Source organism: Aspergillus mulundensis (assembly GCF_003369625.1).
Source record: "Aspergillus mulundensis strain DSM 5745 chromosome Unknown scaffold_4, whole genome shotgun sequence".
NCBI classification, from domain to species: Eukaryota; Fungi; Ascomycota; class Eurotiomycetes; order Eurotiales; family Aspergillaceae; genus Aspergillus; species Aspergillus mulundensis.
Window position 1 is genome coordinate 1350531 of NW_020797892.1, and position 70474 is coordinate 1421004.

Genomic DNA, 70474 nt, shown 5'->3' on the forward strand with positions numbered 1-70474 from the left:
CGCAAAGAAAATTGAACATCGAATTGAAGGCGGGTTTGGAGCAGAAAAAAAAACAAAGCCCATGCCCGTCTAGAAAAAGAGTATGATATCATGTCGTAACAGCAGGGAAAGATATAAGGCAAGGCAGAAGGGAAAATAGAGCAAATGCAAAAAAGGGTAGTCATGATAAACAGAGAACATTAGAAGGTGCAAATGTGATCCAAGGAGGTGCAGAGGGTAATGACAATCACCAGCGGTTGAGACCGCCGCCATACATCATGGCGTACCCACCTTGACCCTGACTCCCATACAATCCTTGACCAGCAACAGCATTCGCCTGGTGCATCCTCGCCTGCAGGATACTCGGGTCTGCAAGATGTACTACACCGCCTCCAGCGGAGGAAGTGTTAGCATTTCTTTGCTTCTTCCCCTTCTTCCTCTGTTTTTGTGACCCGGAGTCGGAGGTGCTCCCCGCCTGAGGTCCATAGACAGAGCTGAGAAGGCCGTTGACAGGAGTCAGGGGAGGGGGAGTATGGTGTTGTTGGAGGAAAGGAAACATTAACTCACGCTTGGTATCTTGGTCCGGCAACCCGCTCGCATTTGTACCACTGCGGCCGCGCAGCAGCTCGCGCATCAATTCCGGGTTGGCTTCCTGCTTGCCACCCAACCCAAGACCGACATTTGATGTGAAACCGTGACCCTGTGCAAACATGCCGCCGCCACTGACCGGAGGAGTGCCGGCTGTCTTCAGCCCAGGAGGAGGTCCTTGAACACCACTGGTGTAGTAGTTGCTGGCAAGAGAGTGCTGCGGACTGGGCGCTGCAAGGGGATTGGGTGTGCCCGATTGCATCAAAGAGGCCTGGTTCAGCATGCGCGAGTTGGCCAGATTCTTGGCATTGGCATCCGTGAAGGAGAAGCGGGAATTTTGGCGGTTCTGGGCTTGCTGGAGCGCGTTGAGCTGGGCAGCCTGGCTTTGCAGAAGGCTCTGTCGAGCTTGCGCGGCATGATCCAAAGTGTTAGAGTTGATTCCAGTCTGCAAGGGCTCGACGAGGCTAGCCTGTTGGTTGCCTGCCGATTTGAGCAGCATAAGCTGTTGCTGCTGCAATGGGGTTAAGCTGCGGTTGTGGAGGTTGATGTTTTGGAATTGATGGCCAGCAGCTGATACAGGCGAGCCGATAGCCGAGCTTGTTGCTGTGCCTTGCTGCGATGGGGGTTGGATCGCACCATGAGATTCGCGGCCAGCACGACCTCGTGGAGGGTGAGCATCGTCTGGTTCGCCACCGAGCTGAAGGCTGCCACTCTCACGACCTTCCTCCTCTGCAGCTGGAGCAGCCGGAGCAGCCGGAGCCGCCTGTAGAAGCTCTTGTTCCCGCTTCGCGCGTTCGTGCTCAGCCTTCTCCCGCATAGCGCGACGTTTCACGCCTCCATAGGGGTCTATGAACGACAGATGATTATCGAGGCCGGCCGCATCATCCGATGACAGGCCAGCCGTCGAGAAGATGAACTTGAAGCATGGAGAGTTCACAGCCTTCAACAGATTATCCAGCAACGGCGTGCCTTTGTCGGCCGGGGTTTTCGGTGAAGCAGGCTGAGGGGGATTGAATGGTGAGGCATCCGGCAGCGAAGGAGTCTGGGCGGGTTGAGGGCGCTCTGGCGGAGTCGGCTGTTTCTCAGCCCGCTTGGTATCATCGAAAGGCGGAACAACTGTTGCGAGAGCGGATCGAGGACTCTGGGAAGCTTGGCTACCTGTTAAGCTGGCTCGTCGTGTTCGGTTGATTGCGGAATCCTTGTTGGCCCAGCTAGCAGACGACGGGAGCGCAGTTCCACCTGCATCGTCTTTGCTTGGTTGACGCCGTAGCGTTTGCGAAATTGGTTGCGCCGACGTCCGTGCAACATACGGTGGGGTGGCGGAGCTGGGGCCGGGAGCACCGTTGGGCCGTTGTTGTTGACTCGAGATCGTATTCATCGATGACAAATCTTGGCGGCTGTAGCTATCGCTGTCTTCGCCCGTTTCGTGCAAGAAGGTGCAGTTCCTATTATGACATTGCTCATTGCGCAAAAAGGACGAGCAGTACTTGGTCGTTCCGTATTGCGCCCTATACAAGTCAGCAAGCCATACTCCCTGAAACACTTCGATGCTAGCATACCTTAGAACCCGATCCCCATTCCCGGAGCCATCTACCGCGGCAATGCAAGTCGCAGCGTCGCTCTTTCTGGCATACGTGACGTAAACGCCAATGCCTTGATTTGGGTTGCCCCCGGGCTTCGCCTTACTGACAACAATCTTCTCAATATCCCCATACTGGCCGAAATAATCCTTCCCGCGCAGAGTCTGAAGAAGTTGGCTTTCGTCGCGTATTGTAGGGTTGAGGCCGATAACGTAGACAAGGTTCTTCTGCACAACACGGACACCGGCGAGGTTCTTCCGACTGGATGCTTCGATTTCCCGTTTTTCCGCTTCCTTCTTTTTCGCGGCGGCCGCTTTGCGGTGTTTTAGCGCAAGATCCGCTTTGAACCTAATGCGAAAGTTGTATTAGCGCCAAGAACGGGAAAACACGAAACAGGATCTGCAACAACGTACTCATCTGCGTCGGGCACCTTGTATTGGATGGTGCTCTCATCGTAGACTCGTCGACAATTCGGGCATCGGCCCTCTTCGTTTTGCGTCTTGATATTGTTGTAACAAAATTGGCAGATCTAAATTTAGAGTTAGACCTGAGGCCGCATTTCCCGCGCGATGCCATCGCGATAGAACCGTATGGAAAGGCCACGTACCTGATACCCGCAAGGACATGGTTTGAAGTTCTTATCCGACAAATCGAACTCTTCGATGCAGAGAGGGCTACGGAGACAAGAGGTGTCAGTTCATGCACACTAGAGCTAGGTCCGGGCAACGGAGACAGTAACACGTACCAGAACTCGTCATCATCGTCGATGACGGAGTCAATCAGTTGGCGACTTGACATTATGCGAATATTTGTGAGAAGGCAACGCCCGGGATATGGACAAGGGAGTCGTAGGTAAGGTTAAACACGAAAGCCCATCTACCAAGCCAGCGGAAGGGGCAGAGAGACAGTCAATGTAAAGGGCGAGTGAAAGGTCGTAATAGAGAACAATGTGGAGGAGATAAGCCTGGAGGAGGAGATGGAGGATTATGGAGATCGGCGTAGAGGACGAGGGACACAAGCACTGACGGAGAAATGCGTGGAGGCGAAGAGACAGAATCAAAGTTGAAGCTTTGATGTGTTGGTTTGCGTTTGCATGATTTGCATTTGTCACGTGGATCCGGCACCATCACGTGCGCTCCCGCAAAAGCTCCTGTGGACGAGGCCGACGTCTATCTTCCCGCCTCTCGAACAGCCCTCCAATTGCCTCACCACCTGTGCTGCGATTGCTGCAATAACCATGGCCGCTTCTCGCTCCGTCATGCGGCTGGGCTCTGGCCGCTCCCTGGCGTCGGTTGCCCGGTCGTCCCGCAATTGCCGTGCTTTCTCGTCGACCCCTCTGCAGCAGGTAGCCAAAGCGACCACAGCTGGCACCGATACCCCCAACATGCGCCACGCCGAGCGCCCCCGTACGTCAATTGATTTTTAAAGTGCGCTACAATAGCTCCTGTGCTTGATTGACTGACTGTTCCAGCTCCCGGCCCTCTCCGCGCGCCCGTCGTCAACCCTGCCGACAAGTACCAGGACAAGGCCGATAGCCTGCACCAGTATGGCCAGTACATCATGGCCTGTCTGCCCAAACACGTTCAGCAGTTCACCGTATGGAAGGACGAGCTGTGTATCTACGTCCCTCCCTCTGGCGTCATCCCCACGTTTACCTTCCTCAAATACCACACATCGGCCGAATTCACGACGATCTCCGACATCACCGCTGTCGACTACCCTACTAAGGACCAGCGCTTCGAGGTCGTCTACAACCTTCTCAGTGTCCGATACAACTCCCGCATCCGTGTCAAGACCTACGCCGATGAGGCCAGCCCGGTGCCCAGTGTCACTGGTTTGTATGAAGGAGCTCTGTGGTACGAGCGTGAGGTCTACGACATGTTCGGTGTTTTCTTCACTGGACACCCCGACCTGCGCCGTATCATGACCGACTACGGATTCGACGGTCACCCTCTCCGCAAGGACTTTCCCTTGACCGGATACACCGAGCTCCGATACGATGAGGAGAAGAAGCGCATTGTCATCGAGCCTCTTGAACTTGCGCAGGCCTTCCGAAACTTCGAGGGAGGTACTGCCGCCTGGGAGCCTGTTGGCGCTGGTCGGGATAGGAGACCTGAGACGGTACGTGCCATTTGCGTATTTTCAAGAGTAATGCTAACTATAGGTCCAGTTCAAACTCGCTACTCCTAAGCCCGAGCCGCCAAAGGAGGAGGAAAAGAAATAGAAACCTTATGTACGCGTATTTCGTTGCTTTCCTAGTTTTGTATGTACATACCACCGGGTCTACGTTAGATGGAAGTTTCGGTGTTTTCGATGCATCTCTTTATCGTTTGAACCGTACATCTTGCTTGCTCGATCTTTTACCATATTATCTATAGAGTACGGAGTAGGCCATAGCTTATACTGCGTAACCCGATTCAACCTCAACCCGATTCGTCAACGTCAAATTCTCTTGGCGCGCGGAAAACCAAAAAACTTACCTTAACTCCGCAAACTTTCCACCACCAACAAACACTCCCCATCCCAAGACCAGATCCCCAAGAAGAGAAAAGATACACACAACAAAATGCCAAAACGCAAGCTCTCCGAGGTCACCACCGGCGACGCCCCCGCGCATCCCCAGAAGCCGAAACTCACCGAGCAAGAATACCAGCACCTGAAACTCCAAACCACGCGACTAAAGCAGAAATTCGAGTTCGGGGTCACGTCGCTATCGCGCGCCCTCAAGGCAGCTCGGGGCTTCGAGAGACAGAAACTAGGACGACGACAGAAGACAGCCAAGGGCGGGCCGGACGCGGAGAATGCGATTGCGCATGCGAAGGGGAAGGCGAAGGGCAAGGGCAACGTTAGTCCCGAGGAGACGGCGAGACGGATCGAGGGGGAGATTCAGGTGTTGAAGGTAAGCCGCCTCCGCGCATCCGTTCGGCTTAGTTAGTATGAAACAGGCTCTAATTTGGGTGGAATGGGTAGACGCTTGACCCCGTGAATACGGCGGAAAAATACCTCTTCAAGCAGCTTGCGAAGACGAAACGGATTGCCGAGTCGCCTGTTTTCTACAGATTCAAACAGTCCAAGGAGAAGAAGATCAAACTTGAGGGGCGGAAGAGTACAGAGGAAGCAAATGTTACGGCGAGATTGTTCAAGTCGAATCCGGTGCAGAATGTTCTCCCGGGGATTATGGAGGGGTTGAGGGGATTGTTTGGGCTCGAGGGCGCCGCGGCGCCCAAAGGCAAGAAAGGGGACAAGGGGAAGAAAGAAGGGGGTGGTTCTGGGAAGGGAAAGACGAGCGGGAAGCCCGAGATCCAGAGCGTCGACGACATATCTGGCGATGAGTCCGATTCTGGCTCTGAAGGCGGCGTACCGGTTGCGCGAGGACAATCAGACGTGGACGTGGACATGGAGGACGCAGAGAGCGGAGAGGAAGATGAAGACTACTCCCACTTCGACGGCCGACTAGCCTCCGACTCAGAAAACGACAATGACGACGACGATGACCTCTCAGACGACGACTTAGCAAAACTCCCCCGCCGCTCCTCAATGTCCATATCCCTCTCCCCATCACGCTCCCCCTCCCCGCCACCCAAAAAAGCCAAATCAACCCCCTCCTCCAAAACCCCCGCCACAAGCACAACCTTCCTCCCCTCGCTAATGATGGGCGGGTACTGGTCCGGCTCGGAGTCCGAAGCCGAGGATCTCGAGGAAGCGCCGAAGCGCAAGAACCGCATGGGCCAGCAGGCGCGCCGCGCGCTATGGGAGAAGAAGTACGGTGCGGGCGCGAACCACGTCAAGCAGGAGACGCAGAAGGGTAAGGGCAAGAATGGCAAGGGTAGAGATAGCGGGTGGGATTTGCGGAAGGGGGCGACGGGCGATAGGGATAGTGGGAGGAGGAAGTGGGGTACTGGCTCGAATGCTATGGCTATGAGTGGGAAGGATAGGTTTGGGACTGCGGGTGGTAAGGAGAGTGCGAAGCCTAAGAAGCCGCAGGATGATAAGCCGCTGCATCCTTCTTGGGAGGCTGCTAGGAAGGCGAAGGAGCAGAAGGCTACTGCGGCGTTCTCGGGGAAGAAGGTTGTGTTCGATTAGTAGACACATTCATAGATATAATAATTATGAGATCCGATGTGACCATCATTCAAAACCTGAAGTAAATGTAAACAAGAGCGCTAGGAAAACACTAGGTATCGAGCAGTGGCTAGCGTATGCATGCAAGTGAACAGAACATTCTAAACAGGTCCCAATATCAAAACCAAGTCCGCGCGTTCATCGCTCAAAACGTCATCCACCCCTCCTTCAAATCCAGATCCCCGGGGATCCCGGTGCCCGTTCCTGCCCCAGTCCCGGTCCCTGTATGTGTCTCCGTCTCAAAGCACGGGATAGCCGTGAACTCGCCGAGCTCCTGCGGTAGATTCGAGACAAAATGATCGAGGCCAATATGCGGCATTGCGGAGAATGCATGGGGCGTCAAAAAGTCTGACGGCGAGGTAATATCGTGATGCGGTACTGTTGCGTTCGGTATATTAGGGGTCTGACTGGTAAGGAGACTTGCTGGTGCAAGGCTCGACGAGTGTGTGGGGACTCCATTGCCATCGGACGGGTAGTGTTCTGGCGCCTGTCCTTGGCCTCGGAAGGGGTTCGCCTGCGTGTTGGTGAGTGTGGTCGTCTGAGTATCTGGCGAGACAGGTCCGGTCTTCCAAAGCATCTCCCAGTTTTTGAAGCGGTCGTAGGCGGATTCGTGACTGCCAGACTGACCGGTACCTTGAGAAGCACTGTACTCTTCAAGTCGGGATATAGCCCTCTCAAGGGCCTCGATGACACTAACAGCAGATCTGGCCGAGCCAACGCCCATAGACATGATTTTGATCAGCGCCATACCCTTCTGAAGTGCTTCGCGGAGTCGTTCCGTCCGCTTCGTCAAGCTCTGCGCGAGGATAACCAGGAGCGCGGCGCGGCATGAACTAAATTCTGTAAAAGACGCACGGGCAAGGCCTGTTTCGTCTCGGAGCAGCCGGCAAAGGTCGATGATTTCGAGGGCAGCTTCGACGCAGTCTGTGACGAGCGTGGAGCGGTTCTTCGAGACACCAGAGGACATCGGCATCTTTATTGGTGAGATTTGGAACGCGGCGGAGAAGCCTCTCATGCTGCTGAAGAGGAATGGACGGCCGAGGAAGATCCGCGTGAGGCAGTAGTCTAGCTTGAGATGGAGGTTTGCTCTGAAGAGCGGGCCGGTTGGGTTTAGGTCTCGACAGTCGGTTTCTTCGGGGAGAGTGTTCCACCAGTCGACGAGGTGTTTACGGAGGTTGAGGAGCCTTTCAAGGCAGTCTTGTTGTTTGTCTTTGGGGGATTTTCGGAGGGCGCATCTGATTTGTTAGCAGGATCATAAGAGAGTGTAGAGGCACTTACATCTCGTTTGAAACCTCTCCGAGTTTGAGGGTTAATGTGATCAGAGTTACCATGTTGGTATGGTTGGAAACCTGGCCTTGTGGCATAAGGCCAGGAAAATCGACAGGGAAAGCAGCGTCCACGTCTGTATCTGATAAGGAGACCGGTCTTCCATGGAGAATGCTGACTCGTCTAGGGCAATTGTTAGTACGAGCAAAACACACGGTACATGCAAGACTCACTTCTCAATGGTATAAGCCGTCCAGAACAACCTGTTTCGAATCTCAATCACATGAGGCGGCAACCCTTCGCCGCTGTACTTTCTATGCATGCCGTTTTGAATAGCCATCTTCAAGGCAAGGCCAAAATAGGTGTAGCAAAGACCGGAGGTATCCAATGGCAGGAGGTATGTCCCGATTAGCAGACATGCCTGGACACTCCGAATAGACGCTGAAGCAATGATATCTGGAAGTAACTTGGAGGCGAACTGATAGAAGGTCAAGCCGACCTCGTCCTCTGAAAAATGGTCATCTGGATCGGTCTGGTTGGACGACAGGCGGTTGACAGGAACCGAGGACTCCATATGCGCAAATTGCGTTCCAATCGCGAGGACCATCAAGATAGAGCATACCGCACCAGCGTCGTTGCTTCCGAGGCTCCCGGGATTGACGTAGCAGGTGTTGAGTTTGTCTTTGAGCCAGTCCTCTTCGACGTAGAAGTTATTCGTTTGGGCGTACTTGAAGAACATCTGAACCAAGAAGTCTGCCACAAACCGGGGTGGCAGGCTTGTAACTGAAGCTGACACCACAGCACCAGACTGTAATTGCGTTGCGCGCCATCGCTCCTCGAATGGCTCTGCTTCGGTGGAAGCCTGGATTCAAATCAGCACAGCGGACAGGGACGAGGCGAGACAACCTACCTCCGGGGTTTCAGCCTTCATCCACTCATCAATCTTTTTCTTGATTTTCATCGAAAAGTTCAGATACGAAAACTCGCCGGAGTATTCTGTCGAGCGGTTAGTTTACCAGCCGAAGCGAAGCAACCACACAAGCCTCAACGCAACCCAAGACCGGCAGCCGAAAAGCAACATACGCGTCGTATTATCCGGCAGCGCCTTGATCGTAAAGTCCTCATCCTCAATCGCCAGATCCTCCAAGTCCTCATTATCCAGAACAACCGACGGCCCTCCTCCCTCGGATTCCGAACCCCGGTGTTTACTCTTCAGCTCCTCCGCCGTCTTCCGAAGCGACTGGACATCGAACGATATATTCGGTACATAATGCTGTAATATCCGTTCCATGCACCGGATCCTCTCTGCCTCGAGCATCTCATGGCGGCTGCGTGCGGCGGTTCGTTCGAGGAGCCTATAATCAAGAGGACTCCGTAAGCATCTATTCCCAGATCTTATGGTTGGGCGATATCAGCCAACTCACGAAATCGACGACGAGCGCGCAAGCCTCTCCGCTTGGTCGGGGTGCGTGAAGACGCATTGGCGGCGATATCGCAGGCATCGGCGGCAGGGGACGCCCCCTTCGCATTTCTCCTTGACGCGACGGCAGCCGTCGCAGCTACCGGGTACGTCAGTCGATAGCCTCCAAAGTTATTGATGCAAGACTGGGGTATTTCGGAGTGTGTGGCACTCACGCGCGCACCGCTCTCTTGCGGTTCTCCTCCGAAACGCGGGGTCGTTTCTGGGTGCCCGGCGCGGGTGTTGGGGCCTCGTCCATGGCAGGCAGTCGGGATCAAGGGGGGTGGATTATTAGGAGCATTGTAGGGTAGATAGAACCCCGGTGCGAGAGAAGGTAGTATTCAGCGTGAGGAGTGAAGGAGAGAAGATGAGGCTAGGGATTTTTTATCCGAATCCCAGTCTCACGTTCCCAACTGATAAGCGGCCGGCCGGTTCCCTCAGAACGAACCAGCGATCTCGATGGGCGTTTTCTACGGAGTAGACCTGAAAGTTAAAATTAAGACTATATCGCGTGCCTTGCAGCCTCTAAGGTTCTTTTATAGTTGTCATGGCTGTTATAGCGCTAGTTTGTCTTGGTTTCGTGTGATAGGTTGTCTTCCCTGTTATACGAAGTCCGCATTTGTGCCTGTACATATGACGAGAGTGTGTCCGCCGTCCTTATTTCACCTGTAGATGGTGTTTCTTAGGTACTAATGCTCATGGTTATCGAAAACCGCTGTTTTCGTCTGGTTCGAATTCGTGTATCAGAACTCCCGGTCGTCACTATGAATGCCGGAGCAAAATATATATTTCGGACACGGACGGGTATGCCTACTCTCGGTCAACTAAGTTGAGTCCCAACAGAGCATACGACTCAATATAGCAAGAAGTAGCTGTCTCGGTCAACAGTCTCGGCCGGTATCACATCTATATCTCTAGGTATTTAATATTAGTGATCCGGCTGAATGACCGACCCCACGTCACAGCAACATGCGGGGAAATGCCGACCCGAACTATAAGTAAACCACAGAAAGATCTCCTCACCAGGAACCCGAGCCTTCTACACTCACATACCTATACAAACAGTTACCAAAGTAAATCTCATCAACATGCCCTTCTACCAAATCGAGCACTCCACCCCCCTAATTAGACCCCAACGCAACGCCCTCGCCCTCGCCATAACAACCATCCACACCCGCAAGTTCGCAACACCCAGTCTCTTCGTCAATGTACGTTTTACAGACTCGGGAGATCATGTCAACTACGTTGGCGGGAAGGAAGTGAGTGCATCTACTCCTACAGTCAAGCAAATGCTCGGTTAACAAGGATAGTGCACATCCATGAACCGCGTCCTCGCATACGTCCGGTCCGGAGGAAGCCGCTCCAAGGCAGACTTTGACGATATGGCATTGAAGATCCAGGCTGCTTGGGATGAGATTGTAGGCACTGGGCCTGAGGAGAGATTGACGAGGGTCCTTGTGCTGGGTGCGATTACGTCAGGGTTGGAGAGCGGGTTTGTGCTGCCGGAGGCTGGGAAGGATGTCTCTTGGTTGAAGGAGAATATGGCGAGGTTTGAGGAGCGCGCGGAGAAGGGGGATGAGGAGTTTGTGGAGCTTGTGAGGGAGATGAGGGAGAGGGAGGATTTGCAATAGAGTCCAGTCCCGGTGTTGAGGACTAAAGATGGAAACGTCTTCAGACTGTCTATCCATATGTACGTGACCAGGTAGAGCTTCATGGGCCTAGAATCCATCAACTTCAACGCCCACCCCCCTCTCCCTCCCTAAATCCAACAACTTCCGCCCCGTCACCAGATCCATAATCCCCATGCCAACACACTTCATCACCACATTCCGGCCCTCCTGAACCCTAACCGGCTCAGGCTCCTTACCGTCCTCAAGGCCGTGACTTTGATACAGCTCGCCGAGCTCAACAAGCTGCCCCCCCTTCATACCGGCATTGATCAGCTCCCCCGACTCCTCAAGACAAGCCTCCCTCGAGTCAACAAAAACCGTCCCGCCACCAGAAAGCAACGTCTCGGTATCAATCTCTCGCATATGAGGCCTATACGAGCCGATCAGGGAGATGAACCAGGGGTTCGAAGTCCCACTCTCCACCTTAGACAGATAAGAGTAAGGAAAGTTCGGTTCCGTAGAGGGCGTGCAGCTGAAGATGACATCGGCCTTCGCCAATTCATCCTCAAGTCGCTCGTCATACGTCTCATTCCCCTCCCTTGCCAGCATCGTAAACTCCACACGCGGATACGTGCTCTTCAAATCGCGAATAACATCCCTCTCCAACTCCTCAAGCCTCTTCCGCCCCCGGTTCACGAACGCCACGCGCTTGATCTGACCTGGACACAGCAGCAGCGCCAGGCGTGCATGCCACTCTGCCTGACGCCCCGAGCCTAGGATAACGATTCTCTCCCTCATAATCCCAGCTCCAGCTCCAGCTCCAGACCCAGTAACCCGCACAAACAACGACATAACCGTCAACGCAGTCCGAAACGCCGTGATCTCCGCCGCACTCAGCAGACCGAGTAACTCGCCCTTGGGTGAAAAGATATTAATGACCCCGATGATCCCGTGCGACTGCGAGGCCGTCACGATCTTAATCCCCGTGCTGGATGTGTTGGAGACGGGCATGAAGAGCGAGAGGTTGTTTTCTTTTGTGGTGATTGCTGTGCGGAGGGGCTGGTGGACTAGGTGGTCTTCTTTTGGGGATGAGTGTTGTGCAGAGACGGTAACCAGGGCTTTGTCTAGGGTGTGTAGGAATGAGAGGCATTGGGGGCGGGTGAGGCCGCGGAGGAGGGTTGCGACGGCGGGTTCGGGGAGGAGATACATTGTTTGGATTGGGAATAGTCAAGAGGGATGGATGGGTTGGAAGCATGGTAACGGTCCAGGTAGATCTTAAATGGCGTTGAGATAAAGTTGGAGTTGGAGAGCAGCGATGTCGGAACGGGATCCGCGTCGGCGGGAGACCGATAGGATAGGTGCTAAGGTACGGAGGTACTCCACGTTGAGCTGGAGACTTGGAGTACGATGATCGTGAAGGAGAGAAAGGTAATAAAAATGCTTGTGTCATTATCATAACTGGAATACGCTATCTATATGCATTCCGCTCATAAAGTGGACTATCACCAAAGCCAAGGACGCACGCTAGACGGATATCTACCCAGAACAGGACAAAAGAAAAAAGGAAAGAAAGCCAAAGCAGTTTTAGTTCTTGCGACCAAAAGCGACACGGGCGCGGCGCTTGAGCTCGCTGAACATAGCCTCCTGCGACTGCTTCGTGCGGCCAACAGCCTCGGTGTTCTCAACTGCCCGACGAAGCAGGAAGCCCATGCACTCTTTGACGGAGCCCCAGGTGAGCAGCTTGTAGACGTTAGGTGACTCGGAGACTTTCTTCTCGGACTCGGCGGCCTGGAAACCCTGCAGGAGCTCGCAGCTGATCTCGTCGGCCATTCCCTGGAGTTGGGCGTAGCTGAGCTCGACATCGGAGGTCTCGCCCCGCTTGGCCTGCTCGAGACGGAGAGCGTGGGCCTTGCGGACGGACTCGCGGTTGTGCGTGGCCACGATGACGTTGACGGGTGGAAGGTCGGCGGAGTGTTCAGCGGACGCGGATGTGAGCATGTGGTTGTACTTGCGGGTAAGGAGGGCCTCGACGACGCCGTCATAGCACTCATCCGTTTGTTCCTTTTCGGCCCAGATCAGGTGGCGGGGTTCTGTCTTCAGGTAGGCTCCGCGGACGAGCTTGACGCCCAGAGTGTATCCTTCCTTGCGAGAGATCTCGAGGTGCTTAGCGAGTGTGGCGGGCGTGGAGCAGAGGTATGCTTGGTAGGTGTTGTAGAAGATGGCGCGGCCGGGGGTGCGAGAGTTGCAGTACTTCTGGTACTTGGTCGCCCACTCTTCGATTCCTGGCTGCACGGCCTGTTCTTCAGCGTCGACCAACAGGCGCACGTTTCGGGAGATGGCGAGGTCGCAGATCTGTTTGATTGCTTCGTCCATGAATGGCGAGGGCATAGCCTGGTTCTGGAGGTATTCGAGCGCTTGGACACCCATGCCGGTGAATCTAGCTCGTTAGCGACGCTTCAACAAACGAAGGGAGGAACTCACTTCAGGGCCACAAAGTCGCCTTCCTGGGCCATGTCGACCGTCTGGAGGGTACCGTCAAGCCATGTCTGAATCTCCTGTCGGCTGGCCTTTTCATCCCGGGGGTCTGCGTTGGACTCGCCGACAAGGACCTCACGGGCGTAACCCAACAGCACCCCGCGGTATCCCAGCTCCTTGATTGCGTTGATGGAGCGCTGGACTTCGAGCTTGTTCTCGCCCGCGTTGAACTGCTTGTAGAGGGTGTGCTTGACAAGCAGGTTCAAGAGAGGGTTCTTTGCGACGTCCAAAAGAGCCGTCTTTGGGTGCGCGAGAACGGAGAGTGTGTAGATGCATGGCTTGAGAAGGATAGAAGATGAGGAGACGGAGAGGATGAGCAGCGAGCGCAGGACAGAGGAGAGAGGTAGTTTGGCGAGAGGCGAGGCAGTCAGCGGCTTCTTAGGCGAAGGAGACTGATGCAGCAGGCTGTTGGTGTCGGCAGTTATGGAGGATCTGGCGTTGCTCGTGCGGCTGACGAATCTGGCGGCGCCATAGGAAGATCGCTTGCCAGAGAGTGCTCGCACTGAAGGGCGAGGGGTTGCAGCCTTCATCGTGGTAGGAGCTGTATAGAGAGAGTGATGTCCAGCAGTAGAAGGCAAATGCGAAGTTGAGTGAGGTTTGGCTAAAGATACAATGGATTTGTTGGTGGCGGCGTAGATTACCTAGGTGTTATGTAGCTCCAAGAAAGTATACAGTGAATGACAGGGACGGTAGCCGGTAGAGGCCGCTCCCAACCGGCAAGGTTGCACAGGATCTCCTTGCCATCGCGATACAGAGATCTGCTGATTGCAGATGATGGGGAAAGAGGGTCGCGGTTTCCGGTAAGATACCGACAGAGGCGTCGATTTCTATGAGTAAGGGACTCTACCGTCCTGTGGCGAGGATTTGTACGACATGCTCGTCTTACCTGATGGAAGCAGATGAACCTCTGTATCGTAACACTCCATCTTCCCATCTTCCTATAGCTTATCTCTGCTCTAGGCAAGAGCACAGACAAGTCTATCTCACCAACACCACCTATCGGAGCCGCAAGATGGCCCTCTGCTCATGCAAAGTAAGTAATAATGCAGTTAATAGTTATGCACACCGGCAGTGGTGATCGTGGATCTCAGATGCAGCACCGGTTCACGGGCCGGTGGCAGACTCCCCACCCGCCAGGAGCTCATGACCGGCCCGGTTGGCACTGATCACCAGACAAACACAGATCTGACTTTCTTATCTGCTATCTTGGCTCGCTGATAATCTTGCTCGGTGGATATTCTTGTCATCGGCATTGCCTTCCAGATGCGAACGGCTGCGCTTGGTGCCCCTTGGCTTCATAATGACTAGCCAATAGCGTTGCTTATAGTAAACCTCTAAATTGTCTATGTGTAGCAAGCGGTAAGTTATAAGAAAACCTTAACTATTATATGCTGTGCTAGTTTTAATTAAAATAGGCGTGTTTTAGGCGCCAGCCCTTTAGGTATTTAATATATTTTTTAACTAAGTAGTGCATGGCCACACTATAAAGCTATATATATATTTTAAATAAAAAATATTACTAAAAATAAAAATAATAAAATTTTTATATTTTTAATTTATTAATTAAAGGGCTTTTTTAAGGCTTGTTATGTTTTAAAAGGCAGTAAACTTAGTTATTTTTAGTAGTTTAGTTATTTTATTTATAGGGTTTTTTTTTCCTGGTACATGGTAAAACTTTATAAGGTATTATTTATAAATATTTTATATAAAAAAGTATTTATTAGCTAACTAGTGTGTAATAACTAAAATTTTTTAACTAGTGGTATTAATAATAGCGCTAGTATTATTAAAGTATATTATAATTAGCTTGCTATTTTATACTTTAAGCACCTTAATAAGCTTTTTTATAAATAAGGCTATTTTAATAGCCTTGTTAAATACTAAGAATTTTATTATAATAAATAAAGGCGCTATAACCACTTATTTCTTTAAACTTTATATAATAAAAAACTTATAAAGGTATATAATAAAGCCCTTGGTTAACTTTTTATTAAAATAATCTTAATAAAATATATTAAAATAAATAATTATCTTTTTTATATAAGTCTTAGCAAGTACTAAATTACTTTAATTAGCTATAATATAATAAATTACATGCTTAGTAGCTACCATGTTATTAGTAATTAAAAATTTTTATTAATATTATAAAAATTAAACTAGGTATATAAGGTTAACACAAGTCTTCCTAAGCTAGCTAAAAAATTTAACTAATTAAGTAAAGGCGTGAGCACTAAAAGTATTAAAAACTAAAGGTATATTAAAATTTATAATATTTAATTAATTAACTTTTTATATAATTTTAATATACCCCTTTATTATTAATATTTTTACTAGCCTAGCCTTGGTAAGGCTAAAATACTAAGCTATTTATTTTATATATATAACTTAAAAAAGGCAGATTATCCTATTCTTATAATCGCGGGATACTATTAATTTAAGAAATTTAGTTAACTTATTACTAACTTTAAGTTTATAAATCTTTTATAAAAGGCTAATAATAGTGTTTATATTAGCCTTTATTTTACTAGTAATTATATTATTATTTATATAGGTAATAATTAACGCGTAGGGTAACTTTTAAATATATATATAAGGTTTTTTAATAAGCGGCTTAAAGCCCTTGGCGTGTAGTAATTAATTAAATTCCTAGTTTTATAAGTATATAAAGTTATAAAAGCTAAATAAGGCTTTTTATACCTTATATATAAGGTTATTACTAATCCCGTGGCCGCGTGGCTATTATATATAAACCTTTTAATTAGCTATTCTTATATTAAGATAGGTATTAATAATATTAAATTAACGCTAGCTAAGCCTCTAGATAGCTATAATTATTAATATATATTTAATTACTATATTAACTATAACTAGATAAAAGCTTTTATTATAGTTTAATTTAGTAACTTAGTGGTTGCCACACGCGATAATTTAAACCTTAAATAATAAAATAAAGCTATTTTTATTACTTTTAAGCGCGAATACCCACTTGCTAGGAATAATTTTAGCTTTTTTTAGCTATTTAATAAGCTTTCACGTGTTTATAGTAACCACCATGCTAATATAAACTAATATAGCTTTTTTTTATTAATTAAAAAACTTGGATTACCACGCTTTTTTATAAAATTTTAGTATTTTAATATTATTAACATGTAATTTAGCTTTAGCTAATATCTAGAATTTTTTAGTAAGTAAATATTAAATTATTTTATTAAATATTTTAATAACTTTAGTGTTAGCACGCTTGGTTGCTTTAGTTAGTAGGCCATAGTTAATATAGGGTTTAAGGCGTTTAGTTAATAGGATAACCACTATATTAGGAATGTTGGCATTTATATTTATCTTATATAAGGTGGCCTTTATTATTAAGACCTTTAGTTAGTTAGGGAATTAGCCTAGTATCTTATAATTTAATATTTTTAAATCTTAATTAATTAGTGCTTTTAGTACTATATTAATATTTATATTAAATACACGTGGCTTAAAGCAGTCTGCCTTAAAAATTTATTTACATGTATTTTAAATATTATTTAATACTAATTTTAGTAAGTTAAGGTTATTTTAAAGCTTCCAAGGGCGCGAAGCAGGTGGGGCTTAGGTTACTAGTAAAAATAATATAATTTATATTTAAAATTAATTAATAAAATTTATTAATAATGGTATATAAGCCAGCGTTATTATAATGTTAATATTTTTTATTAAAGATTAAGGTGGCGTCGCCGGATTAAGGTTATTATAATAATTTAATAAGGTTGGGCTTAGCGCGCTAATACTATTATTTTTATTATTAATTAGCTATTTTAATAAAATCTTTATATTTTTAACATGTAAGCGCTATGTTAACACCAGGATAAAGTTAACTTAGTATTTTAGTATTAATAAGGCAGGTAACTTTAATTTAATATTACCACATGGTACTAAAGTTGGTTAGCGCTATAAAGTTAGGGATATAGTTTAAATTTAGCTAGTAATTAGTATTTTAGGCGCCTAAATTATTAAAATTAGCTTAAAAATAGGTATATTATTAAGTTTAGTATTATATATAATAGCCCCTGGCACTAATTTATTAGGTTAAGGCAGGGCATTTTTTATAAATATAGTATTAAGTAAGTAATTATTTTTATAAAACTTTAATTTATTAAATAAAACATGCTTTAAGTAGTAAACCCGCTTCCCTGGGACCTATACTTAAAAGATTTTATTATTATTTTTTTTATATTTAATTAAATAGCTAATTAAAGCTCTTATAGTAAGCTTGTAAGACTATTTATAATTTTTAATTAATATATAAATATATAATTTATAGCTATAAGCGCGGAAGTTATTAAAATAAAGTATTAAGTTATTAATTTAATAATATTTATACTATAGCTATAGGGGTAACTTGCTATAAAAATTTTTAATAATAAATAATTAATTTAAGGTTTTAATAACAGCCTTAATTATCTTAGGCCATACTTTTTTTAGTAAACTAATATTAATTCTTATAGCTTGGGCTATTATATTAATATACTAGGTGTATTATTTTAAAATCTTATTAAACTCTAGAGTCCTTAATAAAAAAGGTTAAAATATTAAACCCTTTAGCTTAGCCCAGGCCTTATACTTAAAAAATTCTTTACTACTATTTATTTTAATAGCATGAATATACTATCCTATAAGACACTTGTAATATTTTTAGTATAATATTAGTTATTAAAATGCTTTTTTTTTTTTAATATAGTATACCGCGGCTAATTAAGTAGTGTTATTAATAATTATAAAATAATAGTTAAAACCATTAATTTTAGTTAGCTAAATAAGTTATATATTTATATATTATAGTTTTCCTGGATCCGCTTCCCGCGGGATAGGCTAGAATAATATTTTATAAAATTTAGCCTTAAGGCAAGCAAAGTAGTTTAATTAATTAATAAAATTTATATTAAGGCCTTTTACCCGGGCTATAATATAAAGTTTAAAAATACTTATATAACTAAGGTACTTGTAAAATAAATTTATATTAATTATAATTAATTAAAAACATTATTTAAATATAAACTTTAAAAAAAAAACACTATGGCGTGTGTAAGCTTGCCCTATAATAAATTTATTTAGGCTAATAAAAATATTATTTTCTTTATAATACTATATGCTAAGCGTTTTTTTTAGCCTTTTAATAAATAATAGGTAAATAAAAGCTTTAGGCGCGTGATATTTATAAACCCTAATCTTTTTATATATATTATTTACACCCTTTATAATAATAATTAGCGTCCTGTGACTTTTAGCGTGTTTAATTACTTTATTAAATATTTTATATAAGTATTTTAAGTAGTTTAGGCTATATTTTATATAGTTTTTAAAGTTAAAGTGCTTAAAAAAAATAAACTTGGCTAATCTTATATTTATAAGCCACTTTATTAGTTTAGCAGTTATAATAAAAGTAAATATAGCCAAGAATTTAAAGTTAATCTTAGGCTTTAATTTATTATATTTAAAGTTATAATTATTAAATTTATTATTATTATATAAAGCCGTGGCCTGTGGCTTTATGCTAGTTTTATTTAGGTATAATACCTATACTTTAAAAAGCTTAATCTAGCTATTAGGTTAAAGTTAAGGGTTTAAATAATAATAATTTTTTTAAAAGTGGCTGCTATATTTATAATATTTATAAAAATAAACCTTATTATCCCCTTGCTTTATTTAATTAGCTTATTTTTTTTATTTATATTATTTAAAGGGCTAGTAAGCGCTTTAGTGCAGGGTTTTTTATAATAAACCTATTTTTTTTACTTCCCTAAGGGCGGGGCCGTGGCAGCAAGTAGGATAATTATTTTAGCTTTAGCTATGGTGTCCTTATATAATTACCTTAGGTTATTTTTACTATAGTTACTTAAGATTTTATTAATTAAGAATAATTATTAAAATATAAACTATGTTTTAAGGTTATTATAAATTTTTTAAAGAACTAATAGCATGGTAATACTAGGTTTAATAATAACATGCAGGTTTTTAGCAATATCCCACGTGGTTATAAATACTATAATAAACTTAAAAGTAATAAAAAACTAGTTCCTGTTGTAGTGGGGTTGCACCCCAACATTAATTCCTATAGTACTTATAGCCTTGCTACCAGCCTCCTGTACCTAGTTTATTATTTACCCTAATATATATATTTTTTTTTTATTATTATTCCTACCTGTATTATATATTATTTAGTCCTAGGTTTTTACTATTATTTAGCTTTTTTAGCTTTTATACTTTAATATTACCCTTTTATATATTAGTAACCAACGCAGGGCATGTTTTTTTAATATTATAAAGGTAAAAAGGGCGCCCGCTAAATTTTTAAATTAAGAGTTTTTAATACTAGTAGCTATGCCTTAGTAACTTAAGCACTTAAAATTATTAAAAAAAGGGGTAAAGAACTGTTAAGGCCTAAGAGTTAAAAAGGATTAAATAATAAGTATAAATTAAACCTAGTAGGTAAGGCAAGTGGGCCACGCATAAAGTACCCTAGTAATTTTTAAAAAAATAATAAACCTAGTAATCCCAAGAAATGCTAATTACTTAATAAATATAATAAATTAAATAATAAAATTAATAAATTTAAAATAAATATAGCTAGTAAATTTAGAGTAAAGCTTTTAAGGGCCTACCTAGGCAATTATACTAGGTGCTTAATAATAAAATAAAAATATTTTATAAGTCCTTTTTTATAATTATAAAGTTTTATTTTTTACCAAGCATTTGTAAACCTAGCTTTTTAAAAAATTATTTAAAATTTTTAATATATATAAGCCTATTGCCTGCTTGCTAACTTTTATTATTAAGTAAAGATATTTTATATATTTAAGTCTTTAAGTAAAAAAAAGGGTAAAAATATTAAATAAATACCTATGCCTATAATTAAAAATTTTAGTAATATATTCCCCGCGGCTAAAGGTAAGCCTAGTAGTATTATTAATAAAATTTACATACCTTTTAGTAACTCCCGCGGTAGTAATACTAGCGCCTTTAAAAATATAAAAGGTATAAAAAAAAAAGTATTATTTTTTATTAATTACCCTTATATTAATTCCTGGTACTTTAGGCGTGCCTATATTTAATAATAAAAATATAACTAAGTTTTTAAAAGTATACAAGTAAGCTTATAAAAACTAAAATATTTATAATAAATTAAAAAAAGTTACCTAAGTGGCGGGCTACTATAGTTATAATATTTTAAATATTATTAAAAACCTAAAAAGGTACGCTAAATAAGACTAAAAGGTTTTAAAAACTATTATATTAAATAAATACTAGTGCCTTAACTAGTGCTAAATTAAGTAATTATACTAGTATTTTAAAAAATTTAAAAGCTAGCCATGCATGTGGATTAATAACCTTTATAATTATATTATAAAATATAATATAATTTTAGCTTAAGTTATATAAATTAGTAAATTAAATAATTATACTTAATATATTTAATTAACCTAAGGCCTTTTAAGCAACCTAGCCTAATAAGTTTTTAAAAAATCTAGGCTAAAGGTAGGGAGCTACCACTAGCTTAAGTATAAGGTAATTAAAAAGTACATGCTAAATACCCTAGTAATAAAAAAACTATACCTTAAAATTAGTAAAAAGGTTATCACGTTTTTAAAAAAAAAAAGCTAAAAAAAAAAATTATATTTTAAATATTTTTAGGTATATAGCTAGTATTTTAGTAGCTAAAAAACCCCTAGTTTTATTTAATAAAATTATAAGCTAGTAAAAAAGGCACTTTAGCCCTGCTTAAAATAACTTTTAAAAAATTATAAAAGTTATTAAAATATTATAACTAAACCTTAAAGCTATAATAGCCTAATAGATATAGTAACCCCCTTATTTTTTAAATACATGGTAAGCATTACCCCCCTAAGTATTTATGTACTAAACCACCATGTATATTCCCCCTTAAATTAAAGCTGTTTTTTAGTAATACCTGCCCTAGTAGTACCTATTTTAGTAGTACCTATTCTAGTAGCACCTGCCCTAGTAGTACCTGCCTTAATAATACTAAGAATAATAATACCTGCCTAATAATATATTAGTACTCCTGGTTTAAGCGCCTTTGCCTTATAATAACTATTATTATTATAGGACTTTAAAATGCCATGTAAGCACCTATATTATATAAGTAATAAATATAATAAATAAAATATATTATAAAAACCTAAATATTAATAGGCTGTATGTTAGCAAGGCAGGAAATAAAAAACCTAAAATTAAAGGCTAGCTAAGAGTATTAATAGTAAAGCAAGTACTAAAAGCTATTAAAAACTAGTTAAAGCTAAAGTTTTTAAGGGTAAATATTAATATTATTAAAGCCTTAATTATTAAGCTTATAAACGCTAAAGACCTAGGAAAAAACACTAAAAATAATAAAAACTTTAACTATAAGTTTAATAATTTAATTAAGGTGTAACTACAGTTATTTATAACTAATAAATAAGTTAAAAAATATAAAGCTGCTAATAATAAGTACCTTATTATTTAATTAGTAAGATTTAGCCAGCACGTGGACAGGATAATTAAAAAGTTTAAACTTTTAAAAAACGCGGAGAAATAGCCCCGGGTAAAGAAAGTAATAAAAGCTATAAAAATTAAAATATAAAAAAAAAAAAAAAAAATAAAAAGCCTTAGGCTATTATTTAATCCTAGCTTATAGTTAAAAACAAGCTAGTAACTAAGCTAAAAAAAAAATATTAATAAACTTTATACTTAACCGCGTACTTTAGTAACTAATAGCTAATATTATAATTAGTAACCTTTTTAGGGTATTTAAACGCCTATACTTTATATTTTTTTATTAGCTTTTTATAAATCTAAGCCTTTTTAATATTATTGCCTAAATCCCCCAAGTAACCCTAAAAAATATAACTACTATAAACTTAGTATTAGGGCCTAAGCTAATTAATAACATGCCCTTTTAATATATATAAGTAATACTTATAAATATTACTATAGGAGGCTTAAGGTCCAAGCCCCTTCCTAGTAAAAAAAACCCTTACATATCCCTAAGTATTAAAATCTTAATTAAAGTAAAAAAATAATTTATAAAGGTACTTTTAGATACCAGCGCGGAACTTAATATTATTAATAAATAATTATATAAAAAAATTAACTTGTCCTATAGGCTAAAGCCGCGGGTAAAAATAGTAGTTATAAATTAAGTTAAGGGTAGCTGTGTAGGTATTATAAAAAACCTTTTAGTAATTATTAGGGATTTTATATACTAAAGTATTAATTATTTTATACTAAATAATTTAAAAAAGGAATTTATTTTAAAAAGGCCCTTTTAATACCAAGCCTTATTTATAATAAATACTAAAAAAAATAATAACATAAAGTACATAATTTATTTTACTAATTAAAACTAACTTTTAAAAATTCGTGTACCCTGGAAGCTATTACTAGCTAAATATAAAAGAAATATTTAACCTAGGTAGGATTTAAAAAACTAAGTAAAAATTATAATATTAGGTAGTTACTTATTATAAAAGCTAGAATAATAATACCAGGGGCCCTAAAATAATTAATAAATAAGGTTTTTAATAAAGTAGCTAAACGCCTAAGCTACACCCAAGCGCCTAAAAAACTAAAAGTTAAGATAATTTTATGTTTAGTTAAATATAAAATTATTAAGTAAGTTAAAGGTTACTTAAACACCCCCTAGCTACTTAAAAATCTAAAAATTAAGTTAATTTTATACCGGGTAATTTTGCGTTTAAATAAATATAAAATTATTAAGCTAATTACGGGCCATAAATTTATAATTATTAAGTTTATACTTAACCTACTTAATACATGTAAAGCACCTGCTAATAAAATTACTTAAAAATTATTAAAACGCCTAAGCAAGCCCCTAAGATATATTTAATAAATAAAGTATAAAGCTAAAAAAATACACGGGGCATGGCCTTTAAATATAGCCTAGTTAGTAACCTTATTTAAAAAAAAAGTTAATAAAGTGCGACTAGTAAATAGCATAAAAAAAGGTAATATATTAAAAGGCGTGAAAAATTAGTAAAAACTTTATTTTAAATAATACTATTTTTTTTACCAGGCGCCTAAAGCAAGTACTAAATTTAACTTTTATTTTTAGCTATAAATTACCTAGTTCCCGCGGGAAACCTAACTAATACTTAAAAAAGTTATAAAGTTAAAAGTTAAAAACTAGTTAATAGCGCAGGAAAAAAAAATATTATTAAATATATTATATTAAAAAAAAAAAGCACTAAAATAAAAAACTAAAAATATTAGCCACGTGCGACCAGAGGTGGCGCCCCTATAATAATTATAAATAGTAAAATACTAAGCATAATAAATACCCTTAATTAAGATCCCAAGAGCAGCCTAAGAAATAGTAATTAAAATACTTAAAAAATACCTAAAGGCTAGAATATTTAAACGCTTTTAAGGCCCTTATAAAAACCTATACTTTTTAATTATTAAAAAAATACCTAGCACCTACTAATTAGTAATTAATATTACTAAGCTTAATAAAATTACTATATAAGATATAAACCTCCTGCTAAATACTAATAAATTTTTTAATAAGTTTACTAGCATGGCCGTGGTATCCCTTATTAATTAAATATTTAGGTATAACTAAATTATTCTAGACCCTAAAAATAGGGATAAAACCACTATTTATATTATAATAAGTTTTTTTTAGTAAATAACTATTATATAAAAAGCCACAAACTTAGTTGCCTAGTTTATTAGGGTTAAAAAAAAATTTTTAAAGAAATTAATACTACTAATAATAAGAATATTTTTAAATAATATTAGCGTGAAAGGACCTAAAATTAAGTATAATAATAAAAAAGCTTTACTAAAAATTTAATAATATATATTAAAGCACCTAGTAAACCTAAATTACATGCTTTACCTAGTAAAGCTTGCTAGGGCTATAATTTTAGTAAAAAAGTTATAATTTTATATAAAAGGGCTTAAGATTATAAAATAAGTATATAACTATAATAAAAGGCACCCTAAAATAATAAAGGTAGCTAAGGTTTTTTACTAGCCTAAGCCTTAAAATATTAAGTAAGTTTATAAATTTGCGGGGCTAATAGCAGGGTTTAAAATAATTATTAATTATTATGCCTAAAAAGCTAAACTACTATACCTGCTGCTTTATAAAAACGCCCGCTAGTAATAGGGGAAAAAATAAAAAAATACCTTTATTTACCTACAAAAAATTATCGCGATATTTTTATATATACTACTTATTAACTATACTATTACCCTGCTAATAATTATTTTAGTAATAAATATAAGCCTAAATAAATAGGGAGCATGTATTATATAAAAAAAAAATAAAAAATAATATATAGTAAGATATAACTTTAGTATATAAAGTAATATAAAAAAATAATATAATACTAGGAAAAGAGAATATTAAGGCTTTATAATAGCTTTTAAAAAGCTTAAGTTCTGGTTATATAGCATGTATTTTTTTTTAAAAATTAATGCTAACACCCTGGTGGGCTAGTTAAATAGGTTAGTATTTAATTTACCAGGCGTGTTAGTAATAAGTTAGTTAGCATAAATTTAAATATTTAACTTTATTATAAAGCATGTACCGGGCAGTAAGAATATAATTATAAATACTTTATTATATAGGCTTATTATAAAGAAAGATATAGCGTAAAAAAACACTAAAATTAATATTAATAAATAGGTAAAAGCAGAACTAGGAGTAATTAAGGTATAAATATAATTAACTAGGGCAAGGGCCTTTAGTAAATTTATAAAAATCCTAAAAAACCGCAACCCACTGCTAAAAAAGGATAAAAATAAACCTAACTTAAAGGTAAGTATATTTTTAAAAGGCTATTATTTAATAAGGTATTATAAGATTACCTGGTACCTAGTAACCCTATTAAAATTATTAAAAATAAGTTAATTAAATTATTACAAGCTTTAAGCTACTATTACTATTTATATTTTATATAAAGGTTATTTATTTTAAAAAGGCTTTAAAGGCCAGCTAGTTTAATAAGTGGTTAATAATATAAAGAAATACTATATAATTTTTAAGGTAATATATAAAAAATTAGGGCATAGGGGGCGCAAAGGCACCTATAATTACTTATTTTTTAGGTATTAGTAATTAGGTAGCTATATAAATATAATAACTTTAGTAAAAAAATATTTTACTTACTAAGCTAGGGATCCCTAGCAAGAGTATAAAAAACTTTATTTTATTACCATGCTGCTTTTTTTTAACATGTTTAATATTAATATTATTTATATGCCTTTTAATATTAATTTTAGGTATGTAGTACTAAAAATATACCTATTATTAAAATAGCCTAAAGGTAAATTACTAGTTACTATAAATACACCTGCCATTATAAAATTCTTATTTAAATATATTATTTATAAATTTAAAGTTCCCCGCTAAATAGTCCTGGATAAAGAACTAAAAATAAAAAAAAAAGTTATTAATATTTTTTTATAAAAGTATAAGGTTAAGCAAGTTAATATCTTGCCATAGTACCTAAAAGTAAATACTATTATTAAATATATAAACTAAGTTATTAAAGATGTTATTAGTAAACTTACTAATAATATTAAAAAAGGCTAAACCTAATACTTTTACCTAATGCTATGATTTATTTAGTTAATAACTTATAAAACCACCGGGATAACTCCTATTTAAATACTTATAGGTTAAAAAGTAGTTCTTTTAATTAAACTTAAAGTACCTATATAGGCAACCCTACCTTAAAAAAATATTTATATTTAAAAAAACTTAATTATAATAAAAACCTAGTAAATTAAAAAAAAAATAAAAATATAAAAAAAGCGGTTTTGTAACTAGAATATATTTAAAAAAAAAATAAAAATATTTAGGATAATAACCATGTTATTAAGTATATATTACTAAAAAAAGGTAATTATATGCTTTTATAAAATAGTAAATAAGAATAAGATTTAAAAATAATAGCTAAATTATAGTTTTAATAACTAAAACCTTATTAAATTAAAAAAGTATATATTAATATTAAAGCTTATTAACTAAGTAAACTTAATAGCACACGCATGGCCTATATAATAAATAGTAATAAGTTAAAGTTATTTTACTTAAATAAAAATTTTACTAGTAGTACCGTGGAACCCGGAGAATAAGGTAAAAACTTAAAAATAAAAAAATAAAAAGTAAAAAAAAACTAAAATATAAAAAACTAGGTAAATATAGTAATAAAACAAGAAGCTAGCTAGGTGTTAAATAAATAAAATTTAGCTATTATTATACTACTGCCACTAGCTAAAATAAGTTAAAAAGTTATTAAGTAAGGAGTTAAGAAGTTAAGAAGTTGCTAAGTAAAAAGTTAAGAAATTATTAAGTAAAAAGTTAGGGAGTTGCTAAGCAAAAAGTTACTAAGTAAATTTTTTTTATGTTTTGCTATTAATTAGTTTTTTTTATATTATTTTTTATTAGTTAATTTTTTTTATGTTACCCCTATTAATTAAGATTAGTTTTTTTATATTTTATTTATTATTACCTAGACCTGCTTTAACCATTATAACTTAGTACTTTTTAAAAATTTTATATTTTTTATTTTTTTTAACTTTTGTTATTTAATCTTATGTTTCCCCTAGTTTATAATATTATTTTTACCCACTATTTTTTATTATTATATACTGCTTTTTTTTATTAACTACCTACTTACCTAGACTATTACTACCCATGCTAGGGTGCCAGGTATTATAATTATAGCCTTATTATTTTTTTTTAATTTTAACCTTTTTAAAAAAAGTAAGAAAGTAATAGCCGCCTAACGCAAATACTAAAAAAAAAATAAGTTAAAAGTTTTTTAACCTAGTAAAGGTGCTAGCACTAAGTATATTAAAACCTATTAATCTTATAGTTACTAAGTGCTTAAAAGCTAGAATATTTAGGAACCTAATAATAATTATAATAATAAAAGTACCTTTTTGCGTATATAAATAAGTTTACTAACTAATATTACTTAATATTACCCTTTTTAATTATTAGGCCTTTACTAGCCTTAATAACATGCCTTAACCCCGTGTTTACTAAATACCCTAGAGTAAACCTAGATAACTATGGGTGCTATTTTCCTTATAAAGTAATAATTAATTAAAATTAGACTAGTAACCTATGCTAGTGTAAAAAAAGCTATTTAAGTTATTAAAAACATGTTATTTAATATGTAGTATAAATAATAAAAAAAGCTATTTATAGCGCTATTTATTATAAAAAATAATTTAAAAAATATTATTATAAAGCTTTAAAAACATGTTTTAAAGGCTAAAGTATAAAAAGTAACTAACTTTATAACCGCTAATAAAAATAAGTTTTAAAATATAGCTAAAAAAGCTATTAAAAACGCGAAAAAGCGGCGCGTTAAGGTAAAAAAAATTTAGGATATTTTTATTTTTAAGTATTATAATAACAAGGATTAAATAAATATTATTATAAATATTTTTAAGCACGTGTAATTATAATTATTAGTTAAAAGGGTTTAAAAAATATTTAATAGCTTAAGTTTAAATATTAAATAGCAAGCTATTTAAAATAATATTAATAACACCGTGGTGGATTGTGTGGGTAATAAAAAATAAAAAAAATATATAATATTAGTTATTATACCTAGAAATATTAACCACGCCCTAAGCATGCCCTTTTAGCCTAGTTATAATAGCCACTGCTTAAAAAAGTTAAGATTAATTATAGGAAATAATAAACTTATTTATGCCTGGGACTTTATAAATAATAAAATTAAAAAAAATTAGCTAGTAACTCCCCGTGCGCTTATTTATATATTAAACCTAATTAAAACTTCCCGCGCCCTAAATTAGTTATTAACCTAATTATTATTTTAATTTAGCCTTGCTTTATTATTTAGTTATAACTTAATTACTTAAAGCTAGGCTAAATTACATGCCTTAAGCCTTTTATAACTAGCTAAAACTAGACCTATAAAACATGCCGCTACCTATAATATTATTTTTTAGGAAATACTTAGTAAATTTAAGAGTTATGTTTTAACCCACTTTTAGTATACTAATAATATTATATTTTTTAACTTACTAGCCTTAAAAGCCCGCCACTAAAAATAAATAAGTATAACTAGTTAAGGGTTAGCCTATAGTACTATAGTCTTGTATATATTAATAGGTATAAACTAAATATTTATTACTAGTATTTTATATTTACCTAGATATAAAATAACTAGCTAATTAAAAAAACTATTACCACGTGCTACTAGCCACTAAGTAATAAAAATAATTATATAAAAGGTATTATAAAATAGCGCAACTAACCTAGTATAAAAAGTTACTAAAAACCTATACTTACTTAAGTTTATAAAAGTATTAGCCCCGCCTACTAAAAGTAAAAATACTTATTATTATATACAAGTACTAATTACTATTAATTTTATAATTAAAACTAGTAAAAAGTGGAGTACCGCCCTATAAGCATATACTTTATAATAAATTTATAAAAAAATTATACTAGTATTAAAAAAAAAGTGCTAGTATATATACCACCTTTATATAAAATAACTAGGGGGAAAAATTAATATAAAAATTAACTTACTTAATAAAGTGCTGCGCCCTTATATTAAATTTATTTTAAAAAATTATTTAAACCTAGGTAATATTATAGCAAGCAAGACTTACTTTATATAATTTTAATAAAAAGTTTAATTTTCGCGCCTGGAAAACGCGCTAGGTATTTATTAATATTATTATAAGTATTTTTAGCTTTTTAAATTACTTTTATATTTTAATATTATAAAAATTACCCGCGGTACTCTCCCCAGCGGATTATAAAAAAAAAATTATAAAGGTTTATTTAATAACTAAGGTTTTATTAATATTAATAGTTTTTTTAATTATTTAGCTAAAAAACTTAAAAATCTAGTGCTTAAAAAATATAAACTAAATATTTAATTTTTAGACCTTGCCTAAAAAAAGATAAATATTTATTTTTACTACTTATGTAAGTATTAAGGGGCGCTAAACTATAGCTAGCTATAAAATATTTATTATATTATTATTTAGTAGCTTATACGCTAGGACCTATTTTATTAGGCCTGGTATATTATATTAAGGCTTAATTATAAGTACTAACTAATTTTATATTTATATTATATAAAGTACGCCTAGCAAGAAGACCACACCTACTTTTAATATATAAATATTAATATTAACCAAGCACTTTAAGATAAACAAGAAGTAAATATTATTTAAGAATTATTATTACTAAATATAAAAAATAATAATAATTATATTAAGGTTTTACCGGGCATGTATTAAAAAAATAAAGTAAAGGTATAACTAGCATGGGTAAAAATATAAAATAATATTAATAACCTTTTTAATTTAGTTAATCGCGTGAAAAATAAAAAATAAACTAAAAATAATACTAAATACTTTTATATAAACTAGAAAAAGAACCCTTGCTTATAACTTATTATATAAATTATATACTTATTAATACCGCATGAATTTACTAAACTAGCTATAAAAATAAGGCGCATAGTATTACCCTAGTATATTACTATGTTAGCTAACTATTAAATACTTAAAATAGTAGAAAAAGGCACCTGGGAAGAATTAGCTATTATATATTATAATTTTATGCCCAGCCCTACCTTTTTATTTAGTTTTTTAAATTATTACTTAAAAATTTTATAGTTATTTGCCCTAACCATTTAACTCCAGGGGCTAAAAGCTATTAATAATACCTTAGTAAAATACTATAAATAAGATTTAGCTAAGGTAGTTAATAAAATAAAACTAGTATTTAGCCTAAATATATTTATTAGGTGTAACTTTTTTAAGTCCTAAAAAAAAAAGGCTATTTTTATTACTATAAATATATATATATGGTTTTAAAAGTTAAAATAAAAGTATTTTAGTAACTTTAGCTATAATTATTATAAAATAATATTACTTTTTACCCTTATTCCCACCCACGTGGCCATAATTATTAAAAAAGTACTAAATAAAGCTAAGCTACTTATTAATTATTATTAATACTTCTTGCCCTAGTAAAACTAATAAGCTTTAAAATATATTTATTAAACTACTTAATTATTACCTGTACACAATACTAATAAAAAAAAAAAAATAAAAAAGATAAAAAAAAAGGCCTAGTAAAGGCTAGCCAAGCAAAGCATAGCTAGCTATTATACTTTAAAATACTACCTTAAAAAAAAATAAAAAATATAAGTAAAAAAAAGTTTTACCTACTAGTAAGTTTTAGCCCCCCCCTAAAAAAATATAGTAGGGTTACACCCTAATATTAATTCCTATAGTACTTATAGCCTTACTACCAGCCTTTTATACTTAGTTTATTATTTACTTTAATATATATATTTTTTTTCTTATTATTATTTTTACTTATACTATATACTGTTTAGTCCTAGGTTTCCGCCACTGTTTGGCTCCTTTAGCTCCCATGCTCTAGTACTGCCCCTCCACACTGTATATATTAATAATGCTAAGTACTACCTTAGTAATTTAAGGTACACCTTGTTTAATAATAATTTAGTAAATTATATTAAATATCTTATTAGCATACTTTATTAAACACGGGAATTTAATAATTTTAACATAAATTTTATGGCTAATTTAGCCTATAAGCTAATTAATAATAAGTATAAAGTAATTTTTTTAGTATTTTTAGTATAGCCTGTTTTTAAAAGGCTAGGGAAGCAAAAAATTAATTAATTAAAAAAAATATAGGGCTTGTAAATATTTTTTTACCTAATTAAATTACTTATTATAATTAATTTAGCCTGTAAGCTTAATCCCAAGCAGGTATATAATAATAAAAACTATTATTAAAAGCAGGCAGTGCTTATAATATGCCTGTTTAAGTAAAAAATTAAAAGGGTTTATTAACTAAGTTACTTACTAAGGCGTCCCTGCAGCGGGATTAGGGGTCCTTATATTAAAAATAACTTATTAAGGCTTAGCTATATTAAATATTAAGTTTTAATTAATTAAAAAGTTGCAGTTTTATTAATTTATAAATAGTAGGTATTAAAAATTATGCTTTAAAAAGGTAAAAAAAGTATATAATAGTGCTTATTACAAGCTTTAAAGCTTATAAAGGCGCTTAAAAAAGTTTTAAATAGTATTTTAAAGTAGTTAAAAAAGTTTAAGGGCTTATAACCTAATAACTAGCTAATAATATTACTTATAGTAAACCTCTAAATTATTTATATATAGCAAGCGGTAAGTTATAAGAAAACCTTAACTGTCACATGCTGCGCTAGTCCTAATCGGGATAGGCGCGTCCCGGGCGCCGGCCCTCCGGGCGTCCGACACTTCATCCGACGGAGATAGCCCGATCGCACGTCATTCAGCCTGAGCTTTGAGGCAGACGCGCTAGTCTGAGGAAGGACTAGTCTCACGTGGTTGAGACTGGTGGCCGCCAACATCCAATCAGAGCAGTTAGCGGTCTTCAGCCGGTGGACCAAGCTTTGGGCTAGCGGCAGGGAATTCCACGCCAAGCCATGCACAAACACCAGCTTCAGCAGTGGCTCACGGAGGATCCCATTAGTCACTGAAACAGCTTCATGGAACATGTGCAAAGTCAAAGCATCTGATCCGGTCTCCAGAGCCCAGATGCAAATTGACTGCGGGTTTCTGTGCGGAGAAGTTCCCCAGAGTCAATCTCCGAATCCTGGAGTCTGGAGAACCTGATTGCAAGCGAGCCCGGGGTACCGTTGCCACCATGTCCTCTCTATCACATCGGAGGCAGCATGGTTTAATGACGCAGGATCAACGCTGAAACCCGTATCTCTCGGGACTACAACCCTTCCTGCACAGCCAGCGTCAGCATTATCTCACGCTTCCCGCCAAAGTTACTCCTATCAGGCATATACTGGACCAGGCTCTCAATCTACTCACCGAATTGGGCAGGCTGGGCACCCCACAGCTTCCCCTGGCACCAGCCCGGAGCCAATAGGGTTTATCTCCCACAAACCTTTCCATGAGTAAAATTTATCTCGTGCTGGAAATGATAAGCCCTTGACTCAGCAATCTGGGGTCTTCCCGCGCCAGATCATTTTTATAACACCCTGCCTGGTCTCTCTTTTGCCTACGTGTTTGCAACCTAGGTATCAAGATGAGTTCGCCCTCGGTCAAGAGCATGGAGGAGGGTCGCAGCCCGTCCGTCCAGTACGACTATGAGCCCAAGACGATGGAAGGAGAGGTGGAGGAACACACAGCGACGAAACGCGGTCTGTCCTCGCGACAGCTGCAACTGCTCGCCATCGGAGGTTGCATTGGAACCGGTCTCTTCGTCGGTACATCGACGGTGTTGACGCAGACCGGCCCTGCCCCTCTGTTGATGAGTTATATTGTCATGGCTTCCATCGTCTGGTTTGTCATGAACGTCCTGGGCGAGATGACGACCTACCTGCCCATTCGCGGTGTCTCGGTGCCGTACCTGATCGGGCGCTTCACTGAACCAAGCATTGGGTTTGCTGCGGGCTACAACTACTGGTATTCTTTTGCTATGCTTTTGGCCTCGGAAGTGAGTATGCCCCTCTTAAGTATTGAGAGTTACTGACTAGTAAGGTAACTGCTTCCGGAATGATCATCGAGTACTGGAATCCTCCCGTCAGTGTAGGGTTGTGGATTGCCATTGTTCTCGTTGGTATGTGTATATTGTCCCAATCAATTTAGTCTGCTAACAATCCTAGTTATTCTACTGCTCAACGTCATCGCCGTCGAGTGGTACGGAGAGTCTGAGTTCTGGTTTGCAGGTCTCAAGATCCTGGCCATCATCGGCTTGATCATCCTAGGCGTCGTTCTGTTCTTTGGAGGAGGCCCGAGCCATGACCGCCTAGGGTTCCGCTACTGGCAGGACCCGGGTGCATTCAATCCCTACCTGGTCGACGGAAACACTGGAAAGTTCTTGGGCTTCTGGACTGCTCTGATCAAGTCCGGGTTCTCTTTCATCTTTTCGCCCGAGTTGATCACGACTGCCGCGGGAGAGGTAGAGGCGCCCCGTCGGAACATTCCCAAAGCCACCAAGCGATTCATCTACCGTGTCTTCACCTTCTACATCCTGGGCAGTCTGGTTATTGGCGTTACTGTGGCCTACAACGACCCTACCATGGAAGCTGGAGTTGCCAGCGGCGGCTCAGGAGCTGGCTCGAGTCCGTTCGTCGTTGCCATTCAAAACGCTGGCATCGGGGGATTGAACCACGTCGTCAATGCTGCCATTCTGATCTCTGCTTGGTCGTCTGGCAACGCGTGGTGTTATGCCGGATCGAGAACCCTGTACTCGCTCGCTGGAGAAGGCCAGGCCCCGAAGATCTTCATGCGCACCAACAGAAACGGCGTTCCATATGTGGCCGTCATCGCGACGTGGCTGATCGGACTGCTGGCTTTCCTCAACCTGTCGAGCTCTGGGCAGACGGTGTTCTACTGGTTCACCAACATCACCACAGTTGGTGGCTTCATCAACTGGATCCTTATCGGAATAGCGTATCTGGTATGCTCCTCTCTTCTCTATTCTCTATTGTGCAATGCTAACCGAACCAGCGCTTCCGCAAAGCTCTCAAGTTCCACGGCATGCTGGACATGCTACCCTTCAAGACCCCCCTGCAGCCCTATGGCACATACTACGTGATGTTTGTGATCTCGATTTTGACATTGACGAACGGCTACGCGGTGTTCTTCCCCGGCCGATTTACCGCGTCGGACTTCTTAGTCTCCTACATTGTCTTTGCAATCTTCCTTGCACTCTACGCCGGGCACAAGATCTGGTATCGGACCCCGTGGATGACCAAGGTGTCGGAAGTCGACCTCTTCTCGGGCAAGGATGAGATCGACCGACTGTGTGAGAATGACCTGGACCGCCAGCCCCGGAACTGGCTGGAGCGGGTGTGGTGGTGGATTTTCTAGATAGAATAGACCGACTATATACGACATCTATATATGAATCCCACGATAAATCTTGAATGAACAAATATCAATAGCTTTTTAAGATACTGCCCTTTATGTACTTCTAATAACGCACCGCTTGAAATACATAGCCGGTCTATTGCAGCCGAACCGGCATCGTAGATGAAGGCTCTGGGACTTAATCAAGACTACCCTACGTCCGGGCTGTGGGGATGAGACTACATACCATGATCAAACCTCCAGATGCTATCAGATATCATATCGCAGCTATCGTTGTACTCCAGATTATCAGTTCCCCATACTATGACAAACCGTATCTACATCCCACTGTTATGGCGGGGCGTGCCAGTGCCTGTGATCCGGCCCGGTCAGTGGACTCAGTGCCCACCGGCAGAGCCCCGGGCCCGGCATCCAGCGACCGGCGAAGATCTCCTTGCGGGGCCTGGAGCATGCATGGCCATGGCCATGGCCATGCTTTTGAATTTCTGGTCCATGGAATGTTCGGCCAACCGTATTCTGTCGGCGCCGAAGCCGCAGTTGGAGAGAGGCAGCATTCCCGGTGATAACCGGTCTTAAATCACGAGAGCTTCCCCGCACACTGCATGCTGTGTTTGCTTCTCCTCCCCTTCTCTCCTCGCCTCTTGTGCTCTTCTGCTCTTCTGTCAATCGCTTTAGCTTGAATAGAGAAGTGCATCACAGCATCATGCAATCATCACTACTGCTCCGGGCGAGGGCCCTCCCCGTCAGGACCGCATCGGTCTTCTCCCGAACCAAGACGGCCTCGTATGCCACTTTCAAGGTTCCTCGCATTGACAACGAGCCCAACGTGAGTTTCTTGTCGCAGCTGCAAGCGTTTGCTAATTCCGTAGAAACACTACGCCTCAGGCTCGCCCGACCGCAAAGCTCTCCAGGATGCCCTGGCCCGCACACAACAAGAGGCTCCTCTGAGCGTTCCCCTGGTTATCGCTGGCAAGGAGGTAGGCACATCACATTTTCCGGCAGAGCTTAGCTGACAATGACAGGTGAAATCCTCTTCAACCCTCACACAATCGAACCCTGCCTCGCACGGCCCAGTGGCCACCTACTCCAACGCAACCGCCAGAGATGTCCAAGCGGCGATCGAGTCCGCGCTTGAAGCTCGCAAGTCATGGGCCTCCACCCCGTTCGCCGACCGTGCCAGTGTCTTCCTCAAGGCGGCGGACCTGATCGCGACAAAGTACCGATACGATGTGATGGCTCTGACCATGCACGGCCAGGGCAAGAATGCCTGGCAGGCGGAGATCGACTCCGCGGCTGAGCTCTGCGATTTCTTCCGATTCGGTGTCAAGTATGCTGAGGACTTGTATGCTCAGCAACCTGTGCACCACGCCCCGGGTGTCTGGAACCGCGTCGAGTACCGTCCGCTGGAGGGTTTCGTGTACGCCATCAGTCCGTTCAACTTCACTGCCATTGGAGGTAACCTTGCTGGTGCCCCTGCACTGATGGGCAACGTCGTGGTCTGGAAGCCTTCTCCCTCTGCCATTGCCTCCAACTGGCTTGTTCACCAGATTCTGCTCGAGGCAGGCCTGCCGAAGAACGTCATCCAGTTCGTCCCCGGTGAAGCCGAGGAAGTGACCAAGACCGTCCTCGACCACCCCGAGTTCGCCGCCCTGCACTTCACCGGCAGCACCAGCGTCTTCCGCAACCTCTACGGCCAGATCTCCACCGGCGTCGCGGCCGGCAAGTACCGCAGCTACCCCCGTATTGTCGGTGAAACCGGCGGCAAGAACTTCCACCTCATCCACAAGTCCGCCGACGTGCGCAACGCCGCCGTCCAAACCGTCCGTGGCGCCTTTGAATTCCAAGGCCAGAAGTGCAGCGCCACGTCGCGCGCCTACGTCGCGGCCTCCATCTCCGACTCCTTCCTTGAGCAGGTCGCCACCGAGACCAAGAACCTTAAGGTCGGACCCCCCTCGGACTTCACCAACTTCTGCGGCCCTGTCATCCACGAAGCCTCGTTCAACAAGCTGGCCAAGGTCATTGACGAAGCCAAGAACGACCCGGAGCTTGAGCTCCTCGCCGGTGGTTCCTACGACTCCTCCAAGGGCTGGTACATCCAGCCTACCGTCTACCGCACCACCAACCCCGACCACCCCCTCCTCACCCGCGAGCTCTTCGGCCCTATCCTTGTTGTGTACGCCTACCCCGATGCCACCGAGAACGACTTTGTCCGCATCGCCGAGAAGATTGACGCCACCGGCGAGTACGGTCTGACCGGCTCCGTCTTTGCTCAGGACCGCGAGGCCCTGACTATCGCCGATGACGTTCTCCGCAACGCCGCCGGTAACTTCTACATCAACTGCAAGAGCACCGGTGCGGTTGTCGGCCAGCAGCCCTTCGGCGGTGCCCGTGCGTCTGGTACCAATGACAAGGCCGGCAGCGGCAACTTGCTGTCCCGCTTCGTGAGCTTGCGCTCGATCAAGGAGGAGTTTGTGCCCACGTACAAGGTTGCCTACCCCAGCAACGGCGCGTGAGCTAGGTCGGATTTAAGTTGTACTATTCCCCATTACGTTTTTATTATCTTCGCATCTACGGCGTTCTTGCTTTCTATTGATGTTGACGAAAAGTCATGACTACATTATACTCATACTCTCGGTAGCATACCATACATACCATTCATCCTATCCACCTGAACCTAACTCAGTGTATGTCAAGGTTAAGCAGGCAAACACGCCTCAATAAACCTCTCCGTGCTCCTCCTCGCCCTCCCCGCAAACTCCTTAAGCTCATACCTCCGCCCCCTCCCATCCGCACCCCCATCAAAAATCTCCACACTAAACCACCCCCGAAACCCAGTCCTCAGCACCGCCCTCCCAACAGCCTCAACAGGCAAATACCCCCCATCATACGGCATCGGCCTGAAATCATGGCTCCAGCGTCCCCTCGGCGCCGTCCCATCCACCACCTTCGCATCCAACGGCTTCGGTTTTCCAGATGAATCAAGCGGAACATACGCATCCGAGACCTGGAGGAGGAAGATCTTGTCCGCTGGCACCGTCGCGCTCAGTTCCGCCATACTTGCTTCGAATCTCGCGCTCAGTTCCGCCTCGTCAAGACCCCCAGATTCAATCCGTCCCGACCCAGTCGTCGGATCCCCCCACTCCCCACCAGCACTCTGGAACGTATCAAGACAAAGCCCGATGTTGTCTCTATCAACAGCCTTCACAATCTCCCATACGTCCTTCCACCCCTTCGCATGCGAACTCCAGCACCAGTTCTCGTACGCGAGACGGAACCCCTTCGCCCCAAGCAAATCCGCGAGTTCGCGCAGGTCGGCCACTATATCGGCGCGAGGCCCGGCCACGCTGTCCGCGTTATGTGACGCAGAAGAAGACGCAGACGCCATCTTCTCCACCGGCGTATCACTACTCCCAACCTGCAACATCCCCGTCCCCGCGGCCTCCATGATACTAATCCACCCGTGCGCCCTGGCAAACGCGTCTTCCCGCTCTTTTGAGCCGCGCGGCCACCCCTCAAAATTGGAGAAGGGCTGGAGCATCAGGATTTCGAGCCCGTGCGCGATGCACAGCTTCTTTACTTCGGCGGCTGCGATGCGTAGACTGTCGTAGTCGTCGGGTGCGACGGTTCGGTTTGTGAGGGATGAGGCGTATGCTAGGAGATCTGGGAACCCGAGTTCGATGCCGCTGAAGCCTGCTTGGTGCAGGGCTGAGAGCTTTTGGGGAAGGGGGATTGATGAGCTGGTGTTGGGGGAGCCGAGCGAGACGGTTGCGTAGGAGAGGGGGATTTTGGAGGGCATTTTTGTTTATCGTGCTTTGTTGGGCTGGAGTTTGTTTGGTTTTGATTTTGAGTGTTCTCTTCTATCTTATTGAACGTGTTGAGCGTGAGTGAGTGATGTATGTATATCGGAACCCGCGGGATGATGTAACGATGAGGTTGAGCGGACCACCACCAAGCCCAATGACAGCCTGGGCGAAGCTTGAACTCGCCTGTGGAGTGTACGGATATCGAGTCGAACGTGGAATGATGTAAGGAGACGAAACTGGCTGAAGTGCTATTTCAGGAGCTGGTTCCTAACCTACCCATATTCTCGACTGCAAGCTATCTGAACTTTCCAACCTAATCCTGCCTACTATCTACGACCTACGAACAATCCAGCACCATGCCCTCCCAAGACGAAACCATCTCCAAATTCAAACGCATCGGGATCGTCGGCTCCGGCAACATGGGGTCGATGATGGCGTTTGCATTCTCGGAACTCGGGCTGGACGTGTCGATCTGGGACGCGAAATACTCCAACGTGAAGCAACTGCTCTCCGCCGCAAAAGACACAAACTACAAGGGAAAAATCGAAGGGTTCGAAGATGTCTCGAAGTTCACGCAGTCCCTTGAGGGCAAGGGCGAGAGGAAGATCTTCCTGTTTAGTATCACGCACGGCGATCCCGCTGATAGCGTGCTGGGGATGATCAAGAAGGACCTTAAGAAGGGGGATATCATTCTGGATGGGGGGAATGAGAATTATCGACGCACCGAGGCGAGGCAGGTGGAGTGTAGTAAGATCGGGGTTTCGTGGATTGGGCTTGGTGTTAGTGGGGGTTATCAGTCTGCACGACGGGGGCCGAGTCTTTCGCCGGGTGGTGATAAGGAGGCGCTTGAGTTGGTGATGCCGCTGCTTGAGCTGTATGCCGGCAAAGATGCGAAGAGTGGACAGCCCTGTGTGACGCGGATTGGGCCCAAGGGGGCCGGGCACTTTGTCAAGATGGTGCATAATGGGATTGAGGGGGGGATGCTGAGCACGCTTGCCGAGGCGTGGTCGTTGCTGCATTACGGGCGCGGCTTGAACTACGACGAAATCGCCGACATCTTTGAAGCGTGGAATAAGGAGGGCGAGCTGCGGAATAACTTCCTGCTAGAGATCGGGGCTGAGCTGCTGCGCGTGAAGAAGACGCCGCAGGGAGACGGGAAGGGCGAGGGCGTCGGCGATGGCGGATACGTGCTCGACGACGTCCTCGACAAGGTCGTCCAGGACAACGACAACACCGAGGGCACGCCGTACTGGTCCGTCATGGAGTCGGCAAGCCGGCACATCTCCGCGCCCACCCTCGCAACAGCGCACTTCATGCGCATCGCCAGCGGCAACCGCATCGAGCGCCTCGAAGTCGCCAAGCAGCTGCGCCTCCCCTCCCCGTCTCGCATCCGCGGCATGAAGGACATCGAAGCCTTAAAGCAGCACCTCCATGCCGCCGTGTACGCCTCCTTCCTGGCATCTTTCTGCCAGGGTCTCGAGCTCATCGCCCGCGCCTCCGACGACGAAGGCTGGGACATCGACCTCGGCAAGTGTCTGCAGATCTGGCGCGCCGGGTGCATCATCCGGTCCGAGGGGATCGCGGACATCCTGCAGCCCGCTGTGTCGGGGAACAAGAAGATCAAGAACATGAAGTTTATTGATGAAGTTGCGCAGGAGCTGCACCGGACTTTCCCCTCGCTGAAGGAGATTGTCCTGGCTGCTGTGGACGCGGACCATTATATTCCGGCTATTTCGGCGAGCCTGGAGTATGTCAAGTATGAGGGGGGGACGAATCTGCCGACGAAGTTCATGGAGGCGCAGATGGATTTCTTCGGGGCGCATGGGTATAATCTTCCTGGGGTGCCTGGGGAGGATCCCGGGCCTGTGAGTAAGGGGGCGCATCATTATGAGTGGAGGCCGGCGAAATAGGCCAGGCCTAAGATCTTTGTCTTAGCGTAATGAATGAATGGAATTGAATTCTTCTTCTTTCGTCCTTTCCACTCGTCTGTGAAAATCCTGGTGACAATGTAGCTTCATCCTGGAGAAATCTCAGCTTAATCCAATGATTCAGTGATCACCAGCCCGCTCTGCAGCGAAGACAGTGAACCGATCTTTTCCATTTCAGAAATATTACCAAGTTACTGCTCAAATCACGTCCGATTCTGTACGCGCCAACAATAGGTGAGGTGCAAGTCACTGCCTACTAAGGCTGAAGGAACAAGTCTTGACACGTTCACTAGAGGCAGGCAAGGAGCCAAGCAGCAGGGATAGAGTTCGCTGGCAATATGTTGTCTGTTTTTCTATAGAGTTTGGATTGAATGGATGAGAAAGGCGAAAAGATACAATGCAATTGATGGACTGAGAGAGGTGCCTGAGGAACGGCGTGGCGGAGGAGCGGAGGTTGGCTGAGGGGCAACCCCGCCGACTTTTTCTCAGTCCGACCCCGATGGCTCTTCGCTCTCTCTCCTCCCTCTCCAGACCCCTCCGAAGAATAGAGTCCCCTAGACAACTCGCTCGCAGAATGGCCGTCCTCCCCAGCACCTACGCCGGTCAGCCCACCCATTCCAAACAACAAAGCCTGACTAACTCTGACAGACCCCGTCCCCATCGCCGTCATCGGCGGCACCGGCCTGCGCGAACTCCCCGGCTTCACCCAAGTCGCCTCGCTCAACATCCAGACACCCTGGGGCACTCCCTCCTCCCCCATCACGATCCTGCACCACACGCACAAGGACCGCACCGTCGCCGTCGCCTTCCTCAGCCGCCACGGCCAGCACCACCAGATCGCGCCGCACGAGGTCCCCGCGCGCGCCAACATCGCCGCCCTCCGCTCCATCGGCGTCCGCACAATCATCGCCTTCTCCGCCGTCGGCAGTCTGCAGGAGGAGATCAAGCCCCGCGACTTTGTCGTCCCCGACCAGGTCATCGACCGCACAAAGGGGATCCGCCCGTTCACGTTCTTCGAGGGCGGCGTTGTCGGCCACGTCCCGTTCGGCGATCCGTTCGATGAGCGCGTTGCCAAGATCGTCCGGGCTTGCGGGCATAGTCTGGAGGGTGAGGGGGTGAAGCTGCATGACCGTGGCACGCTTATTTGCATGGGTATGTTCGTTTAACTTTAGATTAAGCTCTACTAATGAAACGTAGAGGGCCCCCAGTTCTCCACCCGCGCCGAGAGCAAGCTGTACCGCTCCTGGGGCGGCTCCGTCATCAACATGTCCTGTCTCCCCGAGGCTAAGCTCGCGCGCGAGGCCGAGATCGCCTACCAGATGATCTGCATGTCGACCGACTACGACTGCTGGCACGAGTCGACTGAAGACGTCTCCGTCGAGATGGTCATGGGCCACATGAAGGCCAACGCCGTCAATGCGAAGCACTTTGTCACGGCTGTTCTGAACGAGCTTGCGTCTGAGGAGAACGCCGAGCTCGTCCAGGCCAAGCAGTATGCGGGGGCTGTCAAGTTCGGTCTCAGCACGGCACAGGCGAGCTGGAGCGTCGAGGCGAGGGAGAAGATGAACTGGCTGTTCCCTGGATACTTTGAGTAGATGTATATACATGCGGCTCAGCGGATAGATAGATGAGCTGAATAGAGCACGATTTATGACTGTCTTCCTGGCCAGGATATTACTACGCCTCCTCACATTTCAAGCAGCGCTAATACAAATATGCTTATTTTATTTGCGTAGACCCGCCCTTGACATTCAAGTCGACTGGCTAGTTGACGAACTGGCTACTGGTCGGATAAGTGAGCGCACATCACGTGAACCCCGACATCCTTGTCAGCACTTAGTCTGACTCGGCATCCTGCATTCAGGGGCAACAATCCACAAATCTAAATCACACCATCGGCACGATTCCGGCCCAAAGCTGGTTTCATCAAATATCCAGACCATAGCGTAAACAGAATTAGACAGACACACGGGCGAACGACAGACACCTCCAGTTATGCGTCCGTGGCACGTGCCCTCGACGAGTCCAAGCTCGCCGCTCAGCCTCAGCCTCTAATTCGCCGGACGCGAGATTAGCGTCCGGACATGTGGACCTCGGACCACGCCCTGATTGGCCCGCTCGCAAATGACGTCAAGTGCGAGCGCGCTATGCCGGTTCGAGCATGTATATCTCGCGCCGGTGTTGGCAGGATCGAAAAACGCTTGGGGTCGATGGGAGCGTAGCTGGAGGTCGACGTTTCAGTTTAGCTCGGGTGGAGAGGATAGGATGGATTTTGGGGAGGTCGAAGGATTTTAAGGCGTGGTGTAGGCTAGGTATAAGAGGGTGCTGCTGCTGTTTTTTTGTTTGTTCTTGGAGATATTGCATCGTCTGATCCTCTACCTATTACTCTCGCTCGCTTGCTATTTGACTCTACTGGTACGAAGTAGACGTCGTCCATTCGCTTGGTCAAGGTCAACAGTCAGTCTCTCTTGGTTGCTCTCTGCACTTACATTACGACCTCTCCTACTGACACTCCCCCAGACCTCCTACAAACACCTTCCCTCCTCCTACCACCAAATAACCAACAAACGAACCTATCCTCCTACAAACGCAAACAATCCACAAGCGTCCTCGAGGTCATACCACAAAGACTCCAACCACAACTACCTCACCTCCACATCATCCCATCCCATCACGAAAACAATCCAAAACACCATGGCCCTCACCAAAGAAGTCCAAATCCTGATCGTGATCGTCGGCTGCGTGGTCTTCATCCTCCTCGGCTACTCAATCCACTACCTGGCGACAAACGGCTTCCAGGGCGACAACGTGGTGAAGGAGATGAGCGTCGAGCAGCGGCAGTACATGCGCGAGTTCCGGCTCAAGCAGATGCATTGGATGGCGCGCGATGCGACGGCGGGGCGCGGGTGGAAGAGGCCGCATCCGCCGTCGGGGGATGTCGAGAGTCAGATTCAGGGGCATGGGCAGGGGAAGAGGGGGTCGAGGGGGAGTGAGGGGACGGAGGGGTATTAGGACTCTGAGCAAGAGGGGTTGGAGTGAGGCTGAGGCATTACTGCATGGCTATGGGTACATCCACGGGTTTCTTATGTTGGGTTGGGTTGGAGTAAAGGGCGTTTGGGAATTGGGTTCGGTGTATTGGGACGGGTGCTTCGAGATAATTAGGTATTTGTCATACTATTTTGAATTGAATATATATATGACTCCCTCAAGGACAGAAGATGGTAGCTTTATTAAAGCATGTAAGAGCTCAAGAATGCTGAAGGTTTGCCGAGCTGAAAACTATTTATAGGAATGTTGCTGCCAAGTGGGGGGAGGCCTAGAGCCACCAACTCAGCTTCTCCAACTCTCCATCTCCAATCTGTCTTTTCGCTGCTGGCTTCTTTCGCGATTCCTTTTTCTTTGTCTTCAAGCTGGGTGTCGCTACCAGTCTGTGCTGATAATGAAATCCATTCTCTAGATGGATCGTCCACCATGAGCGAGCCCCTCACCAGCGATTCACCAACCTAAGCACGTCCACGCCACACCATGTCCCGAACACCCTCCCCCAAATCCTCCAAACTGGGCCCCCTCCACACCCGCCGCGGCTGCAAAGTCTGCAAAATACGCAAACTCAAATGCGACGAGCAGAAGCCCTCGTGCAAGCGCTGTCTCGCCGCCAAATTCACCTGCGAGTACCCGCTGCACCTCACTGCCTCGTACGCGTCCGCGCCATCGATCACCACCTCGTCCGTACTCGACCTTGACCTCGACGTCTCACTCTCAAGCCCACCGAGTAACGGCGGCGTCTGGAGCGAGCGCCGCGCCTTCGCGTACTACTTCCACCACGCGGCGCCGTATCTTGCGGGCGGGCTGGACCAGGCGTTCTGGACGGTGACGGTGCCGCGGATCTGTCGTCTTGAACCGGCTGTCTGGGATGCCGTCAATGCGATCAGCGCGTTGTTTGAGTTTCCAGATATCTGTGGGGATTTTGTATTCCTGCGTTCGAGGGATGAGCCGCGGATGAACGAGAAGCAGAGCGAGGCGCTGGGGTGGTATTCGCGCTCGCTGAGCAAGATCCAGAGTGGGATTGAGCGGAGGAGTGTGGATGTTCATGTTGCGCTGGTTAGCTGTGTCTTGTTTGTTTGTATTGAGATGGTGCAGGGGCGCGTTGAGGAGGCGCTGGGGCTCTATGGGCAGGGGGTGCGTCTTATTTTGGATCTTCGGGCGCGGGGTGCGAGTGTGAGGGATGTTGGGTTCTTGGAGGACACGATCGTTCCGCTGTTTATCCGGCTGGGGACGGCGGCGCTGAGTATTTCGGGTGTTCCGATCTGCGATTTGTACAGTGGGTTTGATGCGCAGCGAAGTTATCTGTTCAGGTCGTTGGAGGATGCGAGAGACACGCTTATCCCGCTCGCTGCGGAGGTGCAGATCTTCCAGCGAGACACGGGGCGAAATCCGTTCATCGGCGTGGAGCCTGTGATATCGCCAGAGGTGCTTGCCCGATGTGTTCGTTTACAGGGTCGTCTGGACGCCTGGCGCTCGGCATACGCGGCGCTCACGGAGACCCTCAGCCTGCACTCAAAGCCGGGATCCGCATCGTCCTCTGCTTCTCACTCCTCAACGTCTACGATTACAATCAGCGTCAGCATCTCCGCAATCCTCCAAACGTACCACGCAACCATTACCACTATCCTTGCGACGTGCCTCTCACCCACCGCCTGCATCTACGACCGGCATCTGGAATCCTACCGCACGATCATCAACCAAGCCTCCCTCGCCCTCGAATGCTCCCGAAAACCAGACGGGGCCCAGCCGATTTTCACCTTCGAGCTCGGTGTCGGGCTGCCGCTATTCTGGACGGCGCTGACCTGCCGGCAGCCGCAAATCCGAAGGGAGGCGCTGCGGCTGCTGCACATGGCGCCGCCGATGCAGGGGTTCAGCAAGACGCAGATTGGGATCGCGCTTGCGGGAAGGATCATGCAGCTTGAGGAGAAGTTTGCGAAGGAGCTACTAAGCGGCGAGGTATCGCCTTTGTATGAATCCGCGCTTCTAACCCCACCTTCCGAGGACAACGACGAGAGCGAGATGGATCTCCTAGATACGCGGGTACCGGAAGAAGCGAGAATACAGCACTACGCTGTCTTTCGCCCGTGTGACCAGCCGCACATCCTTGGTCCGCATGGGCCGGAGGTAGCGAAATGGGGGCGGAGTCCCGATCAGCTCTTTTTGCGGTTCACGAGGAATAGATGGGATGCTGCTGCTGGAGGTTGGGTGTTGAGTGATGAGTTGGCGCCGATGGACTGAGAGCGGTCCCTACTAGCCGGATTGTCGGTACGCCCATGACTGAGAATCCAATCCTAATCCGAGGCTTGCAACGTCTCTACGTATAACTGGGGCTGAGCCTCGGCCCCATCCGTTTCTCCTGCAGCAGGATGCAACTGAGGAAGGAGCGACCGCCCACCTGCGAAGCACCCATCGCGCCTTCCCTGCAGAGAGCGTATGTACGGTCGATTAGGAAGTCGCGACCGTCATCCATGCCAGCTCGCAGCTTAGGAAGGAGCGGCTCGACGCCCGCCCGCCCGCATGTGCAGGTGCTCAGAGGCAGAGGCGCTTATGCGGTATTTAGCACGAAATGCAGGGAGCTACTGAGCCCGCGAACGCATTACGCCCTACCATAGTTATATCCAAATCCAATACCATACTATCGTTCTATAGTAAGTGTCTCGGAAAACGCGCCAGCTTCTATCTACGATGAAAGTGCTGCTTCGCGGTTCTTCCTGACACCAGTCACTACGGCATCCTCTCTAGGTACTACATCTTGCCCCCAACCGTGGAGTTACACGCCAACACCGTCTCTCGGCTTAGCGGCTTCGTCCTGTCCATGGTCTCTTACCCGTAGCAACCCTTCCCTTGGCAGAGAAGGACCCGGGTTCCGACCAGCGAAAGCCTGCAAAAGATGGGCCTCGAGGTGAAGCTTCAGTTGACGTTGCCTTGTTTGCGAGAAGTCACAAGCAGCATATGCTTTCTCTATTGACAGTGGCTGTGCATTTGTCCGTCACTGGTCTGGAGAAAGCGAGGCGAGGCGAGGTGACGTTTGATGCTTGCGTGGTCTTCGTCACTAGATGCTAGCCTGGGAAGAGGTCAACGCGCTCACATGGTGACTTGACTGCGGGCATTAACTTGTCAAGTCACTTAAATTGCATTCTCAAGAGGAACTGAGGTCGGGATGGGCTGAATTTGGCAAGCCCTGTGAAGATGTCGAGGAAGGAAGCGTTAGAGACACGTACGCGGTCACCTCGATAATAGATTGCTCGAGACGGAAATTGAAGTACGTCCATTGGCCGCGCGGAACAGTGGCCTTGGATGTGAAAGAACATTGAAGTCATTTCTAGGCCGCTCTGCATCCAATTGAACCCGGCTCTCTGTCTCTGTCTGAGACGGCGAGGTTGTCATCGTTTCTCAGGCTCAGCAAATGGACGTCAGTTTGCAGATACCGTAGTTCTACGTAGAACTCGGACGGAGAGAGAAGCCTTGCCTGGGCATCGAGTGGCGTCTTGATGATACTGGAGGCTGCAAGTGCCAGGACGTTGAGGCAGCATGGACAACCTTCCGGTGATTACCCTGCCCAAAAACACTGGCCTCGTTGCCAGTCACAATAAACAGTCAAGCGATAGTCACATTGCCTTGAGATGGTGACTCGACGAGCAAAGTTCACCAATTGGATGAATACAGCCGTGAACGTGGTGTCCTGTAACTGAGAAGGTGCCGCGTGAGGGCTGGGCTCTTCACCCCTGCCCCAAGCCCACGGGGTATAAATATCTCGTCGATTCCCGCGCTGGACTCTCTGCTCGATCTTTCGTACGCATCTCTTCTCTCCGGCTTTGGACCGGGGCCTCCGTTCTGGTCCTGGCTAAGTCAGTCTTCATAGGTTTATGAACGTCATAGCCCTAATGGCATATGATATGCCTTATGTAGTCCAGCTATCTGATGTAGTTCCTCGATGATGTCGTAGACCTACCCTATCTGCCCTACAGGTCTTTCGCTCTCTGATTGCGTCTCAAGTAAGCCCTAGTATAGTCCCACAAACCGAGCTCACAACAAGAGTAGTACTTCGATGCTGGCATTGCTTCCAACTGGCCACGTGCATGTGCCCTTCCTTTCCAATCCTAACGCTATCAACTGCGTCCGGGTTGGCTTTAGCATAAAGCCTTGGTAGACAACCTCGCTGGGCCGTTGCGCCCGAATCCGTGAGTACCTGCGCTATCTTTTTCTGCCTCTGGGTATACCAACCTTCCGTTGCTAACGTGACATAGGGCAGACCGAGGACCCGCGTGGGTGACTCGAAAAGCTACCAATGATGCTGCACGAAGCACCGCTTTTCCTCGACCGATTGGGCTTCGCCCGAGAACCAGAGGAAGACAATGAGATAGATGAGGAAAACACCGAAGATTGCGGTCTTCGAGTGCCTGAAGCAAATTGGATTTGACGCTCGCATACACCCCAGGGCAATCAATGCCGTCTTCTCGAGAAGGGGACACGCGTCGACCTCAAGACTACAACGCTGCCGTGGCGACGGTCGACTGGCCCCCCCGGCCTCCACCACCTCCCAGGCTGTAGGGCCTTGACATGCAGAGCGGGGACGTCAATGATTGAACACCCCTTTTATGGTAGCCGTTGTGCAACTCTCTCATGTGCGCCCTCTTTGCCCCGGGGAATCCAGTTTGTTGTCAGTACGCTGACTGTCTGGTTTTCCAGGATCGCTGCACACCATGAGACTGCCCTTGGGGAACCGTTTGAGGCAAAGGAGTTGATGATCATCGTTCCGCATGAAGAACCGATTACGCCTGGCTGGACCGGCGTGTCCAAATACCGAGTCATACCTGAAAACGAGTCTGATCAGGACAGGTTGCCTAGAGGAGAAGGGAAAGGAAGCCTTTGAGCGACTACGTGCTATGAAATGGGTGGGCAAGGAGGTCATGATCTTTTCACATCTCCAGCCATATGCCTTTGCCTTGTCTATGAGATGGCTCACCATCCTACGCGAGTGCATGATGACCAATGTCACCGGCCCGCGACCACAAGGACATCCCCAGGCGCGATTGGGTGTTGCTGGACCCCTGGCGTGCATGTGGCTTCCGGATCAAGCAGACCTTTACACCGCTTATAACGTGGATCGGAAGTGGTCCTTGGATATAATTGACTACCAGGGTCGCACGGGTACCGGTCTATCCAACGAGCGTGTCAAACAGGTATCCCATTCCCTGGACGTTTTGTGCATTCCGATTTAACCCACTGTCTTTTTTGCAGGAAAGGTAAAGCCAGCCGACTGACGACGGCCTCAAGGAATATGGCAATGAGGAAGCCATTGAGAAAATGCTCATCAAGGCGTATGTCACTGACATCAAATCTGAAGACGCAGACATTGTCATCCGAGTACCTGGACAGCCGGAGATCAACATGGATGGGCAACTCGCATCGTCCGCGTCCGCGCCAAGTACTGCACTCGTTCCTGTACGACTTTGCAGTAGTATTCTACACTTTGCATTCATGAGAATATTGATTGCTGACTCCGCTAAAGAGTGTTCTCTCAGCCTTCGGGCCTGTAGTCTCCTGAATACCCAGGGCTAGGTGCAGGGCGCACGACTACACAGTCCCCTAGCGAGCAGGCGCGCAAGCGTGGCATTCACATCAACATGGCTGGCAAGCAAGGTTCCAGAGGTGTCAATGCCACGTTATAAGCACATTATAGGCCTCCAGCAACCATAATACAAGCAAGTAAGCTTAGGCACTTCTCCCCTCCACCAAACTTCTTTCTCTCCTCCAAGCACCCTTGAAATACCTTATTGTCGTCTTTCCAATGAGAACCTGTTCACGGAGTATGGCTTTGTGCCACTTCTCCAACTATCCTAACAAGGAGTTTAATGCCCTCTCCAGATATGGGATGGGACCACTCGAGTGCTCAGACTCGGGCCTGACTGCAGCACTCTCTGTACCTGGGCTCGCGTTCACGCAGGAACCTTGGTAGGCTTCTGGGCCAGCTGGTACCCTGCACTAGGCTAATGGTTCGAATCGCCCATCCTCCCATGGTACGTTGCGGTCTCTGCATGTGATGATCACGGAACACTAGAGATGGCAGAAGGAGGTAAATGGTCTCAGCTCGCGGCCGCCCACGCTTTATAAAGATAGACAAAAGGCCCGGCAGCGGAACCTCTGAACCTGTCCTGGGTCCGTGATGTGGTGTGGTAATGGGGGTGTTGGGCTTCTTGTTCGTGGAGCAAAGTCATCGAGAACCTGCAACAGCATGGTAGGGGTATATTGGTTGGCGGCCCTACGGTGGCTTCCCTAGGCTCCTGGCTGATGACACGGGGGCCACCGAGTGGACTGATCACGGCGAGTTCATCCGAAAAGAAAAAACCTCCTGAAAAACTTCACCCCTCGAGAGACTGCAGTCGCCAAAGCCATCATGGGGGACCCGCTGGACGGCGAGGTTGTGCCATTGCATCCATGGATCAGTGGTTATGTTCCTAAGCTAAATCTTATCCTCGATGGTCTGCTCGATGTCTAAGATGATATTCATAAATATCTAACTTGGCAACTAGATCCCCCTATGCAAGGGTTGTGCTCAGGTCATGCTTCTAGAGCCACTACGCCAATCGTACGCCACGACCCAGCTAGAAAATAACACGATCGACGTCCTTCCTCGTATGAAGGAACGGCGATGGCTATTATCAATGAGGTTGGGTCCTGTGAGCCCCTTCCCCTTCTCGCTTTCCAGCATCCTTTCAATCAAAGACTACCTAACCCATCTCCTCCCTCAGGACCACCGGAGACTTCTGGAAGCTTTACAAGGTGAACGCTTTGACAAAGCCACCATTCCTCGTGGCGGGCCGGAATACGCACTTTGGGTGGGTCAAGGCGAAGGATGGGAAGCTCGGGGGTAACCCTAACCTTAAGGACCTGCTCAACGTTAGTTACAACACCGACGCCGTGTTCTAGAAGGAAGAAATTATGACGATCGACGCTTAACCATCAAGCTGACATACATTCCGACGTGACGCACCTGTCATGTCTGTCTTACCTAACGGCTTTGTTTTGCTGCCCATTGAGTGCCAAACGTCATCAACCATTGCATGGCAGTGGGAATTGCACCCAGGAGGGCACAAGTGTCGTAACTGCTATTCTGGCATTGAAGGCCCTTAAAATCAACATTCAACAGAGAACGTGTTTTGTCGCACGCTTAATCCACACACATGGATAGAGACATCTGGGCTATGTCAGACTTGCCACAAGGATAATTGAAATCCTTGACAACGGAACCGGAAACCACCGAATTGTGGAAACTGCCAGGCCAAACTAGGCAAGAAAGGTCAGAAAAGGCAATGGTTGATCTTGATCCGCTAATTTATCTGCGATCTTTGCAACCAAGCCCGGGAGGATGGCTGCCTTTGGGTGGACATTGCTGTACACTTCAAAGAATCGGATATTAAAAACGAGATTCACCACGGAAGATACAGTTATTACTATACTTTTAACAGCAGCCAGCAATGGCATTCATCTCCCGATACTGCGCGGCTGCTGACATGCAACGCATGTTACCAGTCGAAAAGCTCAGGTGAGTAAGTCCTACCATAGCCCGTGCCCACCGGACAGAGTTGACTTCTACTAGCATATTTTGCATTTCTTACTGTCAACAGCGCCGCCTCTGCCTGCCGCTGCCCGCATACCATCGCGCCCGCGAGGGGAACGGGCCAAACCGTCGTCGTCTATCCGCAAGAACCAGCACGCCGACGACCACGGCCATGGCCCCGCTCTTCTCTAACCTCGATCCCTTTAAGGGAACCAAGAAAGTAATAGCCGCCCGCCGAGAACGCCGCGAGAGAGAAGAAGCCGAGCGCGCCCAGCCTGACGAAGATGTTGAAAGCAGAACTTTACGGTTTTGGCTGACCAGGTGCCCTCCTCGCTTCGCCTGTCCCTGTGGAATGAAATCGGAGTAGAGGCATGACAGAAGAACCTCACCGCACTCGTTGGGCCTCTTTACCAACACCAGGCCTGAAGAGAGGGCGCCTTCGCCCCGAGAAACTTGGGGTTTAGAGATAACCGCAAAGCTTGAAGGAGAATTCTGGGCCTAGGGAAACACCAACGTGAGCTTGCGTTGGAAGATACCACTGTCGATAGTGAGGATATTCTCCTATATGCGGACACAGCAGAGAACTCACTGAATTCCAGGTGCGAATGCAGGCGCTTCTGACAAACTTTACGTCTTTCCTCTCTCCTCATTACCAAAACCGGGTCCGCGAAAGTCCATAGATAACTACCGGTCTTTGTCCCTCCTCTTCTTTCCTCCAACAACTCTTCACAATGACAATCGGCATAGAGAACCCCTGCTTCCGTGAGTGGTTGCGCATCTGCTTCCCCTTTGCCAACCCGCAGCTCCGCAGCATCTTTTTTCCAGGTTGCTCATCTTCTCTGGACCTGGGATCATTCGGGTGTGAACACTCGATGCACATGTGCGCCCACAGCTTCGTGGTCACCTCGCCCATGCAAGGGCAACTGCGATGGAAACTACAAAGCGGTTTCTGGTTCGGATGCTTTCAAGAGAGGTGTTTGAGCAACACTTTTGTCTCGCCGAGGCATTTCCATCCAGAAACTGGATCTCATATATCGGCTCGGCAAATTGGCGGTTGGCTTTGCTTCTCCTGAAGAGCAGGCAGTCACTGAATTCCAGATTTGGGATTGTGAAAACGCCCAGCCATACCATCAGTCCACGGCTCCCATGATGCTGGAAGAAAACCGTGCTTGGCTTGTAATCACTCGCAAGGCAGAGGAGAAGATCAAAGGGCTTTAGAATATGTCACATCCTTTATCGGCTGCAATGAACTGCGAGCCCTGCTACAGGTGCTGGGGGTGTCGGGTTCCTTGGATCGGGCGTAGGTGTAGATATGGAGACAGCACCAAAACAAGAGGTGGCTGCGGATTCGAAAGGCAAGAAAGAAGAAGGTGGAATCCGCAGAACATGCACCACGGGGCTGGGATATCAACCCTTACTCAAGGATACAGCGCCCTGACGAGGGAACACACTTCTTCACACCGTTGGTGTACGCTGCTAGAAATGGCCATGTGGATATTTTCCGTCTGTTTTTTTTTTGCTTCTATCCCACAGAGCATTGCGTTGGGGACCTAGACCAACCTCGACCCCCCTGGAAGCCCAGGGAGCCCTGTGTCAGAGACATCAACCAGACTACTAGGGCTCAGCTCTAGCAGAAAGTGCACATATGGCTTCTGACGACGAGCCCACCTTAACGAACGTGTCTCCCTTCCCTGAGAATCCTGGGGAGCACCCCACTCTGGACAGTGAGCCCACATCAGTGAATGCGTCTTCCTACCCTTAACATCATGGGGAGGAAGAGTCTAGTTCCCACGGACAATTTACATTCCACCAGACTTTCATGGCAGATGTGCAATAAAAGAATGACATGCTGAGATCGACCCGATCTCTGAATAGCTTCAATTTCCACAATAGGCACGTTTCATAGTTAATTCGTCGTGTCCCTTAGGTCCGTACAATGATGACCGGTGATGCTTATGATCTTCAGCTTCTCGTCGCTTATTATCACGCGTTCTACCCGGCAACCGATGACGAAGGTGTCGAGTTACCTCTGGCTGATGGGGAATTCGAATGGGGAAAAGAAAGGCGGGTGCAGCACAAGGCCTCCGGATCTGTTTTATGCACCTGCGAAGCCCAGTTAAAAACCTGATAATATGTTGGGGCTTAGGCTACGCAGTTCGAACCTGCCTCTTCATTCAGCCCTCGCAGGGCAGTACTTCAACACATGGCAGAAAGGTTGTTGGCTCAGCGTCTGAAGGAGCTCCTGAGCGTCACGAGCTGGCAAATCAATGTCCTGCTATCCATGCTTTCTGGTCGCCTATCTAGCTAATAACTAGGCAGCCTACTTTCCATAAATGCAATATTCTTCTCTCGCAACCCCCTCTTCATTCTAGTAATCTCTTATAATAACTCTTTATTACATCGCCAGGCGCCCCTGTCACGGCTCAGCTTTACTTGGTATGCGCGTGGCCCTGCTGCCACAATCACGTCTAAATCCAGTGGAACAAGGGGTTGAAACATGGGGACGGATGGGTGCTTGACCGTAAATGCTCGCTGCTACGGGATCCGGGATCCAGAATCCACGGGCTCTTGAACCGCACAACACCCCCCTCCCTCCCCCAAAAAAACCCTTATCTCCGGGACCCCTAAATGTTCAGTTGACCGCGAAGGCTATTATACTAATGTATAAATCAGCAGTTGGCAACAACGCTCGGGAGCAACATACGTATTTTTAATACGGATATCTTAACGCAGAAAGGTTCTCTCTCTCCCAAAGAGCTAGGCGCGAGTGACCCTTGTGTCTCATAAGAGCTCAGAGCAATGACACACAGCTCTCCCATATCCTACCTACAAACTCCCTGGTTCGAAACTTATGCTGTGTGCTCAGCATTAAAGATATAAGCCTCAGCGATATCGTCCAGTGGATTCAGGTAACTATCTACTGATGAGCGAAGAACTCTGATAGTATTAAGAGAGTACTAAGGAACTAAAAACAACGCGGCCACTAGATAGTAGGCGGCGGCGCGGGGTTACCTAACCCGGATAACTTATTTTTTAACTCCTGGCTAGCTACCTTTAACACGGCCCCTTAGGTAAAAGGCCATAAAACTAATAAGATTTCCTAAATAAAAAAAAAATAAGCTTTATATAATAATTTAAATATAAAGTATTTTTATGTTATATTACGTGCTATACTTTAAAATTAATATATATAAAAAATAAAATACTAAATTTTTTAATACTTGCTATTTTTATTAACTAGCCTAAGGGCCTTTTAAAATTTATTAAAGTTAATTATATTAAGTAGCTTAGTAAAATTATTAGTAAGATTTTTTTTATTATTAATATAGCTAAATATAATAATACCTTGTTTATAAAGGTTTTTAATAAAAAAGTATTAATTATTAATTTACTTAATTATATTATTAAACCTAATTTTTTAAATAATGTATATACTATTAGCGCTATTTATATTAATAACTATTAATTTAAAGGTTTTTTTTTAAATGCCCAGCGCTATGGCAAGCTTTTAAATATAAAGTACTTTTTTAATAACTTTATTAAATATTATAAATTTTATAATAGTAAATAATAAAATAATAATAATTTACTTTTTTATATTTTAGTAAACTAGTAAGCCTATATAGTAAATAATAAAGCCCTTAAATAACTTTTTATTTTTATAATTTTAATGCAAAGTGTTAATATAAATCTTCTTTTTTTTATTAGGTTAAAGGCCTAAAACAAGGTTAAACTTTATATATTAAAAGTATTTAAGGAGTCCCTTTATAGCCTTTAAATTATAATTTAATAGTAAATTTATATAATACTATAAATAAAATACTGCATAAGCTATATTTAGTTAAGTTTTAGTAATTAATTAATTTAATAAGCTATAAAAAATTATATACTTTTTAAAGGGCGCTTTTAATATATTTTTTATATTTACTTACTTAATTTTTATATTTTTTAAAGCAATCTTGCGGTAATATAATTAGTATATTAAATTTATAAAAATTATAAAGCTATTATAGTTTTATAAACCTAACTTTTTTAAAAAATTTATAATATATAATTCCTAACTTATTAAAATTATTTTATTTTTATAATTACAGGTAACAGCGCAGCCTAGGAACTTAGCTAGCTTATTAATTATTTTAATATTAAAAAACTTATTAAGTTCCTCCTGGATTTTATTAATAAGTACGTTAGTATTATTAATAATAATTAAATTATTAATATAAACTATTATAAACACTAATCCCCTATAATAAATACAGGGTTTAACTAATAATAGTTTAAATCTTATTTAAATAAGCTTTTTTTTAAGTTTTTTAAACTAAAAATGGCTTAATTAACATAAATTATAAAATACTATAAGTAATAGCTAAATATTACTTAATTTACCCTTAGCAAGGTCTTAAGGTTAGTATATATAAATTTTTTAATTTTTTAACACCGCGTGAAGATAAGCAGTAATAATATTTACTTATTTAATATATTTATTAAGTATAACTATTATTATTTAAAATATTTATATAGTAATATTTAAAGGAACTAAAGCAGTATTATTTATAAAGTTAATACCTAGTTATTATTAATTATTATATATAACCTAGCGCGCCTTAAAGTGTTTAACTTTATTATATTTATTTATTTTAAGTATAAATACCTATTTATTATTAAGAATTTTTATACCTTTTAAGTAGTAAATAACCTTATAAGTCTTTATACTAGTAATATTATTAATTTAATACTTTATTATTACTAGCTATTAGTTTATATACTTTAACTTTATAGCTTACTTATAATTATTTAATATAGTAATATTATTAGTATTAATATTTTTATTATTACTAATAAGATTTAATACTATGCCTACCATGTATTTTTACGCTTTATACTTTTTTACTAGCTTAGTAACCTACTTAGCCTTATTAACAGCCTGCTTATTACCTAGCCATTTTACCTTATGGTATTAATAGCCTAAATAGTAGTTTACTAGTAATAATAATAGCGCTAATAGCCCCTTAGCAGGCATTAATACTTTAAATTTATAATACTATATAAGTATAACTTTGTTTTTTTTTACCTAAGTGGCATTAAATTATTAAGATTTAACTAAAAAATATATAACTATTTAAATATTTTTACTTTTTTTAAATAGCTTTTAATAGTATTTTTCACATATTATATTACTTATAATTTATAAGTTTATATTTACTAGCTATAGCTCTTGCTTCCATGCTTCTTGCTTAATATAGGCTTTAACCTTACTTAGTAAGTATTCTTAACCTTGCTATTATAAGTAAATATTAAAATTTAGGTATTAAGTATATAGCGCCTCCGGAGTTAAAATAAAACTTAAAAGTAGTATTATAAAAATAAAAAATTTAATAATAAATAACTCCTGCGCGGGTGTTTAAAGAATTAATAACTTTTTTATAAATATTAGTTAAACTAATAGCCCCTTTGCAGGCGTTAAATAAATAATAAGTATAAAAAATAACTTTAATAATATTTAACTTATATTTTTACTTAAATTATTAAGAATCTCTCGCGCTGTATTAACTAAAAAATTAGCTTATTTTTAAGTTACTTTTTATAATAGCATAGTTTACTATATATATATTATAGTAATAAGTGCCTAATTTTTTAATTTTTTAGGCGTGTTAAAAGGCGTTTTTAGCTTTAAAACTTTATAAATTAGTATTTTTTCTTATTAAGTAATATACTAATAAATTATTTTAATAGCCTTTGCCTTCTCACGGGTAGCTACATGCTTAAAATAATATATTATAAGCACCTTATAGTTAGTAATTTAAATAGTTTTTAGTATTACCTTATTAATAACTATAATAATAGCACCCGGATCCTTATTTACAGGTTTTTTAATAAGATTTATAATTATAAAATATTTATTAATATAATTATTTTTATATATATAGCTTTTATTAATAATAATATCTTAAGATTTATAAAGCTTACGCTTTAATAATATATAAACATATTAAATATAACTATAATTTTTTTTATATTTTATTTAATATTTAACTCGCGCCCGAGGCATTATTTTCTTTAATTAAATATAATTTTTTTTAAAAATATAAACCCAGGCGTGATAACTAAAGACCTTAAATATATTTATTAAAGGCTTAGGATTTTTAATATACTAATACTCTTATTAAATTTATATAGGTGGCTTAGGATTTACATGTCCTAGGTAAAAAAGGTAGTTTACTAAGTAAGTTATATTATTTATAGTAAAAGGCCATAAATACTCTAGTAAACTATTATTAATTATTATTATATAAATAATATTATTAAAATACCCTTTTAAGTACTTAGCTTTACTATTTAACTTAGGTATACACGAAGGTGTTACCTTACTTTAAATACCTTTAGTTTTAGCTTAATTTAAAAAGTAAAAAAACTTTAATTCCTTATTAATTTATTACTAACACGGATAGCAATTAGTTAAAGTTTTTAATTTTTTATTAAAGTTAATTATTATAATAAAGGCCTTAGGTTTATTTTTAAGCAGCACCTATATAATAAAAGTAATTATATTATTTATTATAACTAAGTAATATTTAAATTTATTAAAGCCTACCAGAAGGATTATTTAAAAATTTATATATTAAATTAATATAAAATTATTATAATTTAGGTTATTTTATTATTATTTTTCTTATAAAACTTTATGCTTAGCGTTTATTATATAATAAATATTATATATAAACTTTAAAATATTTTTTTTATTAATTACACTGTGTAGTTTAGGAACTTTATAGTAGCCTAAATAATAATATATTTATATAATATTCTTGCGGATAGCTTTAGTAATAATTTTTAACTTATTTTTATTAAATACCGGCGCTTTAACAAATATTTTATTTATAAATATATTTAAAAAAAACTATATTAATAATAAAAACTCTACATTTAATATATATTAATCTAGTAATAATATTTATTTTTATATTATAAATAAAAAAATTCTTAAAACTCCACTAAATCCCTATTTTCTCTCGCGCTTGGGTTATTAATAAAAGGTTAAAATTTAGGTTTAAATTAAAGTACACTTTAAAAAAATACTTAATAAAGCTTTTATTAACTTAATATAAATAAATATAAGTGTTTTTAACACCGCGAATAATAATATTACCTATACTAGTAATTTTATAAATATAGGCTTTATTATGCAGCCCGTATTTATAAAGTATAAAAAATAATAAGTAATTACTTATAAAATAGCGGGCCGTACTAAAGTTAAAAATCTAGCTTTAATTAATTAATATTAAAGCTTTAATAGCTATATAAAATATAAAGCTATAGTTATAATTATTAGCTGCCTGCAAAGCAGTGTTTTAACCTATATTTTTAAATATTAATGCTTTTTTTTTAGTAGCTTATAATACTAAATATGTAATAATAGCTTTTATTTTTTAGTATAAATAAATAGTACTAAATAAAAACACTTACCTAATTTATAACTAATAAAATAATAATATATGTAATATTTATTATTTATACACTGCTTCTTATGCTTAATAAACTTATTTAAATATACTTTTTTTAATTATCCTAAACCAGGGCCCTTGCGCTTAAAAAACTTTTTTTTATTTTTATTTAACTTTTTTATAGTTAGTTTCTTATTATTTTTATTACTATTTTTATTAAAATTAAGCAAGGGTTTACCTTTAGGTACCACAGCGCTAACTTTTAATACTATAATTATATAAGTAATAATATTATTATAAAGCTTTAAAAAATTAATTTAATAGTAGCCTTTAATTAACTTATTAATAAATATATATTAGTAATTATTTACCTAGTTCGGGAGATTATCGCGGAAATTTATAAAAAAAAATAAAAAATAAATAAAATACACTTATTTTAATACTTAAGCGGGTATAAACCTTATTTACTTGTTAAAATATATTAATATAATTAATTATATTAGTATAATTATTATATTTTATATTAAACATGTGCATACTAGCTATTTAAGCCTAAATTATATTTTAACTATTTATTATTTTTATAATAATATTATATAAATTATTAGTAAACTCCAGGGTTTTAAAAATATTATAAATTTACTTATTAATTTTATTAAATATTTAAATAAATAGCTAGTAGGTAATATATAAAAAAGCTACTTTTTATTATTTATAAATATTACTATCCTCCTCCCTAGGGCGGGAAAGTGTTTTATTAATAATAGTATTAATTTTTAATATTATTAAAAAATAACTAATAGTGTAGCTCCATTATTTATAATTTTTTTTACTTTTTAGGTGTTATATAACTTTTTAAATATTAAGCTAAGTAAAAAATAAAATAATCTTATTATAAAATATTTTTTAATAATATATTACTAGTATTTAAGGTGCTTAAGTAAATGCCTTAGGCCAAGGGCTAGTAGTACCTTTATTAATTATAAGGGTAAAAATAATAGTAAAAATATTAATAACTTTATTTTTTAAAAGGGTAAATATATTAAAATAATAATATAGCTAATAAATAAAAATAATAATTAGTAAAACTTAAATTTAATTAATAAAATTTAAAGGCGTGACTTTAGCGCGTGAATATAGCCTTAAATTATAAAAAAAATAAATTAAACTAAAATAAAAAATAAAACTTACTTAGAGGTTTTTATATATATTAAAAAATTAATAAAAAATAATAAAATAGTGGCTAACCGGGCTACATAACCTAATAAGTAAAGAACTTTAATAATATTAAAAAAGTACTAAAAAACTAAAAATAACGCGGCTACTAGATAGTGGGCGGCGGCGCGGGGTCACCTGACCCGGATGACTCATCCTCCGACTCCCGGCTAGCTACCTCCAACATCTACGCTTGATTCCAAGCCCGGAAAACGAACGCCGCAGCTCTCTTGTATCATCACACTTTCATGAAAGAATGAGTAGAAACCACTGTTTCTGATGATGCGGCAGAAGCCACACCTACGCCTGCTCATCTGGATCACATGTTCGACTCAAGGATCCCGAAAACACTGTGCGAACAAGTAAAGACAAAGAAGCTCGACGGCAGATACAGGTATAAAGAGGCCGACTAGCGCAGGTGCACCAAGAGAAATGTTAGCATACTAGTTAGTTAGCAGAGGCAGTTCCTCCAAATACCATTATCATCTCTCCTATCATAAGGTTCACCTTACATCTCTCTGATCCTCATATGCAGTCGCTCAGTCTTCCATCGGCGTCTTCGTTTCTGATCTCTCATAACAATTGTAAGTGTCCCTCCAAGCTAGGTAGGGGATGAGAATCGCTAATAACACTTTTCCGAATACAGTGTACTGCCAAATATTGGCAGTGCAACCTCCTCTCGTCTATCAGGTAAGTACAAATTGAGAGTAAGATTAGATCGTGCATTTAATAACATGATTTAGAGCAATGTCAGCTCGACCTATCCGCGTGTACTTCGTGAAGGTGTTTGTTGAGTCTATATGCAGTCGCTCAGTCTTCCATCGGCGTCCGGGTTCTTTAAGCTTGAAAGACTTAACAGTACCTCATGCCGAGGCACTGGTCTACTGCAACAATACCAACTGGGTGCCATCCCCGTGAAAGCTCATCTCGCTCATCTTGTCCCTAACACAGCAACCAAGCCCGATAAGCCCTTCTAGCGCCGGAGTATGTGTGCTGTCTGGTGTGATTCCCACCCACCCAGACTGTTTAAACTTAGAGCGGCCAATGCTGGAGCAGTAGTGACTCTTTGCATTAGGAACTACGAGGCTTCAGCTGGAGTCCACTAGGTCACGCAGAGAGGCCGTGCTGTGCTGCCACTTACCACTGTCCCCGGGGCCATGCAGAGACAGGCGATGTACCCCTTGGAGACATGCGTTGGGAGATGTCTTTCGGCCGCACACCTTGCGAGAGAGATGCGGTGGGAGGTGGAAGGACGTTGAATTCACTACCGCTGTCCTACGGTCTTCTCCGCAGGGGCGGAATCCGGGAACGCCCTGGCTAGAGAAGCTACTGCGAGGCAACCTTGGAACAGAAAGCTTTTGAGTTTTCAAGAGGCAGCCTGGCATGCTTTGTGGGGCAGTTTCTATCTTCCAGTCAGCTATTGAAGTCCAAATACGATGCACCATTCCATGGGATTGTCCAAAAACCATACCACGTCAAACTGCATGACTATCTTCTCAAGTCCAAAGAGGAGGGCGACGTGACCATCCCACCAGCAGGCAACCCGCAAGTTGCATTTTTCCTCGTCCAGTACCCCAGTATTGCCTGAGTGAAGTCGCGGACTGCATCCAAGCATGATTGAATCCTGCTTGAAACTGTTATATATGCTCTGCAGGGCTTCAAGCGCCTGGTGCTTGACCAGCATGGACAGGCTATAGCCCACCTACAATGATGCGTTTCTTGCAGCACATGCATGGGCGTGTGCCTACCTCATTATACCTTGAAGACTGGAGATCTCCCAATCAAAGCTACAATGGATGATATCTATGAGAAAAAGCAAATTCAATATGATCTCCGCCCCGAGTATGCCCGGGAAAGATGCAGCTTGTGATGTTTGTGGGTTGCTTGAATCACAACAGCCACCGAAGAGTGAGAGGTATTGAGGACAGTACCCTAATCACGCCTAATCTTACCTTAGGTTCTGCAGGAGTCAATTAATAATGGTATGTCTCTGCCCTTGCAAGTTCTCAACTTTCCTCTTCTGCTCTAACCAGTTTTAGGTTTCACTTTGCCTCCAGCTATCTAGGGTATGCTTTGTGCCAGAAGGCTGCCATTCTGATACCCAGAATTTGGGTATAATACATGTAGAGGCGTTCGAGTTGTCCCCTCACAGCAAGAATCAAATTAATGCTGTGAACAGCTACAGCGCCTGGTTCCGCTTTGTTTATGGCTTTGACTACTATCATAAGCAAGCAAACACTAGCGCTGGTTTCTACGTGCGTTGACGTTGAGACATCTCTCTGGCTTTCTTTTTGCACCCCAATCCACTATTTTTCTGCTGTATCCAACTCACACCAGCGCAAGAACCTTGGAAGAGGCGAGTCCAAGCGGAGATAGATACAGTCAACGCGGCAAGGAACCGTTTAACGGGATAGTGGAAGGGGCCTGGGCTGACAAGAGATGGAGCTGCCCAAGCCCCAAAGGAACCTTGGAATAGCTTAGTGCGGGGTGGCCATTGAAGCAAGGATTTAAGAACACAACCTCTCAGAACGTCTCAAGGTGCGCTAATTCCTCATCCTTTCTCCTTGGTTCAGCCTTCTCGTTCTTCGCCAACATGAACCGTCCTGCTCCCACGCCCGAGCAGTACCTTAATCGCATGCTTCATCGCATTCACCCTAGTCGTCTGCCGATGGCGCCTGCACGTTGGCTTGCTGACAGCCGCGACTTTGGACTGCTTGAAGTTCTGGAGCGTGAGCTCCAGTCGTGTCGCAGCGTGGACCCTGATTGGATTCAAGCCACGTTATGTGTTGCGGTGCTGTCGTGACCATCTTGCTAAGTTTACCTTTGTATCTCTAGATCTTATTATTCCTTGTAGTCAGAGCTTGGTTATATGCTTTGCTAAAGGGAGAATTCCCCAAAGGGGCAGCAGTGTAATAGGAAAGGCTTCTCAGATTATGCCTTCGGCTATAGTTCTAATCATTATGGAGCTAGCCAGGAGTAGGTTATGGCACTCGTAAAGGCCAAGCGGCCTGCTGTATGCTCACGGGGCCACAGCTGGTTTCTTATATGTGTTAGTAGTACATGACATGCCCCAGCTTCTTCAACTAGTATTTTCTAATGTTATTCTAGGCACAATCATGGAAGAGAGGAGGAGTGGAAGAACGTCGACGGCATGTATAAAATCTACCCGGTAGAAAGCTCAAAGAGCCCAAGACCAGACGCATGCACCTGTCTTTGTTGCGCCACACGTTTGGACTTGCAGGACTGGCCCACACGTTTTACCCACCATAGTAACTTCCAACTAGTGCTAGGCAAGATAACCATGCCAGAATCTGGCCTTGTTCAAACCCTAACTGTCAATCCTTACGGAAGTCAGTGATTAATGATAATAGCATCCGGAAAGGAGGATCCTACGGGCTCTCCTGTCCCCTTCCGGACAGCTTCCTGTATGGATGGCTAATAGTTTTTAGATGTGCCTCCGTTGCGCAAAAGCAATTTTTTATAATAGTGGTAAAATAGAGGACTTAATTAATAACTAGATTTTTAATAATAAAGGTAAACTAGTTGTGTTCCCCCGCGGGAACTATTATAATTTTTACCATGCTTATATTTTTTAAGGTCCTGGCTTAGCTTGTATTTACTACTAAATAAATAATAATAAGTATAATTCCCTTTTGTGGCCGCATACGGGCCACATCCCGGGTATACAGGTTCTGCCCTGTATTACCGCCCTGTTACATAACATAAAGATATTTTAGCTGCTTTATGGCTTACTTAAAAATTAAGACTTTTTTTATCCGCATAGCGCTTTATTAATTACTATAAATAATAGCATGTTATAATATAACAGGGTCTTTACTTTTTTTTTATTATTTAAAATTAGGTAACCACTTTAACTAGCTATTAAAAAATATTTTTAGTAATTAATATTATTTACTATTATTAAGTAATTATTTTTAATAAAAAGTATTTATTATTACTAACTTTTTAACTTTATATTATCCCACTAACTTTATATTTTTAATAATTAAACTATTTATACTAATATATTAGCCCTACTAATACTATATTTATTTTTTAATACTATATTTACTTTTACTACTTTACTATACCTTTACTTTTATTAAATTTTTAATAATAATTCACGGCTTTTTTCACGAAGTAAGCTATAACACGCCTGCTAAGGGTAATATAATATTATATACCTATATTATAATATTTATTATAATATACTTATTAAGGCTAATATATAATCACGTGGTTTATTTTATGGCCGTGAAGGTAATAAAATAAGGTAGTTTAAAAAATAAAACTTAAGACCTTAAAATTACTTATAATATTAAAGTTTAAAAATAAAAATAAGAGTATTATTATATATATAACCAAGCTAATTAAGTTCGCGGCCTAGCTAAAAAGATTTATTAAAATAAAATATAAATAAGTAAAAAGCATACTTATATTAATATAAAAAAAATTAAGTTTTTAGTAGGTTTTACGGCCTTACTAAAGCAAGTAATAAAAAATAATACTTAAAAATAATAAGCCCTGCCTTTGCCTTTTTTATTAAACTAGGTAATTAGAAACATTAAAATATTTAATATAGCTTTAAAATCCTTTACAAAGAAATCTAAACAAGTCCTACATGATTCCCGTTTTACTTGGCAAACAGCTGACCTACCATCCGCAAAAAAAAAAAATGGGACGTCCAAGCTTTGGGGACTAATTTACCAGCATTTTTTATTTTAGCCCGGAGCAAGTATTTTACAAGCATAACATGCTAAAGGGCAAAGCTAACTAGGCCTAATATAATATTAAGGTCCGCATTACTAACTACTAGCGAACAATCATAAAGATAGAGGGCATTATCCAGCGGCACTTGCAGGAAATTTGCCGCGAAATACTTTGTGATTGAGGGCATCATCCAGTGGCACTTGCAGGAAATTCGCCGTGAAATAGATTACACCTTGCCAACCCTTATAAACGCCATAGGGACTGCGTAAAACCTTTTTAGTAGTTTTAAAAGCACCAGTGGTTCTAGACTTTTTAGTCCCCCTGGTTTTAAACTTTTTAGTTTTAATCCTAATGCTAGCTTTTTAGGCCCTAATCTTTTTAATATACTAGGTTAATAAAACACGCCTTAAAATAATACTTAGTTTAAGTATTTAAATACTTTAATAATATTATAATAGCTAGGTAACTAGTTAGCTATTTTTAATATATACTTGGTATTTTTTATAGTTACATGTTATTAAATTATAAAAAACCTAGTAAATTTTTTAATAGTTTACTTAATAAGCTTTATTATAACTTAAAAACTTTATATTATTAATATTTATAATATTATTAGCCTACTAACACCTAAGAACCTAAAAAAATAAAATAAAATAAAATTATTATTTAATTACCCTGCGTGGCTTACATAAAAAACACTATTTAAATTTTATATAAAAAATATTAAGGCTAGTTATTCTTGGGAATAGGCTTTTAAAGTAATTATTAATTATATTAAAAATATGCCTAAATATTTATTTAAAATAATATTTATAAGTAACGCAGCAAAGCTTTTTACAGCCTTAAAAATATTTTATATAAATTATTTAAAAAATATATAAAGCAAGATTTTTAATCTAGTGTCCTGTAACATAAATATATAGATTATATATAAGTATTTTACCATTTATTTTAAACACAAGAAAGAGGAGGAAAATAAGCTAGTCTATGGCTAGCCTTTCTACACTACACTCCAAAGGCTGTTTTACGCCCGCTTTAAATGCTATAATACCCCATCTTGCTATGCTTTTTTAATACTGTTACGCTTTTTTAACACCGTTTTATATTTCTTTATTAAACTTAACTCCGGTTACTGGCTGCTTTAAAGTATTTCTTTTTAATCTTCTAGTTTTTAGTTTATGTTAAGCTTTGCTTTATTACTAAAAAATCTTTCCTATTTAGCTGCTTTATAATATTTTTTTTTTAATTTTTTAGTTTTTAATTTATGTTAAGCTTTGCTTTATTACTAAAAAGTCTTTTTTATTTATTAGGCTTTTCCAACTTTTATTTTATAATATTATATTTTTTATTTATTAAGCTTAGCTTTAACTTAGCATTTAGCTCTTTTTTTTATTATACGCTATACTTTTTAGCGGGGGAAATATATAGCTACATACAGGCTATATCCCGGGTATATAAGTTCTGCCCTGTATTACCGCCTTATTATATAACATAAAGATATTTTAGCCGCTCTGCGGCTTACTTAGAAATCAAGACTCTTTTTATCCGCATAGCGCTTTATTAGCTGCCACACCTTTTATATTATATATATAATAATATAAGTATCTTGTAGTGCCTGCCGGCTAGCCAAAGCTTAAAAAAATACTTTATAATATAAAAAAAGTTTTAAAGCATGCTAAAAACATTAGTAAAGCCTTTAATAAGGTGCTTATAAAAGTCTAGTTAATAAATAACTTACGCCGGGTAATTTTTTTACTTGTTAATAAGCTTTATTAAGCTAATAAAAAAGCTTTTATTAATTTTAATAAAGGCTATTAAGAGCTTTACAGTAAAAATATCTTTAACTAAAATAATTTTAACACCGCGGTAATTCTCGACGCGGCTCCCTAGGAGCTCTCCATGTCTCTTGTCTGTGCCCTTCTGGGTATGAAAAGCCTCGAACAGGTCTTGCCCCCTCGGACATCACCTCGTAGCTAAGGTATCTTGGTTTGCTGCAGTCAGTGCCTGTCATTTCCAGCCCTTTTCAGGTCTTCGCTGCCCAGGTGGAATCCCCTGGGTAATCATGCCGAGTGGGAGGCAAACAAAAATCTCACTCAAGGCCAAGTTCGGCAAAAATGCAAACAACAAGGATTATTGTTATGTGGCTGTTACAGACAGCCAATTGCAGGGCACCGTTCTGCAAGATATCAAAGCAATCCTGGAGTGCAAAAGTAAAGACCAAAAGCTACCTAGGCCTCGTTTTACTGCTTTTTCGTGTTTGATTTGTGCCCGGAGTTTCTTTTAAGGAGGCTCGGTGCAGTAGGTATGCGCAGTCTCGGTTCGGGTTCTCTAAGGAATAATGTACGAATTCGTGGTTTTTATAGATGCTCAATGCAAATAGGAGCGGCCCAAGGGCTCGAGGGAGTCGGACTTAAACCTGGCCCCCCGGTTTATGGACGTTCTCAAGTGTTGTACTGTTCAAGCAGTACCTTCGTCGCCTCATTGCTACTAATAAAGAAGCCGGCACCACTCCTCCGGCCATGCTCAACACCATGCTGACTTCCTCGCTCGTGTTACCGTTGCGTTGGCCAGGGCGGCCGCTCCGGTTGAGAACTACCCAAAAATCTGGGGTTAGCATAATATACTCACTCGCTCCGGCCCCGAAGAACTTTAGTTATATTCAAAAACTTGCTTCCTTCCCAGATAATCTTCCTCTTCCGGAGCTGAAGATGAAGTTCGCTGAAACTATCTCAATGATGATGGTTGTGAAACTTAGCCATCGGCCCAACCAAGAGAGTAGCTTTCCAAATGGCGATAATTTACCAGCCATTCTTCAACCTCCACTTCCCCGACGGTTTCCTCGCCACCTTCGGCATCCCAAAATCAGATGGCACTCAACGCAGCACAGGCCCAGATGCCTGGTAGCGAGGATCATGACTATAGAATGTCCATTTCCTAGGTATGATTTCAAGTACCGGGTAAGGAAACTTCAAGCTGAACCTTGCTAAGAAGAATTTCTTGGTGTATTCAACGAAGCTAGGGTACCTTCTGTCCACTTATAAGAACGCCATTTTCCTAAAGCAAGAGCAGGTCAACGGGGAGTGGGTGTAGGTATGGATGCTACAACACTATCCCGAAAATTCCCAAATCTAAAGATGGGACCTTCAGTTTGTCCACCTCTTCTCTTGCTTTCCATATCAAATCTGCTAACGTTTGTCGGGCTTTCTAGCTTCGCTACCTATCACGTACACTAAACAGGGACAGCTGAAAGCAGTCTCAAGCTTAACATACCTATGCAACTACCCGTTACGAGCACATGGCATCGACCGGAGCCGCGAGGCTAGAAAGAGCTACAGTCCAACAATTAAAGGGGGCAGAGAAGCAGGAATCATTGTGGCCTAGGTCAAGCTTTTTCTAGAAACTGAAGGGCAGTAAGTCGTTATATGCCATTGGAAAGTTTTGAAGTAAATGGCCGCAGGCGGGTGTTGGTTTGCAGTCTTTGATAATCATGCACAGGAAATCAATCCACTCGCCACAAAGCCTGCTTAATTAAAACAAAATCTGGCTGTTGACATTATAGTATGGTGAGGTCGCCCTCCTTTCTGTGTTAGACAGGCCTCATTTTAACTAAGGCCGATGCCACGGGGCCACCTGGTATATTTTCGCTTTTCCAAGGTATTCCCAGTGGTTATGGAAAAAGCAAGAAATCTAAACTGCGTTGCTATTGTCATGATATCCTACAAACTCTTGTCAATCGCCTCGGTCCATTCGGCCTGATATGAACCTGGAAGATTGCCCAAAAAAGCTGCGCTTGGTACCTGAATCTTCGCGACTATTGCTTTTTTATGCTTTGAATTCTTGATTCAAGAGGCCCATGGCCTCCAGAATCGATTTCTGAGGCTGCGATTGCAAAAGCTATGGATATATTTGGAAAGTACCGAAGCTCATACTGCACTCATGAAACACGCAGGCAACCTTCACTCAACGCTCAACCTTGCTATGCATAGGTACCTGTGGAACGACAGCACGGAACTCAAGTCGTATTTCCATCCGCTGGGCGATGTCAATCATCGTGTCAGCGATCATTGCATTCGCTGGCACTTCAAACAGTGCATTCTGCACCCACGTCCGCGGGGCCGGGGATCCCCTATGGAATCTGTTCGACGATGATTATGAGGATACGAAGGGTCGGAAGTCCACTATTACCTGTTGCAATGGATTCAAGGAAAATGCCCTAGAGAAACACAACTTGTCCTGTCTATATAGGTAATGATTGGCACACTCACTTCCCCTCCGGTCCCATGAGTGGACTCTCAGGGCTCGTTCAAATATCCTTATAAACATTGTAAACCCCCTGCCAAAATGCGTCTTGAATACAACTGATCCGGCACGGGCCTGATAAAGAAAACGACATCCGCGATGCCCCCTTTTGGCTGAACTTTAGATGGCGAAAGTGATTTTGTCCTTGGGCTCCAGGTTTATTGATGCATTCCACCTGGATATCCTAGTAGATCCATGCAGGACAAGGCGCTGTACGGCCTAGACACGGTGTGGGATAAGGTGCATGTTATCTCAGAGCACTACCAACTCCGGTTGGTCCCAGCCCCCGCCCAGAGTGGTACGCGCCCCCGCTGCCGCCGCCGCCGCCCCCGCCGATGGGCAACTTCTTGGTGTTTTTCCGCCCCCAGCCCCGGCCCCGGCCCCCGCGGTTGCCCTCGCTCCTCTACTGCTAAATCTTTATTAGCCCTGTTGCGTGCTGTGCCTTGTTACCACAGCTTGTTATAATAATAAACGCGCTGCTATAAACATTGCGACTAAGGCGCTTACATATAACCGTGTGGGGGGTAAAAAGTGCTAATATTATTATAATAGTAAAAGGTTACTTAAATTTTGCAAGGCTATTAACGTTGCCCTAGTTGGTAACAAGCTGCGAGATGTCCTTAATGCTGTTAATACCGTGCGTGTAGGAGCCGGCGGTCCGCGCGTTCGCGAAGACGTTGCTGCCTTAAAAGCAGCTTGCGACGCATTTAGACGCTCCCAGACCGGTACCAAGAAGGATACTTTTATAGCAGATCGCATCGGTACAGCATGCAAGCGGAGTTCCACTGGCTTGTTGATGGCGGGAAGGGGCCAAACACATTTGACACTTGCTAATGAATTCAACACCTTCGGCCGGGGGCTTGATGCCTTATCCACAAGAGTTAGTAGGCTTTCCGACTCACCATGATTGACGAGGACCAACTGGTAAGTAACTCACCATTGGTTTAGAATGTTAACTGACAATATATGAGGACATTTACGACTCCCTTATTAACAACAGAATCCACCGCAAGGAATAGCGAATGGGGCTATGTGCTTAAAGACATACAGAATATATTATCAACCTTCCAAGGTGGTCGGCTTGAGAAACCGCTGCCTAACAGCCTCTAAGCACCCTGTTTCCTTCATGGCATGCAGCTAAATTTCCCAACTCTCAAGCTCTTGAGCACTTTTCTGAACAGTGCTAACACTTAGATTTACTAGAGCTTTTCACGCTCGCGATTTTCCGAAGAATAATCACATGGGCCGTGGAAAGGGTATATACAGCACGATAGGCCCGCTCCGCCTCAGCATTCTTTGGCCAAGCCAGTAGCTAACATCTGTAAAAAGCAAGAATTCAGAAAGCCAGCGGTGCTATGCGGGTACAGTCTCCTTGGAGAGTGCCACGGTTTGCCCGGTCCAGCGTCAGCACCAACACTCAGCGCTACCATTAGAATGCCAGGGGCTTTGCCGGTGGCAACCGACGTGTGTACTATTCCAAGGTTGAAAGAGTTGAAACGTGCTACCCCATGACTTTGATTACACGTTCATGCAAATGGATGTACTGTCCGCTTGTGCTAGGTTTTAATTAGATCAGTTCGAGGATCTATCATCCAAGATGGTCAACAAATGGGAAATGCCGTTTCCCTCGCTTGGCTTTGACTGGAAGCTTCTCCTGTCCAGCCCGATAGCTATCTCTGCCTCGGGGAGTGGACGGGTCGCATAGCAGAAGATGCACCATTTCAATACAGGCTCTATGCGAGGAAGTTTCACGACAAGCATTCTACATATGTATACTTCACAGGGTTATCAAGCCGCGCTGGAGGGTAGAATGTGAGAGAGAGCAAAGCAGCTCTACTTCGAACGGAAGCAAATCCAGCGTGATTGACATGCTACCATTGATGCATGGATCGTTCTTCTGGGGTAGGATGATTATTGCAATTCTCTAGCTCTGCCTTTGGGCTATGTAGGTCGCAGTCGTCCTATCCCAAGCAGTATCTTGAACTGTCTGCTCTCTCTCCTCAGAAAACTCCGTCAAGCAAGGTCTCCTTCTGCGATTCTCTAGAAAGGTTCCGCAAGTCAGATCTTCCCAACCAGCTCTCATTATACAGCTCTATTCAACGAAAAATGTCCATCCTAAAGCAAGTGACAACCAAACTTTTCAAACTCAGACTAATATCCTTGTCTAGCTTCACCTGGAATTATTCCGGGCCTGAACCATAGATGCAAGACCCTAGGTTCAAAGTCCGATAACCCTCACACTCTCCGCGAACCAAAGTGACGTTATACTTGCCTTCTAAGTTTGGATACATTGAACATTTCTTAAAGACCGCAATGCTCAATTGGGAAAGCCCTCTCGCCAAGCGCGGAATTGGCTCCTGGTCCGCTACAAAATGGTAGGTACCGCGTTAATGAACTTAGGGTCGTG

The 70474-nt window shown here is 42.0% G+C and overlaps 14 protein-coding genes across 14 annotated transcripts; 10 read left to right on the forward strand and 4 right to left on the reverse strand.

Annotated features, from left to right (window-relative positions):
- Positions 1-226: 226 nt before the first annotated feature.
- On the reverse strand, positions 227-2945 carry DSM5745_04964 (uncharacterized protein; the record flags this gene model as incomplete). The annotated part of the gene is made up of 5 exons (XM_026746980.1): positions 227-2075; positions 2127-2495; positions 2561-2676; positions 2755-2821; positions 2893-2945. 5 exons carry the CDS (start codon positions 2943-2945, stop codon positions 227-229), a joined length of 2454 nt encoding a protein of 817 aa, XP_026604460.1.
- A 439-nt stretch (positions 2946-3384) lies between these two features.
- On the forward strand, positions 3385-4371 carry DSM5745_04965 (complex I 30 kDa subunit family protein; the record flags this gene model as incomplete). The annotated part of the gene is made up of 3 exons (XM_026746981.1): positions 3385-3553; positions 3619-4268; positions 4318-4371. 3 exons carry the CDS (start codon positions 3385-3387, stop codon positions 4369-4371), a joined length of 873 nt encoding a protein of 290 aa, XP_026604461.1.
- Positions 4372-4713: 342 nt separating this feature from the next.
- Positions 4714-6230, forward strand: DSM5745_04966 (BUD22 family protein; the record flags this gene model as incomplete). The annotated part of the gene is made up of 2 exons (XM_026746982.1): positions 4714-5046; positions 5118-6230. The coding sequence occupies 2 exons, from the start codon at positions 4714-4716 to the stop codon at positions 6228-6230; spliced, it is 1446 nt and encodes a 481-aa protein (XP_026604462.1).
- Positions 6231-6414: 184 nt separating this feature from the next.
- Positions 6415-9253, reverse strand: DSM5745_04967 (Zn(II)2Cys6 transcription factor; the record flags this gene model as incomplete). Its single annotated transcript, XM_026746983.1, has 7 exons — positions 6415-7504; positions 7548-7718; positions 7769-8397; positions 8446-8531; positions 8619-8890; positions 8960-9094; positions 9171-9253. The coding sequence occupies 7 exons, from the start codon at positions 9251-9253 to the stop codon at positions 6415-6417; spliced, it is 2466 nt and encodes an 821-aa protein (XP_026604463.1).
- Positions 9254-10082: 829 nt separating this feature from the next.
- Positions 10083-10625, forward strand: DSM5745_04968 (uncharacterized protein; the record flags this gene model as incomplete). The annotated part of the gene is made up of 2 exons (XM_026746984.1): positions 10083-10253; positions 10305-10625. 2 exons carry the CDS (start codon positions 10083-10085, stop codon positions 10623-10625), a joined length of 492 nt encoding a protein of 163 aa, XP_026604464.1.
- Positions 10626-12188: 1563 nt separating this feature from the next.
- On the reverse strand, positions 12189-13669 carry DSM5745_04969 (proline dehydrogenase family protein; the record flags this gene model as incomplete). Its single annotated transcript, XM_026746985.1, has 2 exons — positions 12189-13041; positions 13086-13669. 2 exons carry the CDS (start codon positions 13667-13669, stop codon positions 12189-12191), a joined length of 1437 nt encoding a protein of 478 aa, XP_026604465.1.
- An 18605-nt stretch (positions 13670-32274) lies between these two features.
- Positions 32275-34064, forward strand: DSM5745_04970 (Proline-specific permease; the record flags this gene model as incomplete). Its single annotated transcript, XM_026746986.1, has 4 exons — positions 32275-32685; positions 32730-32808; positions 32855-33651; positions 33702-34064. The coding sequence occupies 4 exons, from the start codon at positions 32275-32277 to the stop codon at positions 34062-34064; spliced, it is 1650 nt and encodes a 549-aa protein (XP_026604466.1).
- A 703-nt stretch (positions 34065-34767) lies between these two features.
- On the forward strand, positions 34768-36577 carry prnC (delta-1-pyrroline-5-carboxylate dehydrogenase prnC; the record flags this gene model as incomplete). The annotated part of the gene is made up of 3 exons (XM_026746987.1): positions 34768-34890; positions 34934-35041; positions 35087-36577. 3 exons carry the CDS (start codon positions 34768-34770, stop codon positions 36575-36577), a joined length of 1722 nt encoding a protein of 573 aa, XP_026604467.1.
- A 182-nt stretch (positions 36578-36759) lies between these two features.
- On the reverse strand, positions 36760-37860 carry DSM5745_04972 (sugar phosphate isomerase/epimerase family protein; the record flags this gene model as incomplete). Its single annotated transcript, XM_026746988.1, has 1 exon — positions 36760-37860. The coding sequence occupies one exon, from the start codon at positions 37858-37860 to the stop codon at positions 36760-36762; it is 1101 nt and encodes a 366-aa protein (XP_026604468.1).
- A 363-nt stretch (positions 37861-38223) lies between these two features.
- On the forward strand, positions 38224-41390 carry DSM5745_04973 (6-phosphogluconate dehydrogenase, decarboxylating; the record flags this gene model as incomplete). The annotated part of the gene is made up of 3 exons (XM_026746989.1): positions 38224-39736; positions 40444-40947; positions 40993-41390. 3 exons carry the CDS (start codon positions 38224-38226, stop codon positions 41388-41390), a joined length of 2415 nt encoding a protein of 804 aa, XP_026604469.1.
- A 1099-nt stretch (positions 41391-42489) lies between these two features.
- Positions 42490-42807, forward strand: DSM5745_04974 (uncharacterized protein; the record flags this gene model as incomplete). Its single annotated transcript, XM_026746990.1, has 1 exon — positions 42490-42807. One exon carries the CDS (start codon positions 42490-42492, stop codon positions 42805-42807), a length of 318 nt encoding a protein of 105 aa, XP_026604470.1.
- A 513-nt stretch (positions 42808-43320) lies between these two features.
- Positions 43321-45078, forward strand: DSM5745_04975 (Zn(II)2Cys6 transcription factor domain-containing protein; the record flags this gene model as incomplete). Its single annotated transcript, XM_026746991.1, has 1 exon — positions 43321-45078. One exon carries the CDS (start codon positions 43321-43323, stop codon positions 45076-45078), a length of 1758 nt encoding a protein of 585 aa, XP_026604471.1.
- A 2747-nt stretch (positions 45079-47825) lies between these two features.
- DSM5745_04976 (uncharacterized protein) lies at positions 47826-48512 on the forward strand (the record flags this gene model as incomplete). The annotated part of the gene is made up of 3 exons (XM_026746992.1): positions 47826-48023; positions 48118-48285; positions 48381-48512. 3 exons carry the CDS (start codon positions 47826-47828, stop codon positions 48510-48512), a joined length of 498 nt encoding a protein of 165 aa, XP_026604472.1.
- Positions 48513-50318: 1806 nt separating this feature from the next.
- Positions 50319-50625, forward strand: DSM5745_04977 (uncharacterized protein; the record flags this gene model as incomplete). Its single annotated transcript, XM_026746993.1, has 2 exons — positions 50319-50386; positions 50469-50625. The coding sequence occupies 2 exons, from the start codon at positions 50319-50321 to the stop codon at positions 50623-50625; spliced, it is 225 nt and encodes a 74-aa protein (XP_026604473.1).
- Positions 50626-70474: the final 19849 nt, after the last annotated feature.